Consider the following 72,089-nt stretch of genomic DNA (forward strand, 5'->3'; position numbering starts at 1 on the left):
GCAAATGCCCTCAACCGTCAGTCACGAGGCTTAGTGGCGAATATGATGGTCTAGGAGTGGAGGATGCTCGAGGATATGGTAGAGTATGATTTTGAGTTCGGTCTGCAGTCTTCATCGTGCAATTATCGAACTTGTCGATTCAATCCCCTCTTGTCGCAAGGATGATCAAGGCTCAATAGGCTGATGAGTTGTTGCAGAGTTATAGGGCTGAGGTGGCATCTGAGAGTCAGTCAGTTTGGCAGATTGGTTCTGATGGTGGGCTTCGCTCCAGAGGTCGATTATTTATCCCAAATGTTCCTGAGTTGCGCAGAGACCTTATGACCGAGGTACATCGATCGCGGTTTTCTATCCATTCTGGCTCGACGAAGATGTACCATGACATGAGATGGTAGTATTTTTGGGCAAGGATGAAGGCCAGATCACCTGTTTTGTAGCCGAGTGTAACACATGCTAGCGTGTCAAGGCCGATTATCAGAGATCCCCTAGTCCATTGCAGTCATTGAGCGTCGCGACGTGGAAGTGGGAGCACGTATCGACAGATTTCATTATGAGTTTTCTCAGGACTCAACGTGGTCATGACGCCATTTGAGTTATTGTGGATCGTCTGACGAAGTCGACACATTTTCTTGCGATGCGTGTGATTTGGTCTATGGACCGACTTGCGAGGTTATTCATCGAGGAGATTGTGAGATTGCATGGCATTCCAATCTCGATCATTTCTGACCGAGACCCGAGATTCACGTCTTAGTTTTGAGGGAGCTTTTAGAGGGCGATGGAGACTAATTTGTACTCAGCACCATGTATCATATGTAGACCGATGGCCAGACAGGGAGGGTCAACCAGATCCTTGAGGATATGCTTTGGGCATGCGCGATTAATTTTGGGAGTAGCTGGGATGATCATCTGTGATTGGCTATGTTCGCATACAACAACAGCTATCAGGTGACCATTGACATGACTCCTTTTGAGGCATTATATAGCAGATAGTGCAGATCACCAAGTTGTTAAACCGAGGTTAGAGAGCGCCATCTCCTATGACTTGAGCTTGTGCAGCAGACGTCAGAGGCTATCGATATCATCAGGCAGAGGATGTGCACAGCTCAGAGCCGGTAGAAGAGTTTTGCTGATCGCTGGCATCGTCCCTTAGAGTTTGCTGTAAGAGAACATGTGTATCTCAAGATTTCACCCGTGAAGGGCGTAGTTCGATTTAAAGCGAAGGATAAGCTTGCCCTGAGATTTATATGACCTTTCGAGATCACTGGGCGTGTTGGCGTCGTGGCTTATCGGCTTGCCTTGCCATCTAAGTTGTCTGGCATCCACAACATTTTTCATGTCTCTATATTGAGGAAGTGTGGGTCAAACATCATTCATGTTATTGATTGACAGTCGTTAGGGAGGACGCTTCCTACATTGAGCAGCCAATTCGTATCCTTGATTGGAAGGAGCAGATCCTCCGGACCAAGGTCATTTCGTTGGTGAAGGTTCAATGGGATCACCATTCTGTTGAGGAAACTTCTTGGGAGCGCGAGGACGAGATTCGAGAGCGCTATCCCCATCTCTTTGATAATTGATTGTGTTGTATTTTGTATGTTGTCTCTAATTTTATATAATGATATTATGTTTCTTCTTCCTCATAAGTTATGTCTAGTTGTGAAATTTTTATTCGGAGGGGAGAGCTATAAGACCCATATCTTAGTCCGTACCATTCCTTAGTTCCCGCGATCCTCCCTGTCGAATTCTAATAACTCGCAACCTGTAACTGGCATTTGCGCGCGACCCTGAGTCACACGCTGTCAACTCGAGATGACTCAACCCAAGACTTGTACCCTAGCAACCACGCTGTCACCATGGTTCCGATGCCACGTCTCGTGCGCTGAGGTGATACCCATGCCAGGAGATGTGGGCCCGCGTTCAGTTCGAGGAAAATGCCGCGTGTTGCAAAACCCAAGAGAATCTCTACCCAAATGTTACATCAATCCCATCAAGGGTTAAGTACAAGTTAAGTGCACACATCACTCAACCCATCACTCAACACATCACTCAACCCATCACCACCCATACCTCTCTTACAAAGCAACCCCAAAAGTCAACAAATCTCTTACACAACCCATCTCTCATCTCTCTCATTTCTCCTAAGCAACCTAAAAAATTTACGTCCCAACCTCCATAAGAGATTTTGTGTGTGGCCTACTCCCTAACCATCTCACCTCCCATCTCAACCCTTCATTCTTCATCATCTTCCGTTGAGATCGAAGCCAAGGAGACTATCTTTCCAAGGAGCCAAGAAGAAGTGGACGGTGGGTGATCTTAGACCCACATTTTCATTTTTTAAAATTTTTTATGATTTAAGGGCCCACATATGGTGGGACCCACCTTGATTATACTTTGTATCAAAGAGGGGCCCATAGTGGCGAGGCCCCTCTATCACCGCCGATATCTCTCTCTCTCTCTCTCTCTCTCTCTCTCTCTCTCTCTCTTCGTGTGATGGCTTGTGGCCCACCTTGATGTATGATCTCATCCACGCCGTCCGTCCATTTGGATGTGGCCCGCTGTGATGTGGGCTTCATCTATGCCGTGCATCCCTTATAACAACGGTAGCTGCTGCTCTGATGTCAGTGGATGGTGGGGCCCACCTTACATCCTAACCATCCAACCGTTTGAGAACGGTGGACCCCACCATGATGTATACATACATCCAGCGTCCGTCTTGGTCTAGACGTCGGATGTTGGTTTATATATATATGTATGTATATCATATACATATGTATATCATGTGTGAGCAACACCACGTGGACCCACATGAGGCATGCATCCCACTCAAATCTTTGGTGGGCCACACCACGTGGACCTCACCAGGATGTATGTGTTTCATCTGCACCGTCCATCTGGACAGTGCCATGCATAGCCCCCCCCCCCCCCCCCCCCCCATGACATGTGTTTTATCCTGCCGTCCATCCGTTTTGATGGTGGAACCCATCTGCTGACTGACGTTAGCAAGTTTTATGGGTCCCACGTGATGTATATGTACATCTAAGCCGTCAGATGGTGGGACCCACTATTGGACTGACGTCAGCAAGTTTTGTGGGTCCCACGTGTGGTATGAGTTGGGACCAAACTGTCCATCACCATAGGGCCCACATGGTGTATTTGTTTCCTCCACACCATACAGACAGTGCTGGATGGTGCTGGACAATGTTTGGATGGTGCTGATTTACATGGAAAATGTTTGGATGGTGCTGATTTATAAAAACAATGTTTGGATGGTGTTGATTTACATAGACAATGTTTGGATGGTGCTGATTTACATGGGAAATGTTTGGATGGTGCTGATTTACCTGGACAATGTTTGGACAGTGCTGATCATCATTAGTGGGCCATGTGCCCCATGGAATGATAGTGTACAGTGATACACATGTTACACCTACAACTATTGAAATGATTTTTTATGTGGTCCAAGCCCACTTGAGGCCCATTCGTGCGGCCCATCTATGAGGCCCATCATGATATATTTTGGCCTAAGTGAGGGGCCCACCTATTTGTATTGTTAGGCCTATGTCGTGTGGCCCATTTGATGTATTTGAGGCCCAGATATGTGGCCCATTTGATGCATATGAGGCCCAAGTAGTGCGGCCCACTTATTGTATATAAGGCCCATGTATGAGGCCCATGGTGATGCATTTATGGTCCATTTGATGAGGCCCATGGGCACGACCCATTGTGATGTATCTGAGGCCCATGGGTGTGGCCCATTGAGATGTATCTGAGGCCCATGGGCGAGACCTAATGTGATGTACTCAAGGCCCATGGGTGAGGCCCATTGTGATTTATTCGAGGTCCATGGGTGTGGCCCATTGTGATAAATTCGAGACCCTTGTATGAAGCCCAATGCAATGTATGTGAGGCCCATGAGTGAGGCCCAATGTGATGTATGTGTGGCCGTTACGTTTTGTATGAATCCCTTATGTGGGCCACTCCTTGGGAGCAATGTTAGTTAGATGTCCACATTGATGGGCAATGATGGTTAGATGTCCACATTGTGACCTTCCCTTAGGCCTTGTTAGGCCCATTTGCATCATTCTATAAGTGGGTTGACCTTAATTATTGGGCCCCCATTGGTTGTTAGTGGGATTGCTTCTTTTATTTTTAGAGTCCAACTAGGACTCATTTGGGCCCCCTAGGGCATCTAGCGGGCCATGCAATAGTATGATGAAGGAACCCTTTCTGGATCCCTAGGATTGTGGGTAGGCCGCTTGGGCCCAACCTTGATATAAGGGGGAATACATGATCATCATATAATAAGCTTAGTATAGCTCCATGATCCATGCTCATGCGCATCATATATATGCTTAATATGAGGAGTGATTGATCATAGCACATGCCATTGGGCAGATTATTATGGTACTCCCTGATAGGGGGAGTTGCTCACATGAGCGCGTGATACGTGCAAGATTGCAGCATGACTAGATAGTGTGATTCATACATTTCGCATTGTGTGACATGAGCACTGTACGCCCTAGCGACATTAGGGTCGTAGCCTCCATAGGCGTATCGTGGTTGGCAGGATTGGACACCGACAATCTTGTTCTATATGGGGTGCTATATATTTCCCTGGGTGAAATTCCCTAAACCCTTATGGTACCAGGAGGTTACTTTAACGTCTAGACCGAGTGGATGTATGAGCGTCGAGTGTCGAATACCAGAAGGGCACACTTTCCACTATGTTGAGGTCGGTTGGAAGGGGGGTACAGCCTTACCTGCCCGAGAGGAGGGGGTAAAGCTAGGCTAAGTTTAACCAGCTCAAGGAATGGGTCCACTATCGACGAGCTGAGCCCAATTTGGTAGGTGGATAGTGAGGTCTCTTTCACTCACCTTGTTGCGCGCTGTAAGAACCATGTCCCAGTCCGTACCGTTCTGTTAGCTTCCGTGGTCCTTCCGGTCGAATTCCGGCAACCTTCACACCATAACCGATGTTTGCGCGCGATCCTAAGCCAAGTCACCCACACCGACGTAGGCTCGATCTGAAACCTATATCTTGGCGACCGCGTCGTCGCCCCGGTTCCAACACCGCCACTTGCGCACCAAACTGATACCCAGGCTAGGAGATGTGGACCTGCATTCTTTCCGAAGAAACGCCACGCGTTGCGAATCTCGAGGGAATCTCTACGATATGTCTCATCAATCAATGTCAAGTACAAGCCTTACCTCAAGTACATCAACCCGTCCCTACTTTTTCAAAAGTCCACTCTCTTTTCACCTCACCATTCCTCTTTTTCTCATTTTCAACCACAACCATCTCTCTTTCCTACCAATTTCAAACTAAGCCATACCTCTCATCATCCTTTTCTTACAACCACCACTCCACCCATCCCTTCATCCATTATTTCTATCTCTCCCTCTCATTCTCTAGCAAATTTCCAAAATCTCATGAGAGCTCCAATATCCAAGCTCTCTCCCAAATAACAAGTGTGGCCCACCCTCTCATCTTTCATCCACACCATCAATCTTCCATCAACCTCCATCAAAAGGCAAGGTAAGGAGCATTGGAGTCTAAGGGACCAAGAAAAGGGAAGATAAGGTGGGTGATTTACCGTTATTTTTGATTTTAGGGCCCACTTGTAGGTGGAACCCATTTTGATGTATGTGATTTAATCAAGAGGGCCCATAGTGGCGGGGTCCCTCTATCTCACCGTATATTTTTTTTTTCTCTCTCTCTCTTTCTTTGTGATGGTGTGGATCCCACCAATATGTGTTATATCTACCCGTCCATCAACATCAGACGGTGTGGCCCACCCTATTGCAGGTGATGATCCACACCATCCACTGTTTAGATGGACCCAATACATCCTCTTTTCTATATATTATATTTCATATAATATATATATATATGTGATATATATGTATTGTATATATATAATATAAAATATATATTATATGTATACATATAGGTGGGCCACGTCTAAGTGGGACCCACCACAATGCTTGTATTGTATGTGGACCGTCCAACGTCCCTGGACGCTGGACGTGGAGTGGTAAAAAGAGAGAAGTGCTAGTTCACAAGCCAGCTTTAAAAAAAAAGATATAATAATAAAATAATATATTTTTTGGGCATTCATGTAGGCTCCACCTGGATGTATGTATAAGATCCAAGCCATCCATCCTCTTCCTCAGATCATTTTAGGCGTTGAACCAAAAAAAATGAGGTTGATCTGTTTTCCTGGCAGGCCATAGTATAGGAAACAGTGTTCCTACCTTTGATTTACTCCCTGATGCTCCTGTATATCAAAAACAGCCCAATATTGGACTCTATGGGATTGTATCGAGCTACAGGGACCAATGGCTGGGATAGATTTGTCTGAGGTGGGCCCCACCTATCAAAAACCACAGATTTAAGGTTTTCAAAAAAAGAAGAAGAAGCATGCAGCAGCGCTGCCGCTGTCAGTATGTAGCAGGTGCTGCCTGCGGCTGACGAGCGGGTGGACGGGCTGGGGCTCATGGCCCCAGATGTGGGCCCCATGTGATGTGTTTCAAACATCAACACTGTGCGTTTTGTGGGCCATCCTCCTGGCTACGGTCCACCTAAAAATCAGCCGTAAACGGGACTCAGGCGGGCCATACCATCTAAAATCATGTGAAGACATGCCTAAAACATATAAAAATCATTTGGTGGGGCCTACCTGAGTTTTGGATGTTGCTGAAACTTGGTCTGGACCGTCAGTCCAGTGGGACACACATAATGGGTGGGCTGGATCTGTGGACCACATCACTGTGGGCCCCCTAATCGTGACCCTATGAATGGTTTAAGTGGCAAATAAACATTCCAGTGGACGCCCCTGGTCCACGTGACCGGACCAGGTCTGGATGCAAATAAATGTTATGGTGGGCCTTACCCCCTCTGGTCCACATGACCGGCCTGGTCCATGTGACCTTATGAACAGTTGGATGGCAAATAAATAGTGCAGTGGGCCCCAGTCCAGTGGGCCCTCCTCTAGTCCACGTGACCTTATGAATAGATTGGATGATAAATAAATATTACAGTGGGCCCTACCCTGGTCCACATGACCTTATGAACAGTTGGTTGGAAAATAAACATTATGTTGGGCCCTAGGTTGCTTGGAAAATAAACATTACTGTGGGCCCCGGTCTGAATGATCTTATCAATGGGTTAGATGGGAAATAAACATTATGGTAGGCCACACATGCGACCCACTTATGTATGTATTGTAAACCATACCCTCCATTAGAGTGGGCTCCATCATGATGCATGTGTTTCATCCAACTGTCTAACCATTTTGGAGATAATTTAAGGCCCATTGTTGAGGTCCACCTTGATTTGTATAGGGCCCATATTATGAGGCCCCTTGTGAAGTATGTAAGACTCGTGTGTTTAGGCCCAGCTTGATGTATTTGTGGCCTGCTCACTAAGGCCCACTTTGATGTATTGAAGGCCCATGGGTCGAGGCCCAATGGGATGTACATGAGGCCCATAACAACGTGATTCTACCAGGGTTCATGTGTTGACTATTGTAGTGGGCTACGCCTTGGGAGCAATGATGGTTTGACGTCCACATTGAATGGATAATGTTGGTTAAATGTGCGTATTATAACTCTCCCTAAGGCCCACCGATAGGCCCATACTTGTAGTAAGTAGGTTGTCAAGGCCCATCTCCGTTATACACAGAGCCCATCTCTTTATACATGTTTAGTATAGATCCATGATTCATGATCATTCGCATCATATGTATGCCTGATGAGAGGAGTGATCGATTATAACATATGCCTTCGGGCGGACTGTTTATGGGTTCCCTGATAGGCGGAGTTACCCCATATAAGTGCATGATACACGCAGGACTGTTACTGATAGTGTGACTCATGCACTTGCATTTGTGTGATTGTAGTTACTACATGCCCTAGCGACATCAGGGCCATAGCCTCCACAGACACATCATGGATGGTAGGATTGGATACCGAAAATATTTGGTTCTAGCACACGGGCACCATAGATGTCCTTGGGTGAAAATTCCTAAACCCGATGGTACCAGAGGATGACTCCAATGTCGAGACCGAGTGGATACACGAGTGCGCGAGGGCGTATACCAGTATGCCGCGTCTCCCACTATGTCATGGTCGGTTGGAAAGGGGTGTGACTTTACCCGCCTGAGTGAGGGGGCAATTTCTAGGTTGAGTTTGACCAGCATAAGGAATCGGTCCGCTATTGACGAGCCGGGCCCGATATTGGCAGGCGGATAGTGAGGTCTCTCTCACCATACCAGTTGTGTGTCCGGATAGGGGCGAAAAGCTGGCGTAGAGTGTACTTGACCCTGGTGATTATCCATACTGAGAACTGTACTAATTTGATGCTCTAGTGAGGAGCTGCATTGATATGTGGATGAGGATTGACATGCTTAACTTGCATTCTGCATCGCATGGCCTTGGTATGGCTGATTGCATACAAGTATTCATTAGCATGATCTCACATTTTTCTGACCTTGCATCCTGAGCATGCTCATATTGCGCACACACTTACACCACCCTCTAAGCTTTCTATAAGCTTATGCATGATTGATGCGTGCAGGTGACGCCAGGTCGCAGCCGTAGCATAGCAGCCGCAGGAGTGTGCGGTCCAGCCTTTAGAGTTTTTGCTATTCGCATTATCTTGTATTTTCTTTCAGACGCATTGTACTGAAAGTTTTTTATCATAATAGATTTTATGATGGTGTTCTTGTGGTTATTGTTTGTGGGGTATGCTTTTGTTATGATCATTATAATTGAACAGATGATTTGAAATCCTCCTTGTAGCATCCCAGGATCGGAACCTAGTGTATAGGTGTCGGGAGCCGAGAATGGGGTATTACGGAGGCTGTCGGCGCCAGATTCATCGATCGGGAATTTTGTGAGCCCGGTTTCAGAGTTTGGGGCGTGACAAAAGTTGGTATCAGAGCATAACTTGGGAATAAATGAGAACAATATCACATGTTTGCTATGACTTTTGGACGATTAGGTTCCAAGTGCAATTCTCGAGGGTGATTGGCGCCATTGTTCTTTCCTTTAGGACATGCCGCCCAGGAGAGTGACCCGAGTGCACCCCGCTCTACCACCCGAGGCTTCAGCTTTACCACCTGCACCTCCCGTTCCACCGCCAGAGATCCCTGCTCCCCTGCCTGATGATGTCGTTCCTCCACCAGAGGCTGGTGCGGACCCGACCATGCGTGTGAGTGCCTCGCAGCTACAGCAGATGTTGCAGGCTGTGACGGCTGCACTTCAGGGGCAGGGCAGGTGCCCAGTTATTTCTCCAGCCCAGGCTGAGCAGGAGCGCGCGAGTGCCCTACTTCGAGAGTTTCGACAGCTTGATCCTCCGCGATTTCAGGGCGAGCCAGATTCGACAGCAGCTGAGAGATGGCGCTCTGATGTGGAGAAGATTTTTGATACCATGTCATGTACAACTGAGCAGTGAGTCCGGTTAGCAGTGTTTCTTTTTCAGGGCGAGGCCAAGCACTGGTGGACCTCTGTTACCTGTGTTGCAGGAGCTGATCATGTCTGGACAAGGGAGGACTTTATCGACCGATTCGAGGAGCAGTATTTTCCTAACCACATACGACGTCAGAGAGCACTAGAGTTCGAGACTCTGGTGCAGGGAGACATGACTGTGGCGTAGTACGCGGCCCGTTTTGTGGCGCTATTGAGGTTCGCGCCATATATGGTTGATGATGAGGGGCGAATGGCCCGTCGTTTCGAGAACGGCTTACGTTACGGTCTTCGAGGCCGTGTGATTGGGCACGAGCTCCCGACTTTCCAGGCAGTAGTGCGGAGGGCTTAGATTTTTGAGATTGAGTGGGCCGGTACGCAGTCCGACATAGATCAGAGGAGGGGTCAGAAGAGGCAGGGCCCCTCCAGTAGCTCCCAGCAGCATCAACGACCACAGAGGTATAGGAGCCACCCACCTGCCAGAGCACCAGTAGCACCGTCGGCACCCCAGCGACACCACCGCAGAGACATCTTTCTGACACTTGATATGGATGCGGTGGGATAGGACACCATAAGTGGGAGTGTCCCCGACCTCAGCAGTAGCAGTCGAGAGCACCACAGCAGCCTCTGCAGCAGCAGCGACAGCAGATTCCACCACTGAGGCCCCCTCAGCAGTAGCACCAACCTACGAGACCCCAGCAGCAGAGGCATCAGTTTCAAGCGCCTCAGCGACATCAGCAACAGCACCATCAGGGACCTCAGAGGGGACATGCACCTCCCCAGCCAGCTCAGGCTAGATTTTACGCGGCTCAGCAGGACCCGCAGTCATCTGGAGGAGTCGTCGAGGGTATACTTCCTGTCTCTTCATGCATTACCCGAGTATTATTTGATTCTGGTGCTTCTCACTCATTCATGTCCAAGGATTTCTGTCGATCATTGGATTGCCGATAGAGTTTGCTAGTGAGGGATTGACCATGTCGACGCCCTTGGGGAGGACCACAGTATTGGGTCGTTTCTGTTCATCTTACCTGGTTCTGGTCCGTGATATCTTTTTACCCGCTGACTTATTTGTGCTGCTGATGACAGATTTCGACATTATCTTAGGCATGGATTGGCTTGCCGAGTACTACGCTATTTTGGACTGTTCTGCGAGGACAGTCACGTTCTGCATACTAGGCTTGCCGCAGTTTCAGTTCATTGCAGAGCCCCGAGGAGAGCCGTTATCTTGCTTGATGTCCTGCGTAGTCGAGGAGCCTATTGTCTTGTGTATTGATCGGTTGCCGGTGGTCTGTGACTTCCCCGACGTGTTCCAAGAGATTCCAGGGTTGCTGTCATGCCGTCATATTGAGTTCTAGATCGACATTGTGCCTAGTACCATGCCTATCTCGAAGGCCCCGTACCATATGGTATCATGGAGTTGCGTGAGCTGTAGCGTCAATTGGACGAGTTATGTGAGTTAGGATTTATTCGTCCGAGCAGTTCTCCGTGGGAAGCACCGGTACACTTCGTTAGGAAGAAGGATGGTTCATTGAGGCTCTTTGTGGGTTACCGTGAGCTCAACCGGGTCACAATTAAGAACAAGTATCCGCTCCCGAGGATATACGATTTATTTGATCAGCTATAGGGTGCACAGTTCTTTTCGAAGATTGACCTGCGTTCTGGTTATCATCAGATTCGTGTCCGAGAGGAGGACGTCCTGAAGACGGCTTTCAGGACGCGTTATGGTTATTTTGAATTTCAGGTCATGTCCTTCGGACTGACCAATGCACCCGCGGTCTTCATGCAGTTGATGAACGAAGTCTTTCGTCCATATCTCGATCAATTTGTTATGGTCTTCATCGACAACATTCTGATATATTTGAGGACCCGTGAGGACCATATGTAGCATCTGGAGATCGCCTTACAAACCCTTTGTGCCCACTAGCTATATGCGAAGCTGGAGAAGTGTGAGTTCTGGCAGGAGGAGGTGAGATTCCTCGGTCATGTGGTGACGAGGTGTCGCAGTGGACCCCTCGAAGGTTGAGGCAGTGCGTCAGTGGGGCCAGCCCACGACTGCGTCCGAGATCCGCAGTTTCCTTAGTTTAGCGGGATATTATCGGTGTTTCATTGAGGGCTTCTCCCGTATTGCAGCCCCGTTGACCAGGTTGACTCGGAAGGGCACAGAGTTTATTTGGAGTGACACTTGTGAGCGAGCATTTATGGAGCTGAAGGATCGTCTGACGTCCGCTCCTGTCCTCACTCTTCCCTCTGGGAGTGATGGATTCGTGGTATTTACTGATGCTTCGCGTATTGGATTGGGTGTTGTCCTGATGCAGCACGGTAGACCTGTAGCATTTGCGTCTCGTCAACTCAAGGTTCATGAGCTGAACTACCCCACGCACGATTTGGAGCTGGCAGCAGTCATTTTTGCACTGAAGGTGTGGAGACACTATCTCTATGGGGTCAGGTTCGAGCTCTTCTCTGACCACAAGAGCTTGAAGTATCTATTTTCTCAGTCCGAGCTGAACATGAGACAGAGACGTTGGATGGAGCTTCTGAAGGACTATGATTTTGACCTCCAGTACCACCCAGGCAAGGCGAACATGGTGGCGGATACCCTCAGCTGTCAGCTACGAGGCCTGGTGGCACATATAATGATTTAGGAGTGGAGGATGCTCGAGGATATAGCAGAGTACGACTTTGATTTTGGTCTGCAGTCTTCTATCGTTTAGTTATCGAGCCTGTTGATTCAACCCTCTCTTGTCGCAAGGGTGATTGAGGCTCAGCAGACAGATGAGTCGTTACAGGATTACCGAGCAGAGGCGGCATCTGAGAGTCACACAGATTGGCAGATTGGTTCTGATGGCGGACTTCGCTTCAGAGGCCGATTGTGTGTCCCGGATATTCCTGAGTTGCGCAGAGATCTTATAACCGAGGCACATCGATCACGGTTTTTTATCCACCCTGGCTCGACAAAGATGTATCGTGATATGAGGAGACAGTATTTTTGGGCAGGGATGAAGCGCCAGATTGCCAGTTTTGTGGTCGAGTGTGACACGTGCCAGCATGTCAAGGCCGATCATCAGAGACCCCTTGGTCTATTGCAGCCATTAAGTGTCCCGATGTGGAAGTGGGAGCACGTATCTACAGATTTCATTATGGGTTTGCCGAGGACTCAGCGCAGTCATGACGCCATCTGGGTTGTCGTCGGTCGACTGACGAAGTCGGCGCACTTTCTTGCGATTTGTGTGACTTGGCCTTTGGACCGGCTTGCGAGGTTATTCATTGAAGAGATTGTGAGATTGCACGATGTCCCAGTCTCGATCGTTTCTGACCAAGACCCGAGGTTCACATCTCAGTTCTGGAGGAGCTTTCAGAGAGCTATGGGTACTGATTTGTAGCTCAGCACCGCGTATCATCCACAAACCGATGGCCAGACCGAGAGGGTCAACCAGATCCTTGAGGATATGCTTCGGGCCTGCGTGATTGATTTCGGTGGTAGCTGGGATGAGCATCTGTGATTAGCTGAGTTCGCATACAACAACAGCTATCAGACGACTATTGGTATGACTCCTTTTGAGGCACTGTATGGCATACTGTGCAGATATCCGAGTTGTTGGACCGAGGTTAGAGAGCGGCGTCTCCTAGGTCCCGAGCTTATACAGGAGACATCAGAGGTTATCGATATCATCAGGCAGAGGATGCGCACAACTCAGAGTCGGCAGAAGAGTTTTGCTGATCGCCGGCGTCATCCCTTGGAGTTTGATGTGGGGGACCACGTGTATCTCAAGGTCTCACCCATGAAGGGCATAGTTTGATTTGGAGCAAAGGGCAAGCTTGCCCCGAGATTCATAGGACCTTTCGAGATCACTGAGTGCATTGGAGTTGTGGCCTATCGGCTTGCCTTACCATCTCAGTTGTCTGGTGTCCACAACGTTTTCCACGTCTCTATGTTGAGAAAGTGTGGGTCAGACATCGTTCCTGTTATTGATTGGCAGCCATTGGAGGTTCGTGAGGATGCTTCTTACATCGAGCAGCCAGTTCGTATCCTTAATCGAAAGGAGCAGGTCCTTCGGACCAAGGTCATCCCCTTAGTGAAGGTTCAGTGAGGTCACCATTCTGCTGATGAGGCATCATGGGAGCGCGAGGCCGAGATTCGAGAGTGTTATCCCCACCTCTTTGATGATTGATCATATGTTATATTTTGTATGCTGCCTTCGATTTTATTGATGATGCCTTATTTCCTCTTCTATCATGAGTTAAGTCTGGTTGCAATGATTGTGTAAATTTCGAGGACGAAATTTTTATTTGGAGGGGAGAGTTGTAAGACTCGTGTCCCAGTCCGTACCATTCTGTTAGCTTCCGCGGTCCTTTCGGTCGAATTTTGGCAACCTTGGCACCATAACCGACGTTTGCGCGTGATCCTAAGCCAGGTCCCGCACATCGACGTTGGCTCGATCCGAAACATATATCTTGGCGACCGCGCTGTTGCCCCGGTTCCATCGCAGAGACTTGCGCACCGAACCGATACCCAGGTTAGGAGATGTGGACCTGCGTTCATTCCAAAGAAACGCTGCGCGTTGCGAATCTCGAGGGAATCTCTATGATATGTCTCATTAATCAATGTCAAGTACAAGCCTTACCTCAAGTACATCAACCCATCCCTACTTTTTCAAAAGTCCACTCTCTTTCCACCTCACCATTCCTCTTTTTCTCATTTTCAACCACAACCATCTCTCTTTCCCACCAATTTCAAACTAAGCCATACCTCTCATCATCCTTTTCTTATAACCACCACTCCACCCATCCCTTCATCCATTATTTCTATCTCTCCCTCTCATTCTCTAGCAATTTTCCAAAATCTCATAAGAGCTCCAATATCCAAGCTCTCTCCCAAATAACAAGTGTGACCCACCCTCTTATCTTTCATCCACACCATCAATCTTCCATCAACCTCCATCAAAAGGCAAGGTAAGGAGCATTGGAGTCTAAGGGACTAAGAAGAAGGAAGATAAGGTGGGTGATTTACTGTTATTTTCGATTTTAGGGCCCACTTGTAGGTGGAACCCATTTTGATGTATGTAATTTAATCAAGAGGGCCCATAGTGGCGGGGTCCCTCTATCTCACTGTATATTTTTTTCTCTCTCTCTCACTCTTTCTTTGTGATGGTGTGGATCCCACCAATATGTGTTATATCTACCCGTCCATCTACATCAGACGGTGTGGCCCACCCTATTGCAGGTGATGATCCACACCATCCACTGTTTAGATGGACCCAATACATCCTCTTTTTTATATATTATATTTCATATAATATATATATGATATATATATATATATGTATTGTATATATATAATATAAAATATATATTATATGTATATATATGTATACATATAGGTGGGCCACGTCCAAGTGGGACCCACCACAATGCTTGTATTGTATGTGGACCGTCCAGCATCCCTGGACGCTAGACGTGGAGTGGTAAACAGAGAGAAGTGTGAACGAATGTCGGTGCACAAGCCAGCTTTCAAAAAAAAATATAATGATAAAATAATATATTTTTTTGGGAACTCATGTAGGTCCCACCTGGATGTATGTATAAGATCCAAGCCATCCATCCTCTTCCTCAGATCATTTTAGGCATTGAACCAAAAAAATCAGGTTGATCTATTTTCCTGGCAGGCCATAGTATAGGAAACAGTGTTCCTACATTTGATTTACTCCCTGATGCTCCTGTATATCAAAAACAGCCCAATATTGGACTCTATGGGATTGTATCGAGCTATAGGGACCAATGGCTGGGATGGATTTGTCTGAGGTGGGCCCCACCTATCAAAAACCACAGATTTAAGGTTTTCAAAAAAAGAAGAAGCATGTAGCAGCGCTGCCGTTGTTAGTATGCAGCAGGCGCTGCCTGCGGCTGACGAGCGGGCGGACGGGCTGGGGCTCATGGCCCCAGCTGTGGGCCCCACGTGATGTGTTTCAAACATCAACACTGTGCGTTTGGTGGGCCATCCTCTTGGCTACAGTCCACCCAAAAATCAGCCGTAAACGGAACTTAAGCAGGCCATCCCATCTAAAATCATGTGAAGACATGCCTAAAACATATAAAATCAATTGGTGGGGCTTACCTGAGTTTTGGATGTTGCTGAAACTTGGTCTGGACTGTCAGTCCAGTGGGACACACATAATGGGTGGGCTGGATTTGTAGACCACATCACTGTAGGCCCCCTAACTGTGACCCTATGAATGGTTTAAGTGGCAAATAAACATTCCAGTGGATGCCCCTAGTCCACGTGACCGGACCAGGTCTGGATGCAAATAAATGTTATGGTGGGCCCTACCCCCTCTAGTCCACGTGACCGGCCTGGTCCACGTGACTTTATGAACAGTTGGATGGCAAATAAACAGTGCAGTGGGCCCCAGTCCAGTGGGCCCTCCTCTGGTCCACGTGACCTTATGATAGATTGGATGATAAATAAATATTACAGTGGGCCCTACCCTGGTCCACATGACCTTATGAACAGTTGGTTGGAAAATAAACATTATGTTGGGCCCTAGGTTGCTTGGAAAATAAACATTACTGTGGGCTCCGGTCTGAATGATCTTATCAATGGGTTAGATGGGAAATAAACATTATGGTAAGCCACACATGCGACCCACTTATGTATGTATTGTAAACCATACCCTCCATTAGAGTGGGCTCCATCATGATGCATGTGTTTCATCCAACTGTCCAACCATTTTGGAGATAATTTAAGGCCCATTGTTGAGGCCCACCTTGATTTGTATAGGGCCCATATTATGAGGCCCCTTGTGAAGTATGTAAGACTCGTGTGTTTAGGCCCAGCTTGATGTATTTGTGGCCTGCTCACTAAGGCCCATGGGTCGAGGCCCAATGGGATGTACATGAGGCCCATAACAACGTGATTCTACTAGGGTTCATGTGTTCACTATTGTAATGGGCTACGCCTTGGGAGTAATGATGGTTTGACGTCCACATTGAATGGATAATGTTGGTTAAATGTGCGCATTATAACTCTCCCTAAGGCCCACCGATAGGCCCATACTTGTAGTAAGTAGGTCGTCAAAGCCCATCTCCGTTATACACAGAACCCATCTCTTTATACATGTTTAGTATAGATCCATGATTCATGATCATTCGCATCATATGTATGCCTGATGAGAGGAGTGACCGATCATAGCATATGCCTTCGGGCGGACTGTTTATGGGTTCCCTGATAGGCGGAGTTACCCCATATAAGTGCATGGTACACGCAGGACTGTTGCATGACTGATAGTGTGACTCATGTACTTACATTTGTGTGATTGTAGTTACTGTATGCCCTAACAACATCAGGGCCATAGCCTCCACAGACACATCGTGGATGGCAGAATTGGATACCGAAAATATTTGGTTCTAGCATATGGGCGCCATAGATGTCCCTGGGTGAAAATTCCTAAACCCGATGGTACCAGAGGATGACTCCAATGTCGAGATCAAGTGGATACACGAGTGCGCGAGAGCCGTGTACCAGTAGGCCGCGTCTCCCGCTGTGTCGTGGTCGGTTGGAAAGGGGTGTGACCTTACCCGCCTGAGTGAGGGGGCAATTTCTAGGTTGAGTTTGAACAGCATGAGGAATCGGTCCGCTATCAACGAACCGGGCCCGATATTGGCAGGTGGATAGTGAGGTCTCTTCCACCCTCCCAATTGTGTGTCCGGATAGGGGTGGCAAGCTGGCATAGAGTGTACTTGACCCCGGTGATTATCCATACTGAGAATCGTACTAATTTGATGCTCTAGTGAGGCGCTGCATTGATATGTGGATGGGGATTGACATGCTTGACTTGCATTCTGCATCGCATGGCCTTGGTATGGCTGATTACATATATTTGTTCATCAGCATGATCCCGCATTTTTCTGACCTTGCATCCTGAGCACGCTCATATTGCGCACACACTTACACCACCCTTTAAGCTTTCTATAAGCTTATGCACGATTGATGCGTGCAGGTGACGCTAGGTCGCAGTCATAGCATAGCAGCAGCAGGAGTGTGCGGTCGAGCCTTTGGAGTTTTTGCTATTCGCATTATCTTGTATTTCCTTTCAGACGCATTGTACTTAAAAGTTTTTTTATCAGAGTGGATTTTGTGATGGTGTTCTCGTGGTTATTGTTCGTGGGTTATGATTTTGTTATGCTCATTATAATTGAACCGATGATTTGAAATCCTCCTTGTAGCATCCCAGGATCGGAACCTAGTGTATAGGTGCCGGGAGCCGAGAATGGGGTACTACAGAGGCTGTCGGCGCCAGATTCGACGATCAAGAATTTTATGAGCCCGGTTTCCGAGTTTGGGGCGTGACACGCGCGATGGGGCAGTAATATGGTTTGGAGTGTACTAGACGACGGTGATATTCTAGAGTTGAGCTGTATTGATATGTGGACTCAGATGAGGATTAGTATGCTTGAGTTGTATCTTACATTGCATGGCCTTGGTATGACCGACATCATTCATCCCTTGTATCGCATAGCCTTAGTACGACCAATAATGTTCATGGATTCATCATCATATTCTGCATTACTCTGATATTGCATAATTGTATTACTACATTATGCACACACTTTCACCACCCTCTATGCTTTCCGTAAGCTTATGTATGACCGTTGTGTGCAGGTGACATTGGATCGCAGCAGCGCTGAGGCAGGAGCGCATAGCAGATCATCTTGGAGCTTTTGTCTATCATTATTGTATTTTCCTTTATGAGCACTGTACTTATAAGTTTTTTATCATAGTGGAAATGTGATGGAGTTTTTGGTTGTTATTTGTAGGTTATGCCTTTGGTTATGCTTATTACGAATCAAACTGATGTTGAAAATTCTCCTTGTAGGATCCTACAATCAGAACCTGGTAAATAGGTACCAGGAGCCGAGAATGGGGTAATACGGAGGCTGTCGGTGCCGGATTCAGTTATTAGGAATTTTGTGAGCCCGGTTTTCGAGTTTAGGGCATGACAGTATATGTGAGAGTGTGTGGGATGTGATTCCTATCAATGCTTAGACATTTACTTAATCATGCATCATAATAATCATTTAATAGACATAAGCATAATTAGATCAATGCACAAATAGCAATCCCAAACATAATCATATATAGTGGTTCATCTACGTGCCTACTTCATTCCCGGCTGACGCACTCTCTCCTAAAGTCTACCGAATTTCACTATTTAGTAGTTTTAAATCAGGTTAACCATGAACCTTCACAACCTATACAAAGCAACATTAGATGCCTACACAAGGTGACATGTCATACACAAGGACACAACTAGGAGCCTACACAAGGTGACTTATGCTTACATAAGGAAATCCCTACACACGGAAACAAGTCCTACACAAGGACAACGTATTCTCCCGTTGGAGGCCTATAAAAGGTCTTGGCGGTTTGTCACCAAACTCTGAATCCTAATCTACACAAGGAAAGGGCTTCAGACTCAACGGACTCTGTATACTTACAAATAAGTGAGTGATCCCTCGTCACGCCCCAAACTCGGAAACTGGACTCACAAAATTTCCGATCGCCGAATCCGGCGTCGACAGCCTCCATAGTACCCTATCTCAACTCCCGACACCCATATACCAGGTTTCGATTCGAGATCCTACAAGGAGGCTTTTTTTGGCATGAATTTATTCCGTAACAGCATAACCATAAGCATAACCCACGAATAATAACCAAGACACCATCACAAAATACACCATGATTAAAAACTTTAAGGTACAATGCATATAAAGGGAAATACAATAACAAAATCGGAAGCTTTAGAAGTCCGTTGCACGCTCTAATCTCAATGCTACTATAGCGTCCTAGCGTTACCTACATGCAACGATCGTGCATAAGCTTATAGAAAGCTTAGAGGGTGGTGAGAGTGTGTGTGCAATATAAGCATGCTCATAATGCAATATCAGAGTAATACGGAATATGCTGGCGAATCCAAGAATACTATCAGCTGTGTCAAGGCTGTGCGATGCAAGGCATGAATGCTATCTGTAAGTGCTATAGTTTATATCCCTGTTTGTTGTCAAATTTGTAGTGCCAAAATCACTATTATACTCTGTTATATATAACTTGCATAAGTGAAGCTCTCTCAAGGATCAACATACATGTACAAGCTAAGCTCACATCAAGCAACGCTCTCAAGTACAAGACTCAAGATCTTGAATGAAAGAACTGATCACAAGACAAGACTCTTGAATGCAAGAACTGCTCACAAGACTCAAGCTGAAAAGAAAAAGAAAGTACAAGGCAAGACTCAAGCTGAACTCAAGACTCAAGTTGAAAGTCAAGCTGAACTCAAGACTCAAGCTGAAACTCAAGCCACTTTCATGATTGAGCTACTTCAAGGTTTAGTCTACATCAAGACTTCAAGGCTCATTCTTCATGGTCTCTTGTTTCAATGTCCATACTTCATGATTGAGGTTTGTTTGACCATAGGATGACCTTAGAAGTAGGTCATTTCGGATACATAAGTCGAATGTTATTTTACATGTGATTGGTCGTTCTTCGACTAGTCTTAGGTCCTTCGACTAGTCCTAGACTTGCTTCACCAGTGTAAGAAAATCCTCGACCATCGTAAGTTTGTTACAAATTCGGATAAAATCATAGCCTTCGACTAGTCACGAATGCATTCGACCATCGTAGGAACAGTGTTTCGCATCTTCGACGATCGTAGAATCTACGACTCGAAGTCCGGCGAACTTTTCCTACGACCCGTCGAAGGAAACCTACGACCGTCGTAGGTGACCTACGACGAGTCGAAGGAGCTACGACCCGTCGTAGAACGGTCTGCGCTTATCCCGCCTAATCTTTCAAATATCTATGGCTTCGACTAGTCGAAGAGCACTCTAGACAAGTCGAAGACTGATCTTCTCACCTATAAATAGAGCACGAATCTCGGAAGAAATGATCGATTTAATTATAGTATTCAAGCCAATCTTCGTGGAACTTCTAAGATAATTCTGCGCTCCATTTAAGCTAAGTGTGCTTATTTAATATCTTCTTTCCTTAGCTTTATTTTAATTGATTTTATTTCTGCTATTCCAATCTGATTTGAAAAGAGGAATTGTTATTCCCTTTCTTTGGAATCAAAATCAATTAAGGCAAGCCCTATTTGGTTTAATTTAAAATCTATTAGAACTAGAACCATTGTAATCGAGTCCTGGACATTGAACTTGGACATTCAACATCTACTTTGATTTGGTTCTACCGGGCTGCTACAACGAAGGAGATATTCGGGTATTTTACATATTGTAAATTCCTTTCTATTATTTTGGTTTCTTTCAAGATTTGCCGAAAAAATCTTGTTATTTTGGTTATCTGAGGAGAGCCAGGAAAACTCAGAAGTGGGGGTTTTTAATTGTGTAAGCCCACATACAAAGACACAATTGTAAGGGTTTTGGGTGAACCTGGAAAACCTATCTTTAGTGAACGCTAATATCCCCTGTGTGAGGATATTAGGAGTGGAGTAGCTTTTGTGTGGCTATTGTTTAACAGTTGGTGAACACACAGGCGAACCACTATAAATCCTTTGAGTTGTGGTTGATTGATTTATTCTTTTAATTGTTTTTATTCTTTTGTGGGATGTATGTATGGTGGTGAATGTTGTAATTATTTCAAGCTTTGTGAGAATGTTGTAATAGCTTAGAATTTACTTTCGCTATTCCTTTATAAGCTTGTTTTTCAATTTCATTTTGAAAGTTGTTCCAGAAGGTTGCCCTGCCATTTTTATGGTGTATGGCTGTCCCTAGAACAATACATCTTTAATTACAAGTTATTTCAATTCGTTCATATTTGTTTTTGTATTCCTCTTCGATTTGAGACTTGATACAAAGACCTTTCTAGAAATAAGGTTGTCCTACCATAAACTCGTTTTTGGTGTAAGGTTGTCCTTAGAATAACGTTTGTATCAACCTCTCAAGATCTGAATTTTGAGGTTGTTTTTCTTTCTTGCATTATTATTTAATTTGGATCATTTTCTTTATTATTCCGCTGTTATAAGTTTTTATTTGGCATTGTCCTATTCACCCCCTCTAGGACATATAGCTTGGCCTTTTCAAGTGGTATCAAAGCCTAATAGCTCCTTTTAATTCTTGGATTTAATTCCTGAGCTAACGATTTAAGCTATTTAAGATGTCAAATTTTGATAGCCTTTCGGTCACTAGGCCTCCACCCTTTGATGGCTCCAACTATGCTTATTGGAAAGCCAGAATGAGGATCTTCCTCAAATCAATGGATGAAAATGTGTGGCAAGCCACGGTGACTGAATGGAATCCTCCTATCATGGAAGTTACTGGGGTTGATGGTTCAAAGTCTATGAAAACCACACCATATTCAATGGACCACACTTGAAAAGTGAGAGTAGTGCAAATGCTAAAGCACTAAATGCAATTACTTGCGCACTATCACCGGATGAGTTCAAAAGAATCATTTCTTGTGATACTGCAAAGCAAGCTTGGGATATATTAGAAATGACACACGAGGGTACTACAATTGTCAAAAATCTAAAGTCCAACTCCTCACAACCAGATTTGAAGAAATTCATATGGAGGAAAATGAGATGTTTATGGACTTTTACACTAGATTGAATGACATTGTAAACTCAATGTGGGGTCTTGGCGATAAAATCCCAGTAAGTAAAGTGTGTGCAAAATATTACGCTCACTTCCAGAACGGTTCAATTCTAAAGTAACCGCAATCCAGGAACTTCGTGATACGGATAATATGAGGGTTGAAGAACTAGTTGGTTCTCTACAAACCTACGAGTTAAACTTTAAAGCTCCTAAAGGTAAATCTATCGCCTAAAATCTTCTAAATGTAATTCAGAAGAAAATTTCAGAAATGATATGGCTCTTTTAGCTAAAAATTTTATAAGATTTTCAAAAGCAAGAAAAGGGTTGATTTTCAAAAATCAAATGACAAATAGAAGTTTAGACCCAAATCTCGAAAATCTTTGAAAGATAGTCAATGTCACAACTGTCTAGAATATGGGCACTTAGCAAATAGATGTCCTAAAAGGGACAAACCCAAGAAGAAGGGTATGTTGGCTACATGGGATGAATCATCGGATTCTGAAGGTTCTTCTGAATCAGAAGATTCTGAAACTGAGTCGGGCAATGAGGCAAAGCTCTTATGACTCTAGCCAAATTCACATTTTCAGATAATGACTCTACAAGTGAAGAAAATCTGAATAGTGAATGTGAAAATGAAGATGATCTTCAAGATGCTTACAATGCCCTATATAAGGAAAGTTGTAAAATTGTTGTCAAACTTAAACTTCAAAAAGAAAAGTTTTCTAAACTTAAAAATTGTTTTGAATCGCTTGTCTTAGAAAAATCACAAATTTCGATAATTTTGAAAAATCAAAATGCGATTTGGAATTTAAAAACTCTCAAATTGTTGATTTAAAATCTGAAATTGAGAAACTTAAAAGTGAAGTTTCTCTTCTGAGTTTAAAGGACACATGGAAATATGCCCAAGGTGATCCTAAGTTAGAAAAATTGTTATCCGGATCAAGAAAATGTGGCGATCGATCCGGGTTGGGCTATGATAAAAATCAACCTCCTAAACAAAAGTATACTCCTCCTATGTTTGTTAAAGGAGAGTCCTCAAACTCAAAAGGGAAAAGTACTTATCAAGATTTTTCTAAAAATTCAAAAACTTTTCAAAACCTAGAAACAGCCATGTCACTTTAATCAGAATCGAAATCCACTAGCTGAAAAGATAGTTGATTTACTCAAGGAGCTATTAAAATCTAACTCTATAGGTCATTCCTACAAATATACACAAAAGAAGACCAACTATGTTCCTAAACCCAAAACAGTTATGAAATGGGTTCCTAAAGTCACCTGCTTGGTTGCTCACACCGCTTTCAAAGCAACAAGTCATTCAAAGTGGTACCTAGACAGTGGATGCTCCAGGCATATGACAGGTGACAAAGCCTTATTCACCGATCTGAAAGATATGACTGATGGGTCAGTCACATTTGGTGATGGAAGCAACTGCAAGATTTTAGGCCAAGGTACGGTTCAACTTTTTAATCTTCCAGTGTTTAAAAATGTTTTATATGTTGAAGGCCTAAAGCACAACTTGCTTAGTATATCACAAATATGTGATAATAACCATAATGTTCGGTTTTCTAATCAAAGCCGTGAGATATTAAATAATAAGGGTTCTGTAATATTAACTGGACGTAGAACGTCTGAAAATTGCTATATTATTAGTGAATCCAGCTCATCTAATCAAACATGTTACATGGTCCATACAGACGAGACCGATTTATGGCACAAACGCTCTTGGACATGTACATTATCGAAATTTATATCGATTGAGCAAACGAGAACTTGTAAGAGGTTTACCCAAACTTCATAAATTAGATAAAATATGTGGTGAGTGCCCGATAGGCAAACAAACAAAGAACTCACACAAAAAGGTGAATTCAAATACCACATCAAGACCACTCGAACTTCTCCACATGGATCCGATAGGACCTACCAGAACAGAAAGTCATGGTGGGAAAAAGTATATCCTAGTAATAGTTGATGACTTTACCAGATTTACTTGGGTAGTCTTCTTAAGGGATAAATCTAAAACCCTTGAAGAAGTAAGAAAAGTTCTCAAAAGGATTCAAACTGAAAAATCCTCTCAAATTAGTAAAATTCGTAGTGATCATGGATCCGAATTTGAGAATAGCAATTTTGAGAAGTTCTGTACCGACCAAGGAATATTACATGAATTCTCTGCTCCCAAAACTCCACAACAAAATGGAATTGTAGAAAGGAAGAATAGGGTGCTTCAAGAAATGGCTAATATCATGTTGAATAGCATGAAGCTCTCTAAAAATCTTTGGTCTGAAGCAGTCAACACAGCTAGCTATAGTATTAACCGAGTCTACACGAGAAAAAAAAATAATAAAACGGCTTACGAATTGTGGTTCAATAAAAAGCCTACCGTTAAATACTTTCGAGTTTTTGGCAAGGAAGTGCTATATTTTACGTGATCGTGAAAATTTGGGAAAGTTCGATACGAAGAGTGATGAAGGTATTTTTCTAGGATACTCTTTAAACAATCGAGCTTATAGGGTCTGAACAAAAGGACCGGTGTGATTCAAGAATCCATCAATGTTGTCATTGATGATCATTTAAACACACCAACTTCTAATTCAGATAATGATGAAGTACTAATCATTGATAAACCCGATACTTCATCAAATCAAACTGATTCTGAGTTGAGGACTGTTAAAGATCATCCAACCACACAAATTCTTTGAAACCCTCTCACCGGTGTTCTCACCCGTAGACATCTTGAGGATATATGTAATTATGTATGTTTTACATCCCAAATTGAACCATCTAACGTAAAAGAAGCGCTCACTGATGAGAAACCGGATTGTTGCGATGCAAGATGAACTCAACCAATTCATAAGAAATGATGTTTGGTATCTCGTACCAAGACCTAAAGATAAACACATCATTGGAACAAAATGGATTTTCAAAAATAAGTCGGATGAATGTGGAAATATAATTAGAAACAAGGCTAGACCGGTGGTACAAGGTTATACTCAAATTGAAGGGATTGATTTCGATGAAACCTTTGCACCAAGAGCACGTCTTGAATCTATCGGACTATTTATATCCATTGCATGTTTTAAAAGATAAAGATCTATCGATGGATGTAAAAGTGCTTTTCTAAATGGCGATTTACATGAAGAAGTCTATGTTGAAGACCAATGGGATTTGAAGATTCCAAAAATATTGATCATGTTATCGGCTTAAAAGGCACTTTATGGATTAAAACAAGCACCTAGGGCATGGTATGAGAAACTAACGAAATTTCTTTTAACTCATAATTTTCAAATGGGATCTGTTGATAAAACTCTGTTTGTTAAAAAACAAAATGATCATATCTTAATGGTACAGATTTATGCTGATGATATCATTTATGGATCAACTTGTATTGACTTGACTACTGAGTTTGCAGATTTGATGAAATCACAGTTTGAAATGAGCATGGTTGGGGAATTGACTTATTTCCTTGGATTGCAAGTAAAGCAACAATCAAGGAATATTCATTTCTCAATCTAAGTATGCCTTGAATCTAATCAAGAGATTTGGATTTGAGAATGGCAAGAATTTCGATACTCCTATGAGTACTACCCGAAACTATCAAAAGACTCTAATGGTAAAAATGTTGACTCAAAACTTTATCGGAGTATGATTGGTAGTTTGTTATATCTAAGCTAGTAGACCCGATATTTCTCTAAGTGTTGGTATTTGCGCAAGATATCAATCGATCCAAAAGAATCTCACTTGATTGGTCAGCGAATTATTAGATATGTCGCAAGAATCTGTAAATCTTGGTCTCTGTATCCTCATGAAACCAATGTTCAATTAGTTGGGTACTTATGCTGACTGGGCGGGTAATCTAGATGATAGAAAATCAACCAAGCTGGTGGTTGTTTTTTCATTGGAAATTGTCTAGTTTCCTGGTTTAGTAAGAAACAAAATTCTATATCACTTTCAACAACTGAAGCTGAGTATAGGTAATGCATGTACACACCTTGTTTGGATGCAACGAATGCTAAGTGATTATGGAATTAAACAGATTCTATGTTATTACATTGTGATAATTCCAGTGCGATAAATATTTCAAAAAATCCTATTCAGGATTCTCGTACTAAGCACATTGACATTAGATTTCATTATATAAGGGAATTAGTAGAAGAAAAGTTATATCTCTAGAATATATTCCTACTGAAAATCAACGTGCTGATATTTCACAAAACCTCTTGATAAAAGCAGGTTCAAAAAGATGAAATTTGATCTTGGCATGTGCATTTTAAATTGATAATTTATGCCTTCTTGTATAATATTGTATATATTTGCTAGATTGAATTCCTATTTTTGTGTAAATTGCAAGATATTGAATTTTTGGGGTTTGTACGACCAGTCGTGAGTATACACGACCAGTCGTACTACGACCGGTCGTAGATACCCACGACCAGTCGTGGAGCACGGATTTCACGTCATATTGGGGATTTTTCACTTTCTTCCTCATTTCTTCTTTCTTCTCCTTGGAGCCGAACTTCGACTCGTCGAACCCATCCTTCAAGTTCTTCAAGGTTAGTGTTCCAAATCCGTTTTTCTTGCATATTTGTGTCAAGATTGCTTCCTTTTCTCTCTTGAAGCTTTCTATCTTGAAAATCATTGAGATTTGGGGTTGAGATTTTGAAAAATCTGTTTTGAGCAAACCCTCTTCTCAATCCTTTGCAACTTCTTTATTCCTTTAAATCCTTGTTGCAAATGGCTTCTAGAGGTAAGAAAACTACTTCACGTGGTCCTTCTTCTTCCCCAGATCTACCCCTATATCTAAACGTCATCTTCTTGTTCCCAATGATGATCCATCATTTGTTAGGGACATTAGATCTCGTAAGGTTATCGTTGAACATCCTGTTGATGTCAATCACATTGCTCCATTTGACATCCTTCCTATGCTTGAAGCTGTAGGTTGGACTAACTTATTACATTGGGGTGGGCCTGCATACCGGTCCATTGCCCAATCCATGTTTTCATGTATTAGTGCATTTTCACAAGATAATTTAACTTTTCAAATTTCTACTAGAGAAGGGCCATTTGACGTTGATCGTCATTTAATTTCAGCCCTTATGGAAATTCCCGTGAATGATGAGGGTATTCCAATTCATAATTTAACCGATAAACCCTCCATGGATGAAAAACGCATGCTCACTAGAGACATGTGTAATATGGAAGAACAATGGACTCAAAAAGGGAAAGCGCTCCCCGCAAGGTATTTGTTACCCAAATACAGAATTCTGCACAGAAACTTTGTGTCTAATCTGTATCCTCGATCGGGTAATAAATCTGACTTGACTTCATTTATGGTTCATGTTATCCATGCTATCTCAAATGGTACTCGGATTTGTTTACCATCCTTAAGTCATTTCATTCTTCAGTTTCGCCTCCATCCTGGTCATAGTGACATTCCATTTGCATACTTTATGACTGTATTGGCTACTCATATGTTAGTCGATATGCCTGTTGATGAAGCACCTATCCATCATCTGATCTTCAACAATACAAATATTAATAAGATGAAGTTGGATCTGCTTCCTGAACAAGGTGGTGGTGTTGATGGTGGTCCTGAAGAAGCTGGTGTTGATATTAATATGGATGATATTTTTGAGGAACTGGATTCTGACTCTGCTAATGATCCAGATTTTGTACCATCTGATGTTGATGCACGTCTGAGTGCATTAGAAGGTAGAGTTGAGGATATAAATGTTAAGTTGGAAAACATGTCTGTTGCTCATGATTTGCAATTCAAGTATATGCGCAAATATCTTAGGCGCTTAAACAAAGGCATGCACCAACTTGATCCTTCTATTCCTGCTCCATCTTCAAGTTCTAATTCTGACTAGTTTCTATGAGACTTTTGGTATGTAATAACTTTATTACTTTGCTCTTGTTTGATTGAGTTTGAGTTGGATTCTATGCTGGATATTTGTTTTTCATGTAATATTTATGCTGGATATCTGTGATGCTATCTTGAGTATCTCTATGACTCTTTTGCTATACTCTATTTCCTCCTCATGTTTACTCTCATTCCTTTATTTAGTTCTCCTTTGTCATCTTGTGACAAAAAGGGGGAGAATGGTTTGTTGTTAATGTGATTGTGAGAGGAGTAGCATTGGTTATGTTACTCAGGGGGAGTGGGGTGTCAAGAAGAATATATGTTTGATCTTGTTGAATGTTGAAACTGGTTGAATGTTAAATATTGATTATTGATTTGCATGTATTAACCAGTTGTTTTACTTTTGTTTGGTTATGTGTTTTGTCACTAATTTGACAAAGGGGGAGATTGTAAGTGCTATAGTTTATATCCCTATCTGTTGTCAAATTTGTAGTGCCAAAATCACTATTATACTCTGTTATATATAACTTGCATAAGTGAAGCTCTCTCAAGGATCAACATACATGAACAAGCTAAGCTCACATCAAGCAACGCTCTCAAGTACAAGACTCAAGATCTTGAATGAAAGAACTGATCACAAGACAAGACTCCTGAATGCAAGAGCTGCTCACAAAACAAGACTCAAGCCGAAAAGAAAGTACAAGGCAAGACTCAAGTTGAGACTCAAGCTGAAATCAAGACTCAAGCTGAAACTCAAGCCACTTTCAAGATTGAGCTACTTCAAGGTTTAATCTTCATCAAGACTTCAAGGCTCATTCTTCATGGTCTCTTGTTTCAATGTCCATACTTCATGATTGAGGTTTGTTTGACCATAGGATGACCTTAGAAGTAGGTCATTTCGGATACATAAATCGAATGTTATTTTACATGTGATTGGTCTGTTCTTCGACTAGTCCTAGGGCTTCTTCGACTAGTCCTAGACTTGCTTCGACCAATCTAAGAAACCTCGACCAGACGTAAGTTTGTTACAAATTCCGGATAAAACTGCTAGCCTTCGACTAGTCCTCGAACTGCTCACCACCGTAGGAACAAGTGTTTCGCATCTTCGACTACGTAGAATCCACGACTCAAGTCGCAGAGTCTTTGCAGGACCTACGACCAGTCGAAGGAACCTACGACCCGTCGTAGGTGACCTACGACGAGTCGAAGGAGACCTACAGTCGTAGAACGGTCTGCGCTTATCCCGCCTAATCTTTCAAATATCGTAAATGGCTTCGACTAGTCGAAGAGCACTCTAGACCAGTCGAAGACCTGATCTTCTCACCTATAAATAGAGCACGAATCTCAGAAGAAATGATCGATTTAATTATAGTATTCAAGCCAATCTTCGTCGAACTTCTGAGAGATAATTCTGCGCTCCATTTAAGCAAGTGTGCTTATTTAATATCTTCTTTCCTTAGCTTTATTTTAATTGATTTTGTTTCTGCTATTCCAATTTGATTTGAAAAGAGGAATTGTTATTCCCTTTCTTTGGAATCAAAATCAATTAAGGCAAGCCCTATTTGGTTTAATTTAAAATCTATTAGAACTAGAACCATTGTAATCGAGTACTGGACATTGAACTTGGACATTCAATCATCTACTTTGATTTGGTTCTACCGGGCTGCTACAACGAAGGAGATATTCAGGTATTTTACATATTGTAAATTCCTTTCTATTATTTTGGTTTCTTTCAAGATTTGCCAGAAAAATCTTGTTATATTGGTTATCTGAGGAAAGCCAGGAAAACTCAGAAGTGGGGATTTTTTAATTGTGTAAGCCCACATACAAAGACACAATTGTAAGGGTTTTGGGTGAACCTGGGAAAACCTATCTTTAGTGAACGCTAATATCCCGTGTGAGGATATTAGGAGTGGAGTAGCTTTTTGTGTGGCTGTTGGATAACAGTTGGTGAACACACAGGCGAACCACTATAAATCCTTTGAGTTGTGGTTGATTGATTTATTCTTTTAATTGTTTTTATTCTTTTTGTGGGATGTATGTATGGTGGTGAATGTTGTAATTATTTCAAGCTTTGTGAGAATGTTGTAATAGCTTAGAATTTACTTTCTGCTATTCCTTTATAAGCTTGTTTTTCAATTTCATTTTGAAAGTTGTTCCAGCAAGGTTGCCCTGCCATTTTTATGGTGTATGGCTGTCCCTAGAACAATACATCTTTAATTACAAGTTATTTCAATTCAGTTCATATTTGTTTTTGTATTCCTCTTCGATTTGAGACTTGATACAAAGACCTTTCTAGAAATAAGGTTGTCCTACCATAAACTCTGTTTTTGGTGTAAGGTTGTCCTTAGAATAACGTTTGTATCAACCTCTCAAGATCTGAATTTTGAGGTTGTTTTTCTTTCCTGCATTATTATTTAATTTGGCTATCATTTTCTTTATTATTCCGCTGTTATAAGTTTTTATTTGGCATTGTCCTATTCACCCCCCCTCTAGGACATATAGCTTGGCCTTTTCACTATCAGCCATATTAACACCATGCGATGCAAGGCGTGAATGATGTCGGCCATACCAAGGCCATGCAATGCGAGATGCAACTCAAGCATACTAGTCCTCATCCGAATCCACATATCAATGTAGATCATCACTAGAGCATCAAATATCAGTACAGTTTTTATACTGGATAATCACTGGGGTTTAGTACACTCCAAATGGCACTGCCCCTTTCCTAGGCGCACAGTCCAAGTGACCGTAAGAAACCTCACTATCCGCCTGGCTAATAACCTGACAATACCTATTCGGCACGTCGATGAGGACCCATTTACGAGCTGGTCATACTCAGCCTACTAATTGCCCCCTACCCTTGGGCGGGTAAGGCCACACCCACTTCTAACTGACCATGACACAGCAAGAGACACGGCCTCCTGGTATTTGGCCCTTATGCGCTCATGTATTCTCTCGATCTCGACGTTGGAGTCATCCTCTATTACCATCGGGTTGAGAGATTTTCATCCGGGGACATCTATGGTGCCCCGATGCTAGTAATAGTATTTTCGGTATCTAATCTGACTCTCCATGATGTGCCTGTGGAGGCCACGGCCCTGATGTCGCTAGGGCGTATAGTAACCACATCACACAATGTAAGATGCATGATTCATACAATCCAATCATACATCAATCCTGCACGTACCCTACGCTCATGAGGGACAACACCGCCTATCAAGGAGTCCCATAGACAACTTGCCAGAAAGCATATGCAATGGTCAACCTTATCTCATCACAAGCATGCCGATGATGCATACAGGCATGTATCATGATGCTATATTGTCACATACTCATAATCGGTATCGATAATCAACATCGATAATTAGCCTATATGCAAGGCGGGGTCCATATATGAACAGCCGATCTAAACCATAATATAAAGATCAGCCCTCAGTAGTTGATATATCAAATCCGAAGCACGGATCCATACATCTACAGCCAGGATGGACCATGCAACATCAATGGGGCTCAATGATTTGGGTTAACCCACTAAAAAAATGATGAGAATGGACCTAATAAGGCTTAAGGCAAGGTCACAATGTGGACATTTAATGATCAGTGCCCATCAATGTGGACATTTAACCAACATTGCTCCCAAGGAGTGGCCCACATAGGCCAAACACATGGTGGGCCCATGGCCTTAGGCAAGGGCCTCATACACAACATAATGGACCTCACCCATGGGTCACATATGCATCACATTGGGCCTCACTCATGGGCCTCATATACATCGCATTGGGCCACATCCCATGGGCCTCAAATATATCACAATGAGTCACGTCCCATGGGTCTCGAATACATCACAATGGGCCACATCCATGGGCTTCTTATACATCACATTGGGTCTCACTCATGGGCCACAAATACATCATATTGGGCCTCGCCAAAAAGGCCAAAAATACTTCATATGGGCCTTAAAAACATCTCATTTGGGCCACGCCAATCAGGAAGTGGGCCTGAAAATTGATGGACGGTAAGGATAGCACATACATATCATGGTGGGCCTCGAAATGATCTAGAAATAAGGGGACGATGTGGATACAACACCTACATCATGTGGGTCCCACTGTCCATGTGTGGACAGCGCTGGACAAAACATATATATCATGGTGGTCCCTGGGAGGACGGTGTGCATCCAACACATACGTCACTGCGGCATCTCACTGTCTAAATGGACGGTGAAGATAAAATACATGTATCAGTGGGCTCCACCATCCATTGTTAGACGGTGGATAGTGTGGATAAAAGACTCACATCTAGTGGACCTCATGGACGAATGACTTGGATATAACACGTACGATGGTGGGCCACAGATGAAACACATGTCACAGTGGGTATCATGTCTAGATGGACGGTATGGATCAAAACAGATACATCATGTGAGGGCCCACCATCTCATCTTGGACGGTGTAGATAAAACACATACAACATGGTGGAATCCACCGTCTAGATGGACAGTGAGAATAAAACATATACATCGCGGTGGTCCCCACCATCCACGTATTGGACGGTGGGATTCAACCCATACATCAGTGGACCCCACGTGGTGGAGGTGGGCCACCCCACTTCTCTCTTTATATATATATATTATATTATTTATTATTATTATTATTTTTTTTTATCATCATGCATTCAAACGTGTAAGGCCCGTATCTTAGACCGTACCGTTCCTTAGTCTTCTGCGGTCCTCCCGATCGAATTTCGGCAACTCTTGACTTATATCTGATGTTTATACGCGATCCTAAGCTGAGTCTTGTAAACCAGAGTCGACTCGACCCGAAACTTATACCCTAGCAACCGCGTCGTCGCAGCGGTTCCAACACCACGTCTCGTGCGCCGATGCGATACGTAGGCCAGGAGATGTGGGCCCGCGTTCATTTTGAAGAAATACCACACGTTATGAATTACGAGAGAGTCTCTACGACTCATCACATCAATCAATCAAGTACACATCAATTAATCAAGTCAAGTACAACGTATACCCTACCCATCCCTCTCTCACCCAAAGTCAACAACACCCATACTCATCCCATTCCTGTCTTACCAATAAGACAACAAGCACCATACCCTACATTTACTACATCACCTCTCTCTCTCTCTCTCTCTCTCTCTCTCTCTCTCTCTTTCTCTCTTTTCAAACCAATTCTCAAGCAACCCATGAGAGTAAAACATCCAAGCTCTCCAAGCTCTCCCAAAGCCAAGTGTGGCCCACTTTCCCACTCTCATCTCCCATCTCAACCTTCCAATCTCCATCAACCTCCATCAAAATTGAAGGTAAGGAGCATAGGAGTCCAAGGACCTAAAGAAGGAGGCCAAACGTGGGTGATCCACCATTAATTTCAATTTTTGGGCCACTTTTTGTGGGACCCACTTAATGTATGCATTGTATACAAGAGGGGCCCATAGTGGAGAGGTCCCTTCGTCTCACCGTCTCTCTCACTCTCTCTCTCTCTTTCTCTCTCTCTCTCTCTTGTATGAGTGATGTGTGTGTGTGTGTGGCCACTATGAAGTAAGTATTTCATCCATGCCGTCCACCGAGTGGGCCCACCTGGCAGTCCGTTTGGATGGGTTGATTGAAGGAAAAACTCATTTATCAGCTTGATAAGTAGAGTGGCCCTTGGGTGTGGACCCCACCGTATATATGTGTGTGTGTGTGTGTGTGTTGCTTAGGAAAAACACAAATGTCACTGATCAAGATCCTTGGTGGGCCACACCATGTGGACTCACCCATGTGAGAAATCTAAACCGTCCATCCAGTGTCCAGACTCTACGGACGCTGGATCGATCTTGGTTGTATATTATATAATATATATTGATATATATATAATATTATATATATTATAACATATACCTGAGTGGGCCACTCCCACGTGGAACCAACCTTTATCATGTCTATTAGTACCATCCAGATGAACTGAAATGGGCCTCCCCCCCACCTTTATATAATATATATATATATATATATATATATATATATATATATATATATACACACAGTGTATATATCTGTGAGCCCCATGTGGGACCCACCTGATGACAGTTAGGATGAATGGTGTTCATACACTAGCTATATATCAAATAGCTAGTGCATTGACGTCACCAGTTCTGTGGATCCTCACCGTAGATGGGTTTCATCCCACCGTCCATCTGGACGTGGGAACCCATGATCTATGTAGTGATGTCACCAGTCCTGTGGACCACACCGTATATGGGTTGCATCCTTACTGTCCACTCAGACGGTGGGTCTCAGCCATTGGATGTTGCGTTAGCATCAGCAAGTGATGTGTGGAGCCCACCTACGATGTACATGTTTCGTCCTGGCCATCCATCTGGATGGACCCACTAGGTGATGTATGGGTTATATCCAAACCGTCCATTCATATGGTGAGCTCGTCTTAAGGCTTAAGACTAAAAATAAGACAGATCTAGTTATCAGGTGGACCACATTATAGAAAACAGTGGGTTTGAATCTCCACCATTAAAACCCTTGGGTTAGAGAGTTTGGACCAATATGACATTTGTTTTTCCTCTAAATCTAGGTCCTTGTGACCTTATAAACAGACTAGATGAAAAATAAATGCTATGGTGGGCCCATTGAGGTTTTAACAGTGGAAAAATCATTATCTCCACTGTTATTCATGGTATGATCCATATGATCTTTTGATATGATTTATTTGTCTAGATAATGCTATAAAATTATCTCTATAGATGGATGAATGAGGTAGCTGTAGTGGCCCATTTGATATGGCCTATTTGATGTATTTGGGGCCCATTTGGAAGGGCCCGATGTGATGTATTTGGAGCCCATTTGGTGAGGCCTGATGTGAGGTATTTGGGGCCCATTTGGTGAGGCCCGATGTGATGTACTTGAGGCCTATTTGATAAGGCCCGATGTGATATATGAGACCCTTGTTGAGGCCCATTGTGATGTATATGTGGCCCATATGATGCGGCCCACCTGATGTATGAGAGGCTCATGGATGTGACCCATCGTGATGTGTGTTAGGCCATTGTGTGAGGTCATGGGCCCACTATGTGTTCGACCCTATGTGGACCACTCCTTAGGAGCAATGTTAGTTAAAGGTCCACATTGATGGGTAATGATGGTTAAACGTTCACATTGTGACCTTCCCTTAGGCCTGTTAGGCCCATTCTCGTTATTCTCTAGTGGGTTACCCCAAACGATTGAGCCCCATTGATATTGCTTAGTCCATCATTGGTTGTCCATCCATAGATCCCACCTTGCATGGAGGCTAATTACCGATTCTGATTGTTGAGGCCAATCATCGAGGTCGATTCTGATTGTCGAGGCCAATTCCGATTATCGAGGCCGATTCTGATTATCGAGGATGATTCTATTTATCGGGGCTGATTCCGATTATCGAGGCCAATTTCAATTGTCGAGGACGATTGTTGAGGCCGATTGTATAGGCCGATTCTGATTGTTGAGGCCGATTCTGATTATCGAGGCCGATTTCGATTGTTAAGGCCGATTCCGATTGTCAAGGCCAATTTTGATTGTTGAGGCCGATTCTGATAGTCGAGGCCGATTTTGATTGTCGAGGCCGGTTCCAACCGTCGAGACCGACCACCGAGGCCGATTGACGAGACCCAATGTGATGTATATGCAGCCCATATTTGAGGCCCATTGCAATGTGTATTTAGCCCATGTTGTAGGCCTATTGTGATGTATATTAGGCCAATGTGATGAGGTCCATTACGATGCATTTGAGGGCCAGGCGATAGATTCCATTGTGTTGTATATTAGGCTCATGGGAGAGGCCCATCGTGATGTGTATTAAGCCCTTGAGTGGGGCCCATGGTGTTGTATATTAGGCCCTTTGTGAGGCCATGGGTCCACTATACATTAGGCTCTATGTGGGCCACTCCTTGGGGGCAATGTTGGTTAAATGTCCACATTGTTGAGGCCGATTGTCGATGCCAATTATCGAGGCCGGTTATTGATACTGATTATGAGTATGTGACAATATAGCATCATGATACATGCCCATACACATCATCTACATGTTTCTTATGAGATGTGATTGACCAATGCATATGCCATAGTGCAGGTGGTTTATGGGGCTCCCTGATAGGCAGAGTTATCCCACATGAGCACATGGTATGCACAAGATTGATGCATGATTGGACTGCGTGACTCATGCATCTCACATTGTGTGATGGTGATTACTGTACGCCCTAGCGACGTTAGGGCCCTAGCCTCCACAGTCATATTGTGGATGGCCAGATGGGACATCGAAGATCTGTTACTAGCATCGGGTCACCATAGATGGCCCTGGGTGAAAATCTCTAAACCCTCTTGGTACCAGATGATGCCCCAATGTCGAGACCGAGTGGATATATATATGAGCGCTGAGGGTCGTTTACCAGTAGGACGCGTCTCCCACTGTGTCATGGTCGGTTGGGAGGGAGTGTGGCCTTACCCGCCTGAGGGAGTAGGCATAGCTAGGCTGAGTCTGACCAGCTCCTAAATGGGTCAGATATTGACGAGCCAGGCTAATATTAGAAGGCAGGTAATGAGGTCTCTTACACTTACCTAATTGTATTGTGCGCTTGATGAGGCGGCAAGCTGGCATAGAGTGTACTAAACCCTAGTGATGATCCCAGAGATGTATGGTATTGTTATGTAGACTTATTAAGCAGGAGTTGCATACTCATTCATTCATTCACTATCCACTTGGGCTGGCGGTGCGTAACTATTTGTTACATGTACCTTCGCAATGGCCAGGATTTCGGTTGGGGCGCGCGACTAACCTGAGATCAGGAGTTTATCAAATTGAGTGAGACTATCCAAATTAGGTATGGGTCTAATTTGGATAGAAGTCCCTTGTGATGGACTCCATAGCCTGCGATACTAGATACTATCATCCCGACTTCACACTCCAGCTTGGTCATTTCATTCACATCACATATTGCATTAAATTTGCAGGCATATGGCATTTTGGGTTGCTATGTTTCTATACTTATATGGCCTAAACGGACTTAGAAAGATTTACATATTGCATTATATCCTCGACATATGATATTTGACTCTCTATGACTCCTCATTTTGCGTAGCTCTTCCAAATTGCATATTGTATTGCATCCTCGATATATGATATCTGGTTCATTATGTTTCCGCATTTGCATAGTTGATCTACATTGCCTCCTCAATATATGACATTGGCTTGCTATGTCTTTTCATCATATATCTTGGATAAGGTTGATGATATTTTTATGGACTTGTAGGTATTTCTACTTACTCTGATATTGTATGATTTATAGACTTACAGTATTTCCACTTACTCTGATATCGTATGATTCATGATCTTGCCAGTAATTCCGATATTGCAAGATTAAAGCATTGTATTGAATACTTGGCACTTATCTTGTGCACACACTTACACCATCCTTTAAGCTTTCTATAAGCTTATGCACGATAAATGCATGCAGGTGGCATTAGGTTGCAGCAGCATCGAGCTTAGAGCGTGTAGCTGACTTCTGGAGCTTTGATTTTCAATATATGTATTTCCCTTTCAGCATTGTATTTAAATGTTTATATTATTGGATATGTGATGATGATGTTGCCTTTATAATTTGGGTAAACTTATAGTTATGCTCTTTATGAGACAAATATACATTGAAAAATTCTCTTTGTAAGATCCCAGGATCGAAATCTGGCGTATGCACGCTAGGATTTGAGAATGGGGTACTGTGGAGGCTGTCGGCACTGGATTCGGCCATCGTGAATTTTGTGAGCCCGGTTTCTGAGTTTGGGGTGTGATAGAAGTTAGTATCAGAGCATAACTTGGGAATACCTGAGGATAACATCACATATCTGCTGATAACTACCTTATACTCTATGATTGTTGAGAACTTAGAAAGATTAGATCCCTGACTTCGAATAACTTAGAAATTTCCTGATATAGCTCCCTATCATGTATGCATTCGAGAGTGCTCATTGGTAATAGGCCCTTGTTCATTCGTGTAGGATATGGCACCTAAGCAAGTAACCCGAGCGACATTCACTTCCCCGCCTGAGATTCCTGTTCCCCCACCTGAGACTTCTATACCCCCGTTTGAGTCTAGCATAGCACTGACCGTGTACATGAGTGTGGACCAGCTGCAGCTGATATTGCAAGCGATAACTGTCATTTTTCAGAGAGAAGGCCGGAAGAGGCGGGTGCCCTCCAGTAGCTCCTGACAGCGTCGACAGCAGCAGAGACGCGCAACCTACCAAGCCGTCAGAGCACCAGCAGGACCTTCGGCACCACCTTTGTGGTAACTTTTCGGTGCCTGTTATGGATGCGGTGGGATAGGACATCGTAGGTGGGAGTGCTCCCGACCACAGCAGTAATAGACGAGGGCACCAGTAGTACCTCTAGCACCTCCTCAGTGTCAATTCACAGGTACTTGCTTTTGATGCGGTGGGATAGGGCATCATAGGAGCGAGCGCCCCCATCCTCAATAACAGTAACAGCGATGACAATTTCTACCACTGAGACCCCAGCAGCGGTAGCAAAAGTAGTAGGATTCTCAGGCATTGGGAGGAGTTGTTGATCATTTGTGCAACTTGGCCCCTACATCGTCTTGTTAGATTGCTCATGGAAGAGACGTCCTGTAAGCAAGACGCTGAGATTCATGAGTGTTATCCTTGTCTCCTTGTTGTTTGACTGCACTCGTATGTTATATTTTTGATTTTTCATAGTGAAACAATTTCTCCTCTTTTATGAGTTATGTCTATTTGTGACATTAGTAAATTTCGAGGATGAAATTTTTATTAGGAGGGGAGAGTTGTTAGGCCCGTATCTTAGACCGTACCATTTTGTAGGCTTCCATGGTCCTTCCGGTCGAATTTCGGCAACCCTTGACCTATATCTGACATTTACGCCCGATCCTAAGCTGAGTCCTGCAAACCAGAGTGGACTCAACCCGAAACTTGTACCCTAGTGAGCGCGCCGTCGCCGCGGTTCTAATGCCATGTCTCACGTGCCGATGCAATACCCAGGCCAAGAGATGTGGGCCAGCGTTCATTTCGAAGAAACATCGCACGTTGTGAATTTCGAGAGAATCTCTATGACCCATCACATCAATCAATCAAGTACACATCAATCAATCAAGTTAAGTATAACCCATACCCTACCCATCCTTCTCTCACCCAAAGTCAACAACACCCATACTCATCCCATTCTTTTCTTACCAATAAGTCAACAAGCACCATACCCTCTATTTACTACATCACCTCTCTCTCTCTCTCTCTCTCTCTCTCTCTCTCTCTCTCTCTCTCTCTCTCTTCAAACCAATTCTCAAGCAACCCATGAGAGCAAAATGTCCAAGCTCTCCAAGCTCTCCCAAAGCCAAGTGTGGCCCACTTTCCCACTCTCTCATCTCCCATCTCAACCTTCCAATCTCCAACAACCTCCATCAAAATTGAATGCAAGGAGCATAGGAGTCCAAGGAGCTAAAGAAGGAGGCCAAATGTGGGTGATCCACCGTTAATTTCAATTTTTAGGGCCCACTTGATGTATGCATTGTATACAAGAGGGGCCCATAGTGGCGAGGTCCCTCCATCTCACCGTCTCTCTCTCTCTTTCTCTCTCTCTCTCTCTTGTATGAGTGGTGTGTGTGTGTGTGTGTGTGGCCACCATGAAGTAAGTATTTCATCCATGTCGTCCACCGAGTGGGCCCACCTGGCAGTCCATTTGGACGGGTTTGATTGAAGGAAAAACTCATATATCAGCTTGATAAGTAAAGTGGCCCTCTGGTGTGGACCGCACCATATATATATATATATATATATATGTGTGTTGCTTAGGAAAAACACAAACGTCATTGATCAAGATCCCTGGTGGGCCACACCACGTGGACCCACCCTTGTGCATGTTAGAAATCTAAACCGTCCATCTAGTGTCCAGAGTCTCTGGACACTAAACCGATATTGTTTGTATATTATATATTATGTATATGATAATATATATATATATATATATGGATATATATATATATATATATATATATATTATAACATATATCTGGGTGGGCCACTCCCACATGGGACCCACCTTTATCATGTATATCAGTACCAACCAGATGAATTTGGACGGTGGATCAGGGAAACAACCCCTTTTATATATATAATTGTAATATATATATATATATACACACAATGTATATATCTGTGGGCCCCACATGGGACCCACCTGATGGCAGTTAGGATGGACGGTGTACATACACCAGCTATATGATCGATGTACATACACCAACTATATATCATATAGCTAGTGCATTAACGTCACCAGTTCTGTGGATCCTCACCGTAGATGGGTTTCATCCCACTATCCATCTGGACGTGGGAACCCACTAGCTATGCAGTGACATCACCAGTCCTGTGGACCCCACCGTATATGGGTTGCATCCTCACCGTCTACTCAGACAGTGGGTCCCAGCCATTTGATGCTGCGTTAGCATCAGCAAGTGCTGTGTGGAGCCCACCTACGATGTACATGTTTCATCCTGGCCATCCATTTGGATGGACCCACTAGGTGATGTATGCATTATATCCAAACCGTCCATTCATATGGCGAGCTTGTCCTAAGGCTTGAGACTAAAAGTAAGACAGATCCAATTATTAGGTGGACCACATTACAGAAAATAGTGGGTTTGAATGTCCCCCATTAAAACCCTTGGGTTACAGGGTTTGGACCAATATGATATTTGTTTTTCCCCTAAATTCAGGTCCTTGTGACCTTATAAATAGACTGGATGAAAAATAAATGCTGTGGTGGACCATTGAGGTTTTAATAGTGGAAAAATCATTTTCTCCACTGTTATTCATGGTATGGTTCATATGATCTTTTGATATGATTTATTTTTCTGGATAATGTTCTAAAATGATCTCTATAGATGGATGAATAGGGTAGCTAGAGTGGCCCATTTGATATGGCCTATTTGATGTATTTGGGGCCCATTTGGAAGGGCCCGATGTGATGTATTTGGGGCCCATTTGGTGAGGCCCGATGTGAGGTATTTGGGGCCCATTTGGTGAGGCCCGATGTGAAGTACTTGAGGCCCATTTGGTAAGGCCCGATGTGATATATGAGACCATTGTTGAGGCTCATTGTGATGTATATGTGGCCCATATGATGCGGCCACCAGATGTATGAGAGGCCCATGGATGTGACCCATCGCAATGTGTGTTAGGCCATTGTGTGAGGCCATGGGCCTACTATATGTTTGGCCCCATGTGGGCCACTCCTTGAGCACAATGTTGATTAAAGGTCCACATTGATGGGTAATGATGGTTAAACATCCACATTGTGACCTTCCCTTAGGCCTGGTTAGGCCCATTCTCGTCATGCTCTAGTGGGTTACCCCAAATGATTGGGCCCCATTGATATTGCTTAGTCCATCATCGGCTGTCCATCCATGGATCTCGCCTTGAGTAGATGCTGATTACCGATTCTGATTGTTGAGGTTGATCATCAAGGTCGATTCTGATTGTCGAGGCTGATTCTGATTATCGAGGCCGATTTCGATTATCGAGGACGATTCTGTTTATCGAGGCCGATTCTGATTATCAAGGCTGATTTCGATTGTCGAGGCCGATTGTATAGGCCGATTTCGATTGTTGAGGCCAATTCTAATTATCGAGGCCGATTCCAATTGTCAAGGTCGATTCTCATAGTCGAGGTCGATTTCGATTGTCGAAGCCGATTCTGACTGTCAAGGCCGACCACTGAGGCCAATTGACGAGACCCAATGTGATGTATATGCGGTCCGTATTTGAGGCCCATTATAATGTGTATTCAGCCCATGTTTTAGGCCCATTATGATGTATATTAGGCCTATGTGATGAGGCCCATTGCGATGCATTTGAGGGTCAGGCGATGGAGTCAATTGTGATGTATATTAGGCTCATGGGAGAGGCCCATCGTGATGTATATTAAGCGCTTAAGTGGGGTCCATGGTATTATATATTAGGCCCTTTGTGAGGCCATAGGTCCACTATATGTTAGGCTCTATGTGGGCCAATCCTTGGGGGCAATGTTGGTTAAATGTCCACATTGTCGAGGCCAATTGTCAATGCTTATTATCGAGGTAAGTTATTGATACTGATTATGAGTATGTGATAGCATAACATCATGATACATGCTTATACACGTCATTTGTATGTTTGTTATTAGATGTGATTAACCATTGCATATGCCATAGTGCAGGTGGTTTATGGGACTCCCTAATAGGCGGAGTTATCCCACACAAGCGCACGATATACAAAGGATTGATGCATGATTGGACTGCATGACTCATGCATCTCGCATTGTGTGATGGTGATTATTGTACACCCTAGCGACATCAAGGCCGTAGCCTCCACAGTCATGTTGTGGATGGCCAGATGGGACACCAAAAATCTGTTACTAGCATCGGGTCACCATAGATAGCCCTAGGTAAAAATCCCTAAACCCTCTTGGTACCAGAGGACGCTCCAACATCGAGACCGAGTGGATATATATATATATATATATATATATATATATATATATATATGAGTGTATGAGGGTCATTTACCAGTAAGTCATGTCTCCAATTGTGTCTTGGTTGGTTGGGAGGGGGTGTGGCCTTACCCGCCTGAGGGAGTAGGCATAGCTAGGCTGAGTCTAACCAGCTCCTAAATTGGTTCGATATCGACAAGCTGGGCCGATATTGGAAGGCTGGTAGTGAGGTCTCTTCCACTTATCTAGTTGTATTGTGTGCTTGATTGGGTGGCAAGCTGGCATAGAGTGTACTAAACCTCGGTGATGATCCGAGAGATGCATGGTATTGTTATGTAGACTTATTAAGTAGGAGTTGCATACTTATTCATTTATTTATTTACTATCTACTCGGGCTAGTGGTGCGTAACTATTTGTTATGTGTACCTTCGTAATGGCCAGGATTTCTGTTGGGGCACGTGACTAACCTGAGATCAGGAGTTTACCACATTGAGTCTGACTATCTAAATTAGGTATGAGACTAGTTTGGATAAAAGTCTCTTGTGATAGACCCCATAGCCTGCAATACTACGTACTATCATCCTGACTTCACACTCCAGCTTGGTCATTTCATTCGTATCGCATATTGCATTATACTCGCAAGCATATGGCATTTTAGGTTGCTATGTTTCTGCACTTATATGGCATAGACGGACTTAGCAGGATTTATATATTGCATTATATCCTCGACATATGATATTTGGCTTTGTATGACTCCTCATTTGCGTAGCTCTTCCGAATTGCATATTATATTGCATCTTCGATATCTAATATCTGGTTTATTATGTTTCCGCATTTAATAGCTAATCCACTTTGCCTCCTCAGTATATAACATTGGCTTGCTATAAATTTTCATCATATATTCTGGATGAGGTTGATGATATTTTTATGGACTTGTCAGTATTTCTACTTCCTCTGATATTGTATGATTTATAAACTTGTAGTATTTCTACTTACTCTGATATTGTATGATTTATAAACTTGCAGTATTTCTACTTACTCTGATATCTTATGATTCATGATCTTGTCAGTAATTCCGATTTATATGATCAAGGCATTATATGGAATACTTGAAACTTATCTTGTGCACACACTTACACCACCCTTTAAGCTTTCTATAAGCTTATGCACGATAGATGCGTGCAGGTGACATTAGGTTGTAGCAGCGTCGAGCTTTGAGCATGCAGTTGACTTCTAGAGATTTGATTTTTGATATATATATTTCCCTTTCAGCATTGTATTCAAATGTTTATATTATTGGATATGTGATGATGATGCTGCCTTTGTGATTTGGGTAAACTTGTGGTTATGCTCCTTATGAGACAAATGTATATTGGAAAATCCTCCTTGTAAGATCCCATGATTGGAATTTGGCGTATGCACGCTGGGAGCCGAGAATGGGGTAATATGGAGGTTGTAGGTACCGAATTCGACGATTGTGAATTTTGTGAGCCCGGTTTCTGAGTTTGGGGCATGAAAAAAGTTAGATCAGAGCATAACTTGGGAATACCTAAGGATAACATCACATATCTGCTAATAACTACCTTGTACTCTATGATTGTTGAGAACTTTGAATGATTAGATCCTCGAGTTTGAATAACTTAGAAACTTCCTGATATAGCTCCACATCGTGTATGCATTCAAGAGTGCTCATTAGTAATAGGCCCTTGTTCCTTCATGTAGGATATGACACCCAAGCAAGTAACCAGACCGACTTCCGCTTCACCGCCTGAGATTCTTGTTCCCCCACCTGAGACTTCTTCACCCCCGTTTGAGTCTAGCATAGCACCGACCATGTCGGTGAGTGCGAACCAGCTGCAACTGATATTGCAAGCGATAACCGCCATTTTTCAGAGAGAAGGCCAGAAGAGGTAGGCACCCTCCGGTAGCTCTCGACAGCAGTAGAGACGCGCAGCCTACCAAGCCGTTAGAGCACCAGTAGGACCGTCGGCACCACCTCTGAGGTAACTTTCTAGTGCCTATTATGGATGCGGTGCGATAGGACACCGTAGGTGGGAGTGCCCCCTACCGCAGTAGCAGCAGATGAGGGCACCTGTAGTACCTCCAGCACCTCCTCTGTGTCAGTTCATAGGTACTTGCTTTGGATGAGGTGGGATAGGGCATTGTAGGAGCAAGTGTCCCCGTCCTCAGCAGTAGCAACAGCGACGACAGTACTTACCACTGAGACCCCAGCAGCGGTAGCAAAAGCAACAGGATCCTCAGGCATTGGGAGGAGTCGTCGATGATTCGTGCAACTTGGCCCCCTACATCGTCTTATTAGATTGCTCATGGAAGAGACGTCTTGGAAGCAAGACGCTGAGATTCGCGAGTGTTATCCCTGTCTCCTTGTTGTTTGATTGCACTCATATGTTATATTTTTAATTTTTCATAGTGAAATAATTTTCCCTCATTTATGAGTTATGTCTATTTGTGATGTTAGAAAATTTCGAGGATAAAATTTTTATTAAGAGGGGAGAGCTGTAAGGCTTGTATCTTAGACCGTACCGTTCCATAGGCTTCCACGGTCCTCCCAGTCGAATTTCGGCAACCCTCGACCTACATCCAATATTTACGCGCTATCCTAAATCGAGTCTTTCAAACTGAAGTCGACTTGACATGAGACTTGTACCCTAGCGATCGCGTCGTCGCCGCGGTTCCAACGCCACGTCTCGCTCGCCGATGCGATACCCAGGCCAGGAGATGTGGGTCCGTATTCATTTCAATGAAACACCGCACGTTGTGAATTTCAAGAGAGTCTTTACGACCCGTCATATCCATCAATCAAGTATACATCAATCAAGTCAAGTACAACCCATACCCTACCCATCCCTCTCTCACCCAAAGTCAACAATACCCATACTCATCCCATTCCTTTCTTACCAACAAGTCAACAAGCACCATACCTCTATTTACCACATCACCTCTCCCTCTCTCTCTCTCTCTTTTCAAACCAATTCTCTAGCAACCCATGAGAGCAAAATGTCCAAGCTCTCCAAGCTCTCCTAAAGCAAAATGTGGCCCACTTTCCCACTCTCTCATCTCCCATCTCAACCTTCCAATCTCCATCAACCTCCATCAAAATTGAAGGCAAGGAGCATAGGAGTCCCATGAGCTAAAGAAGGAGGCCAAACATGGGTGATCCACCATTAATTTCAATTTTTAGGGCCCACTTATTGTGGAACCCACTTAATGTATGCATTGTATACGAGAGGGGCCCATAATGGTGAGGTCCCTCCATCTCTCCATCTCTCTCTCTCTATCTTATATGAGTGGTGTGTGTGTGTGTGTGTGGCCACCATGAAGTAAGTATTTCATCCATGCCATCCACCAAGTGGGCCCACCTGGCATTCCATTTGGACGGGTTTGATTGAAGGAAAAACTCATATATCCGCTTGACAAGTAGAGTGGCCCTCTGGTGTGGACTGTCATGCCCCAAACTCGAAAACTGGGTTCATAAAATTCCTGATCACCGAATCTGGCGCAGACAGCGTCCATAGTACCCAATTCTTGGCTCCCGACACACATACACCAGGTTCCGATCCTAGGATCTTACAAGGAGGATTTCAAACATGATTTTGATTCAATATAAGAATAACCATATGTATAACCCATGAACACCATCACACTATCCACTATGATCAAAAGCTTTGAGTACAATGCATATGAAGGGAAATATAAGATAGTGATAATAACAGAAACTCTTAAAGCTCGACTGTATGCTCCAACTGCAGCGAGACTATGACTGCGTCTCGGCGTCACCTGCAAGCATCAATCATGAATAAGCTTATAGAAAGCTTAGAGGGCGGTGTAAGTGTGTGTGTGTGTAGTATGAACGTTCTTAGAATGCAATGCCAAAGTAATGCGGAATCATGCTGATGAGTACATGAATGCAATCAGCCATACCAAGGCTATGCAGTGCAAGATATGAAAGCTATCGGCCATACGATACGAGATGCAACTCAAGTATGCCAATCCTCATCTAAATCCTCATACAACTCATCACATATTAGTACAGTTCTCATTTTGGATGATCACCGGGGTCTAGTACACTCTACGCCAGCTTGTCGCCCCTATCCGAATGCACAACTGAGAGAGTGGAAGAGACCTCACTATCCGCCAGCCAATATCAGGCCTACCTCGTCAATAGCGGACCCATTCCTCAAGCTTGTCAAACTCAACCTAGAAATTGCCCCCCTCAATCAGATGGGTAAGGTCACACCCCTTTCCAACTGACCACGACACAGTGGGAGACGCGAGTATATGTCCCTCGTGCGCTCATGTATCCACTCGGTCTCGACGTTGGAGTCATCCTCTGGTACCATCGGGTTTAGGAATTTTCATTAAGGGACATCTATGGCGCCCTGATGCTAGAAACAGTATTTCTGGTATCCAATCCAACCACCCACGATGTATCTGTGGAGGTTCTGGCCCTGATGTCGCTAGGGCATACAATAATCACAATCACACAAATGCAAGTGTATGAATCACCCTACCAGACATGCAATAATCCTCTGCGTACTGCGCGCTCATGTAAGGCAACTCTGCCTATCAGGGAGGCCATAAACAATCTGCCCAAAGGCATATGCTATGCTCAGTCACTCCTCATATTAAGTATACATATGATGCGTATGAGCATGAATCATGGATTTATACTAAACATGTTATATGGTGATGGGCTCTGTTCATAACGAAGATTGGCCTAGATGGCCTACACACTTCAAGTATGGGCCTATCAATGGGCCCTAGGGAGAGTGACAATGCAGACATTTAACCATCATTAATCTTACAATGTGGACGTAAAACCATCATTGCTCCAAGGCCTGACCCGTCATAAACATCATTACATAAACCATGGGGAATCACACATTGCAAAGGACCTTATATATATCCCATTGGGCCCCGACCCATGGGCCTCAAATACATCAAATGGGCCGCATCACATGGGCCTCATATATATCAAGGTGGGCCTTGACAATGGGCCTCAAATATCACATCGGGCCTAGTCAAATGGGCCAAACCTAACTCATCTAATTTTAGAAAATCAACATAGAGTATACAAAAATGAATCATATCAAAAGATCAACTGGACCATACATAGCAACCGCAGTGATAATGATTTCCATGGTTAAATTCAAGTGGCCACATCATAGGGTTTATTTCCCGTCCAACCTTTACATAAGGTCACAAAGACCTGGATTTAGAGGAAAAACAAATATCATATTGGTCCGAACTTGGTAGCCCAAGGGTTTTAATGATGGACGTTCAAACCCACTGTTTTCAATAATATGGTCCACCTGATCTTAGATCTGACTTATTGTTTTTAATCTCAAGCCTTAAAGTTATCTTTCAAAATGGTTGGATAGTTGGGATGCAACACATGCACCATGGTGGGTCCCATAGGGATGGACAACATAGATAAAGCACATACCTCAAGGTGGGGGCCACACTGATGGAATGTATGAAATACATTCATCAGTGGGTCCCACATGGGGCCCACCATAATTTTTATATGTCATCCAATCTGTTGATAAGGTCACGAAGACCCAGATGAAGAGGGAAAACAAATTTCATAATGATCCAAAACTTCTGTGACAACCCAAAGGGGTTTCAATGGCAGACGTTTAATCTCACTGTTTCCAGTGACGTGGGCCACCTGAGTTATGTACACGGCTGGCTTTTAGGGTGGCCTACCAAATGCAAGGTGTTGATGTTCCACACACATCACAGTGGGGGCCATGGCTGGAACCCACGTCCCAGCCTCCAAGCATCATACACAGCAGGATGTTGTTGGCGTCCTCTGGCGGTCAGCAACAGCAGCGCCTGCTGCTGCCTTATTTTTTATTTTTTTATTTTTTTATCTTCTCAAGGATTTTCCTAGGTGGGGCTCGCATCAGGGAAATCCGACCTAGCCATTGGTTTTTTTGGCTCAATACAGTCTAAATGAGCCCAATATTCGATGTGTTTTGGAATGAAGAAACATCAAGGTGGATTTTAACGGTAAAACCACTATTTCCTATGGTATGGCCTGCCCAATAATCAGATTGGCCTCATATTTTGGCTCAATGTCTAAAATGAGCTAAGAAATAGGATGGATGGCGTGGATTTAATCCATACAGCATGGTGGGGCCTGCATGAGCAGTCCACACATCACTGTTAGCCACACACCATGTCAGTTCACACCTCACTGTTACCCACACACACTACGTCAGTTCACACTTCATTGTGGAGTCACGTCCAGCGTCCCTAGATGCTGGACAGAGTGGATACAACACAGGCACCATGGTGGGTCCCACATGTACATGGCCCACCTGGTGGGTCTGATATTTGTGTTTTCTCATCATCCAGGTCCACTAGATGGCCTGGATAAAATAGATGGATGGCGTCGATAAAATACATCCATCATGGTGGGTCCACGATCGGTGTGGATCTAATGGGTCACGCCCATTACAAAAGAGAGAGATCAGTGAGAAGGGGAGGGACCACGCCACAATTGGCCCTCCCTAAATACAAAGCATACATCAAGATGGCTCCCACCATATGCGGGCCATCAAATAACAAAATTGACGGTTAGATCACCCACCTATTGGCCTTCTTTTTGCTCCCTTAGCCTCCTTAGCTCCTATGCTCAACTTTTGGTGGTGGATGATAGAGTTTTGATGGTGGGGATGAGAGATGAGAGTGTGGGCCACACTTGTTATTTTGGGAGAGCTTGGGAAGGCTTAGACGTGGGGCGTTGCTTGGGAGGTTTGAGAAATGAGAGAGAGAGAGGGGGGGGGGGGGGGGGATGGGATGATATGGATGGGTGTTTTAAGGAAGGGAATGGGGAGGTAAGGTCTTGTTTGAAACTTTTGTAAAAGAGGGATGGGTAGGGGGGGAGAGTTGACTTTATGGAGAAAGAGGGATGGGTGTTGGTACTTGAGGTATGGAGTGTACTCGACTTGATTGATTGATTAATTGATGGAACATGTTGTAGAGATTCCCTCGAAATTCGCAACATGCGACATTTTCTTCGAAATGAATGTGGGCCCACATCTCCTAGCCTGTGTATTGGTTCGGTGCGCGAGTCACGGCATTGGAACCATGACGACAACGCGGTCACTAGGGTACAAGATTCGGGTCCAGCCAACTTCGATATGCAGGACTCAGCTTAGGATCACGCGCAAACGTTGGATATAGGTCAAGGGTTGCCGAAATTCGACTGAGAGGAGCGTGGAAGCCTATAGAACGGTACGGTTTAGGATACGGGTCTTACAACTCTCTCCTCCAAACCTCCAAATAAAAAATTTTGCCTTTGAAATTTACACAATCATTGCAAGTAAACATAACTCATAACAGAAGAGGAAACAAGACATTGTCATATAAAAATTAAAGACAGCATACAGGATACAACATGCAATTAATCATCAAAGAAATGGGGATAGCATTCCCAAATCTCAGCCTCGCGCTCCTAAGATGCCTTATCAATAGAATGGTGACCCCACTGAACCTTCACCAAGGGAATGACCTTGGTCCGGACGACCTGCTCCTTCCGATCAAGGATACGAACTGGCTACTTAATGTAAGAAGCGTCCTCACGAACCTTCAATGGCTGCCAATCAATAACAGGAACAATGTCTGACCCACACTTCCTCAGCATAGAGACATGAAAAATGTTGTGGACACCAAATAACTAACATGGCAAGGCAAGCCAATAGGCCACGGCGCCAATACGCTCAGTGATCTCGAAAGGTCTAATGAATCTTGGGGCAAGCTTGCCCTTCGCTCCAAATTGAACTACGTCCTTCATGAGCGAGACCTTGAGATACACTCTATCCCCAACATCGAAATCCAAGGGACGACGCTAACGATCAACAAAACTCTTCTGCCGGCTCTGAGCTATGCACATCCTCTGCCTGATGATATCGATAGCCTCTGACGTCTGCTGCACAAGCTCGGGACCTAGGAGATGCCGCTCTCTAACCTTGGTCCAACAACTCGGAGATCTACATGGTCTGCCATACAATGCCTCAAAAGGAGTCATGCCAATGGTCGCCTGATAGCTGTTGTTGTATGTGAACTCAAACAATCACAGGTGCTCGTCCCAGATACCCCCGAAATCAATCGCGTTGGCCAGAAGCATATCTTTAAGGATCTGGTTGACCCTCTCGGTCTGACCATAGGTCTATGGGTGATACGTGGTGTTAAGCCGCAAATCAGTGCCCATCGCTCTCTGAAAGCTCCCCCAAACTGAGAAGTGAACTTCGAGTCTCAGTCTGAAATGATCGAGACAGGAACACCATGCAGTCTCACGATCTAATCAATAAACAACCTGGTGAGCCGATCCGAATGCCAAGTCTCACGAATCGTGAGAAAATGTACCGACTTCATTAGACGATCCATAACAATCCAGATGGCGTCATGACTGCGCTGAGTCCTTAGCAAGCCCATAATGAAATATGTAGATACGTGCTCCCACTTCCACGTGGGGACGCTCAATGGTTGCAACAGATCAGGGGGTCTCGGATGATCGGCCTTGACACGCTGGCATGTGTCACAGTTGGCCACAAAATTGGCGATCTGGCGCTTCATCCCCGCCCAAAAATACTATCTCCTCATATCACGATACATCTTCATGGAGCCAGGGTGGATAGAAAACCACGATCAATGTGCCTTGGCCATAAGATCACTACTTAACTCAAGAATATCTAGGAAACATAATCGGCCTTTGAAGCGAAGTCCACCACCAGAACCAATCTGCCAATCTGTCTGACTCTCAGATGCTACCTCTGCTTGGTAAGCCTGTAATGACTCGTCTGTCTACTGAGCCTCGATCACCCTTGCGATAAGAGTGGGCTGAATAGACAGGCTCGATAACTGAACAATAGAAGACTGCATACCAAAATTAAAGTCATACTCTGCTATATCCTCGTGCATCCTCCACTCCTAAATCATAATGTGTGCCACCAGGCCTCGTGGCTGATGGCTGAGGGCATCCGCCACCACATTCGCCTTGCCTAGGTGGTACTGGAAATTAAAATCATAGTCCTTTAGAAGCTCCCTCCGGCGGCTCTGCCTCATGTTTAGATCAGACTGAGAGAATAAGTACTTCAAGCTCTTGTGGTCGGAGAAGAACTCGAACCTAACCCCATAGAGGTAGTGCCTCCACGCCTTCAGTGAGAAGACGACTGCTGCCAGCTCCAAATCATGCGTGGGGTAGTTCAGCTCATGAACCTTGAGCTGACGAGACGCGAAGGTTATAGGCCTGCCGTGCTACATCAGGACAACACCTAAACCAATACGTAAGGTATCGATAAATACAACAAATCCATCACTCCCAGAGGGAAGAGTGAGGACATGAGCGGACGTCAGATGGTCCTTCAGCTCCATGAATGCCTGCTCACATGCGTTAGTCCAAACAAAATCTGTGCCCTGGCGAGTCAACCTGGTCAACGGGGCTGTAATACGGGAGAAGTCCTTAATGAAATGCTGATAGTATCCCACTAAACCAAGGAAATTGTGGATCTCAGATGCAGTAGTGGGCTGGCCCCACTGACCCAATGCCTCAACCTTCGAGGGGTCGACTGCGACACCCTCCCTTATCACCACGTGACCGAGGAATCTCACCTCCTCCTACCAGAACTCGCACTTCTCCAGCTTTCAACTGCATAAAGACAGTGGGTGCATTGGTTAGTTCGAAGGACATGACCTGAAACTCAAAATGACCATAACACGACCTGAAAGCTGTTTTCAGAATGTCCTCCTCTCAAACTCGAATCTGATGATAACCAGAACGTGGGTCAATCTTCAAAAAGAATTGTGCACCCTGCAGCTGATCAAACAAATCATCTATCCTTGGGAGCAGGTACTTGTTCTTGATCATGACCCGGTTGAGCTCACGATAATCTAAGCAAAGCCTCAATGAGCCATCCTTCTTCCTGATGAAGAGTGCCAGTGCTCCCCAAGGTGAATTGCTCGGACGAATGAATCCCAACTCACGCAACTCATCCAACTGTCGCTGCAGCTCACGCAACTCCATCGGTGCCACACAGTATGGGGCCTTCGAAATAGGTGTGGTACCAGACAGATCGATCTGGAACTCGATATGACAGCACGGTGGCAATCCCGGAATCTCCTGGAACACGTCGGGGAAGTCACAGACAATCGGCAACTGATCAATACAAGAGGTAACAAGCTCCTCAATGGCACAGGACATCAAGCAAGACAATGACTCTCCTTGAGGCTGGCAATGAACTGAAACTGCGGTAAGTCTGGTATGCAGACCATGACTGTTCTCGCGGAACAGTCGAGGATGGCGTGGTACTTAGCAAGCCAATCCATGCCCAGGATAACATTAAAATCTGACATCGGTAGCACGTACAAGTCGGCGGGTAAGAAAATCTCTCCCACTAACACGGGGCAAGATGAACAAAAATGGCTTAATACTATGGTCTTCCCTAAGGGCGTCGATACGGTTAATCCCTCACTAGCAGACTTTGTCAGCAATCCAGTCGATCGGTAAAAATCCTCAGACATGAATGAGTGCGAAGCACCGGAATCAAATAGTACTCGAGCGATGTATGCAGAGACTGTAAGTATACCCTCAACAACTCCTCCAGATGACTGCGGGTCCTATTGAGCTGCATAGAATCTAGCCTGTGCTGGCTAGGGAGGTGCATGTCCCATCGGAGGATGCTGCTGCTGATGTCCCTGAGGCGCTCGAAACTGCTGCCTCTACTACTGCGATCTCGGAGGTTGTTATTGATGTTGTTGCTGAGGGGGCCTCAGTGGTGAGATCTGCTATCGGTGCTACTGCGGAGGCTACTGTGGTGCTCTTAACTACTGCTGGGGAGGCTGATGTGGTGCTCTCGGCTACTGCTGTTGAGGTTGGGGACACTCCCACCTACAGTGTCCTATCCCATCGCATCTATAGCAGGTATCAGAAAGCTGCCACTGAGATGGTGTTGCTGGAGGTGCCAATGGTGCTGTTGGTGCTCTGACAGATGGGTGACTCCTGTACCTCTACGGTCATTAATGTTGAAGTGGTGGGAGCTACTAGAGGGGGCCTGCCTCTTCTGACCTTTCCTCTAATCTCAATCACTCTATGTGCTGGCCCACTCATTCTCGTAAATCTGGCCCTCCGTACTACCCCCTAGAAAGTTGGGAGCTCGTGCCCAATAACACGGCCTCGAAGACCGTAATGTAAGTCATTCTCAAAATGGTGGGCCTTCCGCCCCTCATTATCAACTAAATACGGTGCAAACCTCGATAGCGTCACAAAATGGGCCGCGTATTGTGCCACGGACATGTCCCCCTGCACTAGAGTCTTGAACTCTAACACTCTCTGACGACAAATATGGTCGTGGAAGTACCGCTGCCCAAATCGATCAATAAAATCCTCCCATGTCCAGACATAATCAGGTCCTGCAATACGGGTGATGTCGGTCCACTAATGCTCATCCTCAACCTGGAGAAGAAATACTACCAACCGACTCGCTGCTGGGTCGTGCATGCCATCGTATCAAAAATATTTTCCGCATCGGAGCACCACCTCTCAGATGCAGTCAGATTTGGCTCACCTTGGAAACGAGGAGAATCGAGCTGTCTGAACTCTTGAAGAAGGGCGCTTGCACGCTCCTGCTTTGCTTGGGCTTGCGAAACAACTGGGTGTCTGCCCTGTCCCTGAAGCACAACCGTCACAGCCTGCAACATCTACTGTAACTGAGAGGCACTCACCGGTACGGTCAGATCCACACTGGTCTCAGGTGGAGGAACGACATCCTCAAGCTAGGGAGCAGGGATCTTAGGGGGTGGAATGGGAGTTGCAGGTGGTAAAGCAAGAGCCTCAGGTAGAGCGAAATTCGTTCGAGTAGCTCACCTAGGTGGCATGTCCTATAGGAAGAATAAGGATGTCAATCAACCTTGAGAATCGCACATTAGGGAACTCAATCGGAAGGTTACACACTCGGAACCTAATCATCCTAAACTCATAGCAAACATGTGATGTTGTTCTCGATTATTCTCAAGTTATGCTCTGATACCAACTTCTGTTACGCCCCAAACTTGAAAACCGGGCTCACAAAATTTTCGATCGCTGAATCCGGCATTAACAGCCTCCATAGTACCCCATTCTCGGCTCCCAACACCCATACACCAGGTTCCGATCCTGGGATCCTACAAGGAGGATTTCAAGCATGATTTTGATTCAGTATAAGCATAACCCACGAACAATAACCATAAGAATACCATCACACAATCTACTATGATAAAAAACTTTGAGTATAATGCGTATGAAGGGAAATATAAGATAGTAATAATAACAAAAACTCCTAAAGCTCGACTGTATGCTCCAACTGCGACAAGACTAAGACTACGTCCCGACGTCACCTGCACGCATCAATCGTGCATAAGCTTATAGAAAGCTTAGAGGGCGGAGTAAGTGTGTGTGTGTGTGTGTAGTATGAACGTGCTCAGAATGTAATGCCAGAGTAATGCAGAATCATGCTGATGAGTACATGAATGCAATCAGCTGTACCAAGGCTATGCGGTGTAAGATATGAATGCTATCAGCCATGTCGAGACCATGTGATGCAAGATGCAACTCAAGCATGCCAATCCACATCCAAATCCTCACACAACTCATCAGATATCAGTACAGTTCTCATTCTGGATAATCACCGGGGTCTAGTACACTCTACACCAACTTGTTGCCCCTATTCGAACGCATAACTAGGAGAGTGGAAGAGACCTCACTATCCGCCTACCAATATTAGGCCCTGCTGGTCGATAGCGGACCCATTCCTCAAGCTGGTCAAACTTAACCTAGAAATTATCCCCTCACTTAGGCGGGTAAGGTCACACCCATTTCCAACTGACCATGACACAGTGGGAGACGCGGCCTATTGGTATACGGCCCTTGCGCGCTCATGTATCCACTCGGTCTCAACGTTGGAGTCATCTTCTGGTGCCATCGAGTTTAGAGATTTTTACCCAGGGACATCTATGGCACCCCGATGCTAGAAACAATATTTTCAGTATCCAATCCAGCCACCCACGATATGTCTATTGAGGCTATGACCCTAATGTCACTAGGGCATACAATAATCATAATTACACAAATGCAAGTGCATGAATCACCCTACCAGACATGCAACAATCCTGCACGTACCTCGCGCTCATGTAGGGCAACCCCGCCTATCAGGGAGCACATAAACAATCTACCCGAAGGCATATGCTATGATCAGTCACTCCTTATATCAAGCATACATATAATGCGTATAAGCATGAATCATGGATTTATATTAAACATGTTATATGGTGATGGGCTCTGTTCACAACGAAGATGGGCCTAGACAGCCTACACACTACAAGTATGGGCCTATCAATGGGCCCTAAGGAGAGTGACAATGTGGATATTTAACCATCATTAATCTTACAATGTGGACGTCAAACCATCATTGCTCATAAGGCCTGGCCCGTCATAAACAGCATTACATAAACTATGGGGAATCACACATTGCAAAGGACCTTATATATATCCCATTGGGCCTCAACCTATGGGCCTTAAATACATTAAATGGGCCGCATCACGTGGGCCTCATATATATCAAGGTGGGCCTCAACAATGGGCCTCATAATCACATCGGGCCTAGTCAAATGGGCCGAATCAAATGGGCCAAACCTAACTCATCTATTTTTAAAAAATTAACATAGAGTATATAAAAATGAATCATATCAAAAGATCAATTGGACCATACCATATCAACCGTAGTGATAACGATTTCCATGGTTAAATTCCAGTGGCCCCATCGTAGGGTTTATTTCCCATCTAGCCTTTTCATAAGGTCACAAAGACCTGGATTTAGAGGAAAAACAAATATCACATTGGTCCGAACTTTGTAACCCAAGGGTTTTAATGATGGACGTTCAAACTTATTATTTTCTATAATATGGTCCACCTGATCCTAGATTCGACTTATTATTTTTAGTCTCAAGCCTTAAAGTTATCTTTCAAAATGGTTGGACAGTTGGGATGCAACACATGCATCATGGTGGGTCCCATAGGGATGGACAACATAAATAAAGCAATACCTCAAGGTGGGGGCCACACTGATGGAATGTGTGGAATACATTCATCAGTGCCATCCAATCCGTTGATAAGGTCACGCAGACCCAAATGAAGAGGGAAAACAAATTTCATAATGATCCAAAACTTCTGTGACAACCCAAAGGGGTTTCAATGGCAGACATTTAATCCCACTATTTCCCGTGACATGGGCCACCTGAGTTATGTACACGGTCGATTTTTAGGGTGGCCCACCAAATGCAGGGTGTTGATGTTCCACACACATCACGGTGGGGGCCACGGCTGGGACCTATGTCCCAGCCTCCCAGTGTCATATGCAGCAGGACATTGCTGGCGTCCTCTGGCAATCAGCGGTAGCAGCGCCTGCTGCTGGTTTATTTTTTTATTTTTTTATTTTTTTATTTTATCGAGGATTTTCCTAGGTGGGGCCCGCATCAGGGAAATTTGACTCAACCATTGGTTTTTGTAGCTAGATACAGTCTAAATGAGCCCAATATTCGATGTGTTTTGGTGTGAAGGAACATAAAGGTGGATTTTAACGGTAAAACCACTATTTCCTACGGTATGGCCCGCTCGATAATCGGATTGGCCTCATATTTTGGCTCAACGTCTAAAATGAGCTAAGAAATAGGATGGATGGCATGGATTTAATCCATACATCATGGTGGGGCCTGCATGAGCAGTCCACACATCACTGTTAGCCACACACCATGTCAGTTCACACCTCACTGTTACCCATACACACCACGTCAGTTCACACTTCACTGTGGAGTCACGTCCAGCGTCCCTAGACGCTGGACAGTGTGGATACAACACAGGAACCATGGTGGGTCCCACATGTACGTGGCCCACCTGATGGGTCTGATATTTGTGTTTTCTCATCATCCAAGCCCACTGGAAGGCCTGGATAAAATAGATGGACAACGTCGATAAAATACATCCATCATAGTGGGTCCACGATCGGTGTGGATCTAGTGGGCCACGCCCATTACAAAAGAGAGAGAGAAAGAGAGAGAAAGAGATCGGTGAGAAGGGGAGGGACCCCGCCACTATGGGCCCTCCCTAAATACAAACCATACATCAAGATGGGTCCCACCATATGTGGGCCCTCAAATAATAAAATTGATGGTTAGACCACCCACCTATTGGCCTTCTTCTTGCTCCCTTAGCCTCCTTAGCTCCTATGCTCAACTTTTGACAGTGGATGATGCAGTTTTAATGGTGGGGATGAGAGATGAGAGTGTGGGCCACACTTGTTATTTTGGGAGAGCTTGGTAAGGCTTGGACGTGGGGTGTTGCTTGGGAGGTTTGAGAAATGAGAGAGAGAGACAGGGAATGAGATGATATGGATGGGTGTTGTAAGGAAGGGAATGAGGAGGTAAGGTCTTGTTTGAAACTTTTATAAAAGAGGGATGGGTAGGGGAGAGAGAGTTGACTTTGTGGAGAAGAAAGAGGGGATGGGTATTGGTACTTGAGGTATGGAGTGTACTTGACTTGATTGATTGATTGATTGATGGGACATGTTGTAGAGATTCCCTCGAAATTCACAACGTGCGGCATTTTCTTCAAAATGAACGCGAGCCTACATCTCCAGGCCCGAGTATCAGTTCGGTGCACAAGTCATGGCTTTGGAAATGCGGCGACGGTGCGGTCGCTAGGGTATAAGATTTAGGTCAAGCCGACTTTGATATGCAGGACTCGACTTAGGATCACGCACAAACGTTGGATATAGGTTGAGGGTTGCCGAAATTTGACCTGGAGGACTACAAAAGCCTACGGAACGGTATGGTCTAGGATACGGGTCTTACATGAACCCCACCATATATATATGTGTGTTGCTTAGGTAAAACATAAATGTCACTGATTAAGATCCCTGGTGGGCCACACCATGTGGACCCACCCTAGTGCATGTGAGAAATCAAAACCGTCCATCCAGCATCCTGACTCTCTGGACCGATCTTGGTTGTATATTATATAATATATATATATATATATATATATATATGATATATATAATATATATATTATAACATACATCTAGGTGGGCTACTCCCATGTGGGACCCACCTTTATCATGTATATCAGTACCAACCAGATGAATCTGGATGGTGGATCAGGGCAGCAACCCCCTTTATATATATTATAATATATATATATATATATATATATATACAATGTATATATCTATGGGCCCCATGTGGGACCCACCTAATGGCAGTTAGGATGGATGGTGTACATACACTAGCTATATATCATATAACTGGTACATTGACTCACCAGTTCTGTGGATCCTCACTGTAGATGGGCTTCATCCCACCATCCATCTAGACGTGGGAGCCCACCAGCTATGCAGTGATGTCACTAGTCCTATGGATCCCACCGTATATGGGTTGCATCCTCATCGTCCACTCAAACGAGGGTCCCAGCTGTTAGATGCTGCGTTAGCATCAGCAAGTGCTGTGTGGAGCCCACCTACGATGTACATGTTTCATCCTGGCCATCCATCTAGATGGACCCACTAGGTGATGTATACGTTATATCCAAACCATCCATTCATATGGTGAGCTTATCTTAAGGCTTGAGACTAAAAATAAGATAGATCCAGTTATCAGGTGGACCACATTACAGAAAACAGTGGGTTTGAATGTCCACCATTAAAACCCTTGGGTTACAGAGTTTGGACCAATATGATATTTGCTTTTCCTCTAAATTCAAGTCCTTGGGACCTTATAAATAGACTGGATGAAAAATAAATGCTATGGTGGGCCCATTGAGGTTTTAACAGTGGAAAAATCATTATCACCACCGTTATTCGTGGTATGGTCCATATGATCTTTTGATATGATTTATTTGTCTGGATAATGCTCTAAAATGATCTCTATAGATGGATGAATGGTGTAGTTGGAGTGGCCCATTTGATATGGCCTATTTGATGTATTTGGGGCCCATTTGAAAGGGCCCGATGTGATGTATTTGGGGCCCATTTGGTGAGGCCCGATGTGAGGTATTTGGGGCCCATTTGGTGAGGCCGATGTGATGTACTTGAGGCCTATTTGATAAGGCCCGATGTGATATATGAGACCCTTGTTGAGGCCCATTGTGATGTATATGTGGCCCATATGATGCGGGCCACTTAATGTATGAGAGACCCAAGATGTGACCCATCGCGATGTGTGTTAGGCCATTGTGTGAGGCCATGGGCCCATTATATGTTCGGCCCCATGTGCGCCACTCTTTAGGAGAAATGTTGGTTAAAGGTCCACATTGATGGGTAATGATGGTTAAACATCTACATTATGACCTTTCCTTAGGCCTGGTTAGGCCCATTCTCGTCATTCTCTAGTGGGTCACTCCAAACGATTGGGCCCCATTGATATTGCTTGGTCCATCATCGGCTGTCCATCCATGGATCCCGCCTTGCGTAGCGGTTGATTACCGATTCCGATTGTTGAGGCCGATCATCGAGGTCGATTCCAATTATCGAGGCCGATTCTAATTATCGAGGTTGATTCTGATTATCGAGGACGATTCTTTTATCAGGGCCGATTCCGATTATCAAGGCCGATTCTGATTGTCGAGGCCGATTGTTGAGGCCAATTGTATAGGCCAATTATCGAGGCCGATTCTGATTATTGAGGCCGATTCTGATTATTGGGGCCGATTTTAATTGTTGAGACCGATTCCGATTGTCGAGGCCGATTTCGATTGTTGAGGCTGATTCTGATAGTCGAGGCCGATTTCGATTGTCGAGGCCAATTCCGACTGTCGAGGCCGACCACCGAGGCCATTAACGAGGCCCAATGTGATGTATATGTAGCTTGTATTTGAGGCCCATTGTGATGTGTATTCAGCCCGTGTTGTAGGCCCATTGTGATGTATATTAGGCCTATGTGATGAGGCCCATTGTGATGCATTTGAGGGCCAGGCGATGGAGTCCATTGTGATGTATATTAGGCTCATGGGAGAGGCCCATCGTGATGTGTATTAATCCCTTGAGTGGGGCCCATGGTGTTGTATATTAACTCCTTTATGAGGCCATGTGTCCACTATACGTTAGGCTCTATGTGGGCCACTCCTTAGGGGCAATGTTGGTTAAATCTTCACATTATCGAGGTCGATTGTCATGTCGATTATCGAGGCCAGTTATTGATATCGATTACGAGTATGTGACAGTATAGCATCATGATACATGCCCATACACATCATCTGCATGTTTGTTATGAGATGTGATTAACCATTGCATATGCCATAGTGTAAGTGGTTTATGGGACTCCCTGATAAGCGAAGTTATCCCACATGAGCACATGGTATGCACAGGATTGATGCATGATTGGACTACGTGACTCATGCATCTCGCATTGTGTGATGGTGATTACTGTACACCCTAGCGACATCAGGGCCGTCACCTCCACAGTCATGTCGTGGATGGCCAGATGGGACACCGAAAATCTGTTACTAGCATCGGGTCACCATAAATGGCCCTGAGTGAAAATCCTTAAACCCTCTTGGTATTAGATGATCCCCAACATCGACACCGAGTGGATATATATATATATATATATATATATATATATATATATATATATATGAGCGCATGAGGGCCGTAAACTAGTAGGCCGCGTCTCCCACTGTGTCGAGGTCGATTGGGAAAGGGTGTGGCCTTACCCACCTGAGAGAGTAGACATAGCTAGGCTGAGTCTGACCAGCTCCTAAATGGGTCGGTTATCAATGAACCGAGCCGATATTGGTAGGCGGGATCCAGTTGTATAGTGTGCTTGATGGGGCGGCAAGCTGGCATGTAGTGTACAAGACCCCAGTGATGATCCCAGAGATGTATGGTATTGTTATTTGAACTTATTGAGTAGGAGTTGCATACTCATTCATTCATTCATTCACTAGCTACTCGAGCTAGTGGTGCGCAACTATTTGTTACATGTACTTTCACAATGGCCATGATTTCAGTTGGGGCACGCGACTAACCTAAGATCAGGAGTTCACCGCATTGAGTCTAACTATCCAAATTTGGTATGAGACTAGTTTGGATAGAAGTCTCTTGTGATGGACCTCATAGCCTGCAATACTACGTACTATCATCCCGACTTCATACTTCAGCTTAGTCATTTCATTCGCATCGCATATTGCATTACATCTGTAGGCATATGGCATTTTGGGTTGCTATGTTTCTGTACTTATATGGCCTAGACGGACTTAGCAGGATTTACATATTGCATTCTATCTTCGACATCTGATATTTGACTCTCTATGACTCCTCATTTGCGTAGCTCTTCCGAATTGCATATTGTATTGCATCCTCGATATCTGATATCTGGTTCATTATGTTTCCGCATTTACATAGCTGATCTACATTGCCTTCTCAGCATATGACATTGGCTTGCTATGTCTTTTCATCGTATATCTTGGATGAGGTTGATGATATTTTTATGGACTTGTCGGTATTTCTGCTTACTCTGATATTGTATGATTTATAGACTTGTAGTATTTTCACTTACTTTGATATCGTATGATTCATGACCGTGCCAGTAAGTTCGATATTGTATGATTAAAGCATTGTATTGAATACTTGACACTTATCTTGTGTACACACTTACACCACCCTTTAAGCTTTCTATAAGCTTATGCAGAATAGATGCATGTAGGTGGCATTAGGTGGCTGCAGCATCGAGCTTGGAGTGTGCAGCTGACTTCTGGAGCTTTGATTTTCGATATTTGCATTTCCCTTGCAGCATTGTATTCAAATGTTTATATTACTAGATATGTGATGATGATGTTACCTTTTTTATTTGAGTAAACTTGTGGTCATGCTCCTTATGAGAAAAATGTATGTTGGAAAATCCTCCTTATAGGATCCTAAGATTGGAATCTGGCATATGCATGCTAGGGGCCGAGAATGGAGTACTATGGAAGCTGTCGACACCGGATTCGGCGATTGGGAATTTTGTGAGCCCGGTTTCCGAGTTTGGGTCGTGACAAAATATCCAGCCTCGACGTCCATTTGACGGACGGTCTAGATATGGACCCCACGTGGGATGGGTTCCTACCGTCCAAGCAATGGACGATGTGGATATAAAACATATGCATCACGTGTTAGCCCCACACGGATGAAAGGTTTAGATATAAGACATATCTCGTGATCAGGGTCCACCGTCCTGAGAGCTTGACGATGTAGATATGAACTGCACATATCAAGGTGGGCCCCACCCGTCCAACAAACGGACGGGGTGGATAAGACCCATGCATCATGGTGCATCCCATGCAGTACCATCCAGATGGATGGTGCAGATGTAGAATACATACATCTAGGGGGGTCTCATGTCCAGCTGGACGGTGGAGGTCCCACACATGCAGGGTGGGTCCCACCATCTAGCAATGGACGGACGGTTGGGATTAACATATACCTCATATCAGACCCATGACCTGTTCACGTTAACAGCAGCTTTAGCTGCGGCCCGTCCAGCAGATGGATGACCCGGATACATCATACATACATTAAGGTGGTTCCACATGTGTGGGACCCACCAGCTTTAGGTAAAGCTGAAATTTGTGTTTTCCTTTCATTTGGGCAGCAAGGCAATCCAGTTGTTGGACAGTAGGCACTCCACGATTTAGACAATGTGTGGTCCCCTTGGATGGCGTGGATCATACATCAAGGTGGGCCATGAAATATGGGAGAGAGAGAGAGAGAGAGAGAGAGAGAGACGTGTGAAGGGGAGGACCTCACCACTATGGGCCCTCCCTTTAATACAATGCATCGATCAAGATGGGTCCCAACACAAGTGGGCCCTTAAATAGAAATCAAGGGCATAAATCCCAAGATCACCCACCAATTGGCCTTCTTCTTTAGCTCCTTAGACTCCTTGGCTCCTAAGCTAACTCTTTAAGGATGAATGATGAAGTTTGGAAGGGTTAGATGGTGAGATGAGGTGGTAGGAAGTGGTCCACCCACTAGGCTTTCTCTCCTTAGAATTTTTCTCTCATGGAAGCTTGAAAATGGTGGAGAGAATGAGAGAGGAGAGGGAGGGTGTTATAAGAGAGATGGAATGGGAGGAATAGGTGTGTAAGGAAGGGATGGGTGGTGTAAGAGAGGGGACATGAGAGTTGACTTTGGGAATGAGAGAGAGATGGGTAGGGTATGTGTTGCTTGTACTTGTGATAGGATATGTACTTGACTTGTGATTGATTGATCGATGTGATGGGTTTGTAGATATTCTCTCGGAATTCACAACGCACGGCGTTTCTTCAGAATATACGCAGGCCCACAACTCCTAACCTGGGTATCGCATCGACACGCGAGACGCAGCGACGGTGCGGTCACTAGGATACAAGTTTCGAGTCAAGTCGACATAGATATGTAGGATACGACTTAGGGTCACATGCAAACACCGTTTACAGGTCACGGGTTGCCAAAATTTGACTAGGAGGACCGCAAAAGCCTACAGAATAGTACGATCTAGGATACTGGCCTTACAGCTCTCCCCTCCTAATAAAAATTTCATCCTCGTAATTTTCACAATTATTGCAACTAGACATAACTCATAAGGAAGAGGAAACATAGCATCATCATATAAAATCAGAGACAGCATACAAGATACAACATATAATCAATCATTAAAGAGATAAGGATAACGCTCTCGAATCTCGGCCTTGTGCTCTTAAGATGCCTCATCAACAGAGTAGTGACCCCACTACACCTTCACTAAGGGAATGACCTTGGTCTAGAGGACCTGCTCCTTCTGATCAAGGATGCGAACTGACTGCTCAATGTAAGAAGTGTCCTCGTGAACCTCCAGCGGCTACCAATCAATAACTGGAATGGTGCCTGACCCACACTTTCTCAACATAGAGACATGGAAAACATTATGGATGCAAGATAAATGAGATGATAAGGCATGCCAATAGGCCACGACAGCAACACACCCAGTGATCTCGAAAGGTCCTATAAATCTCAGGGCAAACTTGCCCTTCGCTCCAAATCGAACTACGCCCTTCATGGGCGAGATCTTGAGATACACTCTGTCCCCAACAGCGAACTCTAAGGGATGATGTTGGGGATCAGTAAAACTATTTTGCCAACTCTAAGCTGTGCGCATCATCTGCATGATGATATTTATAGCCTCTGACATCTTCTGCACAAGCTCAGGACCTAGGAGACGCCACTCTCCAACCTCGGTCCAACAACTCGGAGACCTGCATGGTTTGCCATATAGTGCCTCAAAAGGAGTCATGGCAATGGTCCCCTGATAACTATTATTGTATGTGAACTCAGCCAATCACAGATGCTCATCTCAGCTACCCACGAAGTCAATCACGTAAGCCCGAAGCATATCTTCAAGGATCTGGTTGACTCTCTCGGTCTGCCCATCGGTCTGCGGATGATATGCAGTGCTGATTTGCAAAACAGACTACATCGCTCTCTGAAAGCTCCCCCAAAACTGAGACATGAACCTTGGGTCACAATCAGAAACAATCAAGACTGGAATGCCGTGCAATCTCACAATCTCCTCGATGAATAATCTCATAAGATGGTCAAAATACGAGGTCGCAGGAATCGTAAGAAAATGTGCCGACTTCGTCAAATGATCAACGACAACCTAAATGGCATCATGATCGTGCCAAGTCCTCGGCAAGCTTATAATGAAATTTGTTGACACATGCTCCCATTTCCACGTCAGGATGCTCAATGGCTGCAATGGATCAGGGGGTCTCTGATGATCGGCCTTAACACGCTAGCATGTGTCACACTCGGCCACAAAATTGACAATCTGGCGCTTCATCCCCGTCTAAAAATACTGTCACCTCATATCTCGATACATCTTCGTCGAGCCAGGGTGGATAGAAAACTACGATCGATGTGCCTCGATCATAAGATCACTGCGCAACTCAGGAATAACCAGGACACATAATCAGCCTCTGAAGCGAAGTCCAACATCAGAACCAATCTGCCAATCTGATTGACGCTCAGATATTGCCTCTGCTCGGTAACCCTGTAATGAATTGTCTGTCTGCTGATCCTCGATCACCCTTACAACAAGAGAGGGTTGAATCGATAGGCTCGATAACTGAACGATAGAAGACTGCGAACCAAACTCGAAGTCATACTCTACTATATCTTCAAGCATCCTTCACTCATGAAACATCATGTGTGCCACTAGGCCCTATGGCTGACCGCTGAGGGCATCCGCCACCATGTTTTCCTTGCTTGGGTGATACTGGAGATCAAAATCATAATCCTTCAGGAGCTCCATCCGACGCCTCTGCTCATGTTCAGCTCAGACTGAGAGAATATGTACTTCAAGCTCTTGTGGTTGGAGAAGAGCTCAAACCTAACCCCATAGAGATAGTGCCTCCACACCTTCAGTGCGAAGATGACTACTGCCAGCTCTAAATCATATGTGGGATAGTTTAGCTCATTGACCTTGAGCTAGTGAGATGCATAAGCCACTGGCCTCCCATGTTGCATCAGGACAGCACCCAAACTAATATGCAAGGCATCGATGAATACAACAAATCCATCACTCCCAAAAGGAAAAGTGAGGACAGGGGCGGATGTGAGGTGGTCCTTCAGCTCCATAAATGCTCACTCACAAGCGTCACTTCAAACAAACTCTCCGCCTTTCTGAGTCAACCTAGTCAATGGGACTGTAATACGGGAGAATCCCTTAATGAAATGCTGATAGTAGCCTGCTAAACCAAGGAAACTGCGAATCTCGGACGCGTTCATGGGTTGGTCCCACTGACGCACTGCATCTACCTTCGAGGTGTCCACTGCGACACCCTCCCTCGTCACTATATAACTGAGGAACTTCACCTCCTCCTGTCAAAACTCGCACTTCTCCAGCTTCGCGTATAGCTGGTGGGTACGGAGGGTTTATAATGCAATCTCCAAATGCTTTACAAGCTCCTCACGGGTCCTCGAATATATCAGAATGTCGTCGATGAATGCCATAACAAACTGATTGAGATATGGATGAAAGACCTCATTCATCAACTACATGAATACTACGGGCGCATTGGTTAGTTCAAAGAACATGACCTGGAACTAAAAATGACCATAGCACGTCCTAAAAGTTATCTTTGGGATGTCCTCTCGGACCCAAATCTGATGATAATCGGAACACGGGTCAATCTACGAAAAGAACTGTGCACCTTTCAGCTGATCAAACAAATCATCGGTCCTCAGGAGCTGATACTTATTCTTCATTGTGACCTAGTTGAGCTCGCGGTAATCCACACAGAGCCTCAATAAGCCATCTTTCTTCCTGACGAAGGTACCAGCGCTCCCCATGGTGAATTGCTCGAATGGATGAAGTGTAACTCTCGCAACTCATCCAACTGCCGATGCAGCTCTTCTAACTCCATTGGTGTCATACGATATAGGGCCTTCGAGATAGGCGCGGTACCATGCATAAGATTAATCTAGAACTCAACATGTCGGTGCGACAACAACCCCAGAATCTCCTGAAACACATTGGGAAAGCCACAAACGATCGGCAGCTGGTCGATAGACAAGGTAACGGGTTCCTCAAAGTGAAGGACATAAAACACGACAATGGCTCTCTTCTGGGCTCGGTAATGAACTGGAACTATGGCAAGCCTGGTATACAGAACGTGACTGTCCTCGCGAAGCAGTCCAAGACGACGTGGTACTCGCCAAGCCAATCCATGCCCAAGATAACATCGAAATCTGACATCGGCAGCACAAACAAGTCGATGGGCAAGAAAATCTCTCCCACCAAAACGAAGTAAGACGAACAGAAGTGGCCTAACACAGTAGTCTTCCCCAAGGGCATCGATACAGTTAACCCCTTGCGAGTAGACTCTGTCGGTAATCCAGTCGAATGACAGAATCCCTTAGACATAAAAGAATGTGAAGTACTAGAATCAAATAAAACTCGGGCGGTGCATGCAGAGATAGGGAGAATACCTTCAACAACTCCTCCGAAGGACTGCGGGTCCTACTGAGCCGCATGGAACTTACCTTGAGCGGACTAGGGAGGTGTCTGTCCCCTTTGAGGGTGCTGCTACTGCTGCTACCGCTAGGGCGGCCTATACTGCTGTCTCTGCTGCTTCTGGGGCCTTGGTGGCTGAGGTGGCTATGGTTGTTGCTGCTAGGGTCATTACTACTACGATTGCTGTTGCGGCCCTCTTGGCTGCTGCTGCTACTGAGGGTGAGGCCATTCATGCATGTGGTGCCTTGTCCCACCACATCCAAAATAGGTCCATGTAAACGGCCGCTGGGGTAACGCTGGAGGTGCCGCTGGTGCTACTGGTACTCTGGTGGATGAGTGGTTCCTGTGCCTCTGCGGTCACTGATGATGCTGGGAGCTATCGGAGGGGGCCTGTCTCTTCCGGTCTCTCCTCTTATCTCAATCGTTCCGCGTGCTGGCCCACTCAGTCTCATAAATCTGAGCCCTCCATACAACTACCTGAAAAGTTGGGAGCTCATGCCCAACTACACGGTCTCGAAGACCGTAACACAAGCCATTCTCGAAAAGACGGGCCTTTCGCTCCTCATCATCAACCAAATACAGTGTGAACGTCGATAGTGCCATGAAACGAGCCACATACTATGCCATAGACATGTCTCCCTGCACCAAGGTCACGAACTCTAACACTTGTTGTCGACGAATGTGGTCAGGGAAGTACTGCTGGTCGAATCAGTCTATGAAATCCTCCCATGTCCAAACGAAATTAGGCCCTGCAACATAGGTAACGGAGGTCCACCAGTGCTCGGCCTCACGGTGGAGAAGAAATACAATTAATCGGACCCGCTACTGGGTTGTACAAGCCATCGTATCAAAAATCTTCTTCACCACGGAGTGCCATCTCTCAACTACTGTTGGATTTGGCTCGCCCTGGAAATGCGGGGGATCAAGCTATCAGAACTCTCGAAGAAGGGTGCTCGCACACTCCTACTCTAACTAGGTTGGTGAAACAATGGGGTGCCTGCCCTGCCCCTGGAGGGCGACTGTCACAGTCTGCAGCATCTGCTGTAACTAGGAGGCACTTACGGGTACGGTCAAATCTGTACCAGTCTTGGGTGGAGGGGCGACATCCTCAGGGTGGGTAGCAGGGATCTCTGGTGGTGGAGTGGGAGTTGTAGGTGGTAAAGGGGGAGTCACAGGTGGTGAAGCGAGAGTCGCTTGGGTCGCTCTCTTGGGCGGCATGTCCTATAGGGAAGAACAAGGATGCCTATCAACCTTGAGAACTCTCGAAGGCACGTACGTTAGGGAACTAAATTGGAAGGTTATGCACTCGCGACCTAATTATCCTAAACTTATAGTAGATATGTGATGTTGTCCTGAGTTATTCATAAGTTACGCTCTGATACTAGCTTCTGTCACGCCCCGAACTCAGAAATCAGGCTCACAAAATTTTCAATCGCCGAATCCGACGTGACAGCCTCCGTAGTACCCCATTCTCGGCTCTCGGTACCCATATACCAAGTGTCGATCCTAGGATCCTAAAAGGAGGATTTTTTTTGTATGAATTTATTCCGTAACAAGCATAACCATAAGCATAACCTATGAACAATAATGTAACGACCTTGGAATTTTTGTGCTAATCTTTCCTTAAGTAGTTGTTTTGGGGTAATTAGCGCTTTACTCGATTGCTTGTGAAATCCGCATCAATCACTTTAAATCGTATCTGCATGGCTCTAAACATGTAGATTAGTGAGCGCTACGTTACTCTGAAATCTGGGATCCATCGCTAAATCCAGTTGTTCTGGGGAATTTTTGGAAGATCTGGATCGGACCTGGACTGCGCGTCGAAAGTCCGATGGCGATGATCTTAGGCTGTTGTGGTCACCGAGTTGGGCTTGATCTTCACCTCGAAAATCAAGTCGATCAGATGTTCTGGGTCGATTTGATTGAGTTCGGAGTGAAGAGTGTGAGAACGGTTGGAATTTATTAAGCTTTTATTGAAATCTGAGTCGTGTCGCTTGCGCGACGATTTTAAGCATTCTGACCATTGAATTTTGACCCAATTTCACCCTCTGATCAGGATAGTTGGCCCAGGCATATCCTAGTGCTTGTGGACCTGATCGAGATTCCGTGACCGTTGAATGGAGTGTGGTCCGCCACGGCTGATCTGAAGAGCCGGTCGGTACGAAAACTCAGCTTGACCTAGATCCATGGTCAAGGAGCTTAAGTCCGACCTTTCGTGGTTATAGGCCCACCAGAAGTGCTTCATTGGATCGAGAAAGGCGTGCTTTGGTTATAACCTAAGTATACCTTGACCCTGGGGTTATTTCCATCATTTTAAGGCCTATATATAGTCCTTAAACCCTAGCTCTCTTTTCCATACGAATTTTCTCTAACCCTAGCTTGGAAAGAGAGTGGAAAAGAGAGAGAAAGTGAGAGAGATAAGTTGGTGAATCATCTTGATTTCTTCCTTGTTCTTCTTCATCTTTAAACCTTCACTTTGAACGTGCGCTCGTGCTAGTCGAGTTCGTCAATTAACCCGATTATCCGTTGTATGTTAACCATGTATGAACGCTACTGCTTGAATCTAGGGTACCGAACTTACCAGTGAAATCCTAATAACCATGGTACCTGATCCGCTAAGACTCATGAGCCGGACATGGTGGTATGGGACACCGTGGCCGAGCTGTCGGCCTACGCTGGGGTGACGAGCCTCCCCGTAGTGACCAGTGAGCAACTAAACTCGTGAGCCGATTATGGTGGTATGGGACACTATATTCGTGCTGTCGGCCTACATTGATTGGTGACAAGCCCTTTGTAGTGACCTCGAGCATACCTAGATACCGCAAGGAGGTGACGAGCCGATCTGTGGTAGTAAGGGCATGAAAGGCGTGCATTGATTGGTGACGAGCCCTTTGCTACAACCTCAACTATATGATCGTATGAGACATCTAGGATTGACGACCCTAATATGGATCACTGTTTGGATGGTGATATGAGGAAGGTATCTTAGCTTCCCAATCCTGTTGTGTGAAATGGACTAATAACAACTTGGTAATCATATCCATGCACCGCATTTGCATGTGCTTTGTAGATGTGGCGCACTTTGAGGCGATGTCATGCGTAACGTAAGATGAAGACGTTGAGGGTGTACGCGTGAGGGCACGCATCATATTCCATTCATACTTGCATTAACAAGAGTACTTAGGATTTAATTACTTATCCCGCTTTATCATTACTGTTTGATTGAACTGATAACATGTTAACCAGTACCTTATTGTTCCACTGAGTTGATCACTCACTCCCACGTTTCTGGGGCGGTGTTACACACCCACCAGACTCTGTCTTAGGCCCTGATGTTGCAGATGTGGATGCGACGTCTGAGGCAGAGCGGGAGCTGGATGACGACGAGGCTGCCTTCTCTTATATGCAGTTTTCAGACGGGTTCTAACGAGCCTCGGTCTGTTGCGCGGGATTTCTGGGATATATTTTGGGAACTGAAATGATGTACTTGATACTTAAATTTTGTTAACTAACACTTTCACACGATCTGGCTTGTATATGTAATTCAGGGGTTTACAATTGTACACATATTTTACTATAAGTCTTCCGCTTGCTTTATTCACTTGTCCCTGAATCATATCTGCGTTTTGGCTTAATCTATTCCATGTTTTATGCACTAATACAGTCAACATACATTCATCATTAAATATGTTGCATAAGTGATGTTTTGGAACTCGGGAGCTGCGTTATGCTCAACCCCCGAATTTCAGGGCGTTACAAATAACCAAGACACCATCATAAAATCCACTATGATAAAAAATAATTTAAGGTACATTGCGCATAAAGGGAAATATAATAATAGAATTAGAAGCTCCAGAAGTTTGCTGCGGCGTCCTATCATCACCTGCACGCAACGGTCATGCATAAGCTTATAGAAAGCTTAGAGGGTGGTGAGAGTGTGTGCACAATATAATCATGCTTAAAATGCAATATCAGAGTAATGCGGAATATGCTGGTGAATCTAAGAATATTATCAGCCGTACCAAGGCTATGCGATATAAGGCATGAATGCTATTAGCCATATCAAGACCATGAGATGCAAGGCGTGAATGATGTTGGTCATACCAAAGCCATACATGCGAGATGTAACTCAAGTATGCCAGTCCTCATCCAAATCCACATATTAATGCAACTCATCACTAAAGCATTAAATATCAGTACAGTTTTTACGTCGGATAATCACTGGGGTTTAGTACACTTTAAATGGCACTGCCCCCTTTCCTAAGCGTTCAGTCTAAGTGAGTGTAAGAAACCTCACTATTTGCCTGGCCAATATCCTACCAATACCTATCTGGCTGTTGATAGCAGACCTATTTACGAGCTAGTCATACTCGGCCTAGCAATTGCCCCATACCCTTGGGCGGGTAGGGCCACACCCTTATCCAACCGACCATAACATAGTGGGAGACGCGACCTCCTGGTATTCGGCCCTCGTGCGCTCATGTATCTACTCAGTCTTGACATTAGAGTCATCCTCTGGTACCATCAGGTTTAGGGATTTTCACCCATGGACATTTATGGCACCC

The sequence above is a fragment of the Magnolia sinica genome, chromosome 11, assembly GCF_029962835.1.
Source record: "Magnolia sinica isolate HGM2019 chromosome 11, MsV1, whole genome shotgun sequence".
In the NCBI taxonomy this organism is placed as follows: domain Eukaryota; kingdom Viridiplantae; phylum Streptophyta; class Magnoliopsida; order Magnoliales; family Magnoliaceae; genus Magnolia; species Magnolia sinica.